The 67710-nt window shown below is 41.2% G+C and overlaps 10 protein-coding genes and 1 non-coding gene across 18 annotated transcripts; 8 read left to right on the top strand and 3 right to left on the bottom strand.

Moving 5' to 3' along the window:
* Positions 1–4882: 4882 nt before the first annotated feature.
* Positions 4883–7747, top strand: LOC121760428 (probable inactive protein kinase At3g63330). Its single transcript, XM_042156097.1, has 8 exons — positions 4883–4935; positions 5034–5108; positions 5400–5483; positions 6121–6264; positions 6818–6899; positions 7257–7339; positions 7425–7479; positions 7688–7747. Exons 1-8 carry the CDS (start codon positions 4883–4885, stop codon positions 7745–7747), a joined length of 636 nt encoding a protein of 211 aa, XP_042012031.1.
* A 15118-nt stretch (positions 7748–22865) lies between these two features.
* On the top strand, positions 22866–28983 carry LOC121762043. Its single transcript, XM_042157792.1, has 2 exons — positions 22866–23391; positions 24325–28983. The coding sequence occupies exon 2, from the start codon at positions 24331–24333 to the stop codon at positions 28777–28779; it is 4449 nt and encodes a 1482-aa protein (XP_042013726.1). The 5' UTR covers positions 22866–23391; positions 24325–24330; the 3' UTR covers positions 28780–28983.
* LOC121763148 lies at positions 24943–25049 on the bottom strand. The gene has a single exon (XR_006042391.1). It is a non-coding gene; the product is annotated as a small nucleolar RNA R71 (small nucleolar RNA).
* Positions 28984–29150: 167 nt separating the features above from the next.
* Positions 29151–33526, top strand: LOC121762146. Its single transcript, XM_042157944.1, has 2 exons — positions 29151–29523; positions 29991–33526. Exon 2 carries the CDS (start codon positions 30001–30003, stop codon positions 31327–31329), a length of 1329 nt encoding a protein of 442 aa, XP_042013878.1. The 5' UTR covers positions 29151–29523; positions 29991–30000; the 3' UTR covers positions 31330–33526.
* A 3940-nt stretch (positions 33527–37466) lies between these two features.
* Positions 37467–39856, top strand: LOC121760185 (protein ANTAGONIST OF LIKE HETEROCHROMATIN PROTEIN 1-like). 2 transcript variants are annotated; one of them, XM_042155813.1, is made up of 5 exons: positions 37467–37822; positions 37938–38025; positions 38344–38882; positions 38974–39199; positions 39303–39856. In XM_042155813.1, exons 2-5 carry the CDS (start codon positions 38007–38009, stop codon positions 39752–39754), a joined length of 1236 nt encoding a protein of 411 aa, XP_042011747.1. In that variant the 5' UTR covers positions 37467–37822; positions 37938–38006; the 3' UTR covers positions 39755–39856. The 2 variants fall into 2 exon arrangements, with proteins under 2 accessions (XP_042011747.1, XP_042011748.1); XM_042155814.1 differs by having other exon boundaries at positions 38149–38882.
* A 1076-nt stretch (positions 39857–40932) lies between these two features.
* LOC121761807 lies at positions 40933–41909 on the top strand. Its single transcript, XM_042157478.1, has 2 exons — positions 40933–41284; positions 41373–41909. Exons 1-2 carry the CDS (start codon positions 40955–40957, stop codon positions 41835–41837), a joined length of 795 nt encoding a protein of 264 aa, XP_042013412.1. The 5' UTR covers positions 40933–40954; the 3' UTR covers positions 41838–41909.
* A 365-nt stretch (positions 41910–42274) lies between these two features.
* LOC121761583 lies at positions 42275–44264 on the bottom strand. The gene is made up of 4 exons (XM_042157219.1): positions 44125–44264; positions 43815–43868; positions 43362–43714; positions 42275–43275 (listed from the first exon to the last, which is right to left on the bottom strand). The coding sequence occupies exons 2-4, from the start codon at positions 43861–43863 to the stop codon at positions 42823–42825; spliced, it is 855 nt and encodes a 284-aa protein (XP_042013153.1). The 5' UTR covers positions 43864–43868; positions 44125–44264; the 3' UTR covers positions 42275–42822.
* Positions 44265–45799: 1535 nt separating this feature from the next.
* Positions 45800–50387, top strand: LOC121762060 (ETO1-like protein 1). Its single transcript, XM_042157818.1, has 5 exons — positions 45800–46571; positions 46822–48528; positions 48729–49020; positions 49530–49839; positions 49938–50387. The coding sequence occupies exons 1-5, from the start codon at positions 46447–46449 to the stop codon at positions 50156–50158; spliced, it is 2655 nt and encodes an 884-aa protein (XP_042013752.1). The 5' UTR covers positions 45800–46446; the 3' UTR covers positions 50159–50387.
* Positions 50388–51247: 860 nt separating this feature from the next.
* On the top strand, positions 51248–53143 carry LOC121762760 (probable protein phosphatase 2C 51). 4 transcript variants are annotated; one of them, XM_042158744.1, is made up of 7 exons: positions 51248–51407; positions 51525–51817; positions 51886–52031; positions 52155–52262; positions 52351–52468; positions 52549–52723; positions 52805–53143. In XM_042158744.1, exons 2-7 carry the CDS (start codon positions 51529–51531, stop codon positions 53073–53075), a joined length of 1107 nt encoding a protein of 368 aa, XP_042014678.1. In that variant the 5' UTR covers positions 51248–51407; positions 51525–51528; the 3' UTR covers positions 53076–53143. The 4 variants fall into 4 exon arrangements, with proteins under 4 accessions (XP_042014678.1, XP_042014677.1, XP_042014680.1 ...); XM_042158743.1 differs by having other exon boundaries at positions 51880–52031; XM_042158746.1 differs by lacking the exon at positions 51248–51407 and having other exon boundaries at positions 51583–51817; positions 52160–52262.
* On the bottom strand, positions 53096–57469 carry LOC121762761 (protein TIFY 4B-like). 4 transcript variants are annotated; one of them, XM_042158748.1, is made up of 10 exons: positions 57127–57469; positions 56868–57034; positions 56567–56715; positions 56248–56338; positions 55977–56127; positions 55599–55664; positions 54418–54478; positions 54264–54334; positions 54135–54193; positions 53096–53410 (listed from the first exon to the last, which is right to left on the bottom strand). In XM_042158748.1, the coding sequence occupies exons 1-9, from the start codon at positions 57260–57262 to the stop codon at positions 54171–54173; spliced, it is 915 nt and encodes a 304-aa protein (XP_042014682.1). In that variant the 5' UTR covers positions 57263–57469; the 3' UTR covers positions 53096–53410; positions 54135–54170. The 4 variants fall into 4 exon arrangements, 3 of the variants coding, with proteins under 3 accessions (XP_042014682.1, XP_042014681.1, XP_042014683.1); XM_042158747.1 differs by having other exon boundaries at positions 54135–54334; XR_006042278.1 differs by lacking the exon at positions 53096–53410 and having other exon boundaries at positions 54175–54193; positions 54264–54340.
* Positions 57470–62488: 5019 nt separating this feature from the next.
* On the top strand, positions 62489–63882 carry LOC121761602 (protein LIFEGUARD 2-like). The gene is made up of 4 exons (XM_042157236.1): positions 62489–62883; positions 63103–63216; positions 63305–63462; positions 63547–63882. The coding sequence occupies exons 1-4, from the start codon at positions 62646–62648 to the stop codon at positions 63751–63753; spliced, it is 717 nt and encodes a 238-aa protein (XP_042013170.1). The 5' UTR covers positions 62489–62645; the 3' UTR covers positions 63754–63882.
* Positions 63883–67710: the final 3828 nt, after the last annotated feature.

Raw genomic sequence — 67710 nt, 5'->3', positions numbered from 1 at the left:
AATCCGAAGCTTTTTAGGACTGGCGGGCTATTATCGAAGATTCATCGAGGGATTCTCGAAGATAGCAAGGCCAATGACGCAACAACTGAAAAAGGGAGTCAAGATGATTTGGACGCCAGAATGTGAGGCGAGCTTTCAGTTGTTGAAGGAGAAATTGACCACCGCACCAATCCTAGCTGTGCCGGAGCCAGAGACTGACTATGCGGTATATACGGATGCGTCGAAGGTGGGACTGGGATGTGTGCTTATGCAGAAGGGGAAAGTGATTGCATATGCATCGAGACAATTGAAGCCCCATGAACTGAATTATCCGACGCATGACTTGGAACTGGCAGCTGTGGTACATGCTTTGAAGATCTGGAGACATCATCTTTATGGAGTCCGTTGTGAGATATACACGGACCATAAGAGTCTAAAGTACTTCTTTGAGCAAAAGGAGTTGAACATGCGCCAACGTAGGTGGCTCGAGTTGGTAAAGGACTACGATTGTGGTATAAATTACCATCCGGGAAAAGCAAACGTAGTGGCCGATGCTCTTAGTAGGAAGTCTCAATCTCAGCTGGCCACCTTTCTTACTATCGAAGAGAGTATAATCCAAGAGTTCAGTAAGATGCGCTTGGAAGTGGTGAGAATGCCCGAGACTGTGGAAGGGATAGTAGCCACGTTGGTGATGGAACCCGACTTAAGAGCCAGAATTGTAGAAGCTCAACGGCGAGATACGTTACTAGAAAAGATTCGCTCAGAAGTGAGGACGGGTGAACTCGGAAATTTTCGTGAGGCAGCGGATAATGGTCTCACATACAAGGGAAGGTTGTGTGTGCCTAAGGATGAAGGCCTGAGGATGGAAATCATGAGAGAAGCACATGAAACCCCATACGCTGCTCATCCAGGGAGCACCAAAATGTATCAAGACTTGAAAAGACAGTTTTGGTGGAACGGTATGAAAAAGCATGTTGCGGCATTTGTGGAGAGATGCCTAGCATGTCAACAAGTAAAGGCGCTACACCAACGGCCCTATGGGAAATTGCAACCCCTCGAGATTCCGGAATGGAAGTGGGAACATATTGCAATGGACTTTGTGGTAGGACTGCCAAAATCCCAGCGAGGGAACACGGTGATTTGGGTGATTATAGATCGCCTCACCAAATCTGCCCATTTTGTGCCGGTTCGTGCCACTTATGGATCCGATCAGTTGGCTAAGGTATATGTACGGGAAATTATACGCTTGCATGGAGTCCCAGCGACAATTACATCTGATCGTGATGCTAAATTCACTTCTAGATTTTGGACAAGCCTGCAGCGCGAGTTGGGGACTAAGTTGAATTTCAGTACAGCGTTCCACCCGCAAACCGACGGGCAGTCGGAGAGAACGATACAAGCATTGGAGGACATGCTACGAGCCGTGGTGCTAGATCGAGGCGTAGGTTGGGAAGAAGTGTTGCCCTTGGTAGAGTTCGCTTACAATAATAGTTACCAGGCGACTATCAAGATGGCCCCATATGAGGCCTTGTATGGAAAGAAGTGTAGATCGCCACTTTATTGGGATGAAGTGGGTGAGAGAAGAATTCTCGGACCAGACTCTGTAGAAGAAATGATAGAGATTGTCCGACAAATCCGTGGGAGGATCAAGGAGGCACAAGATCGACAGAAATCTTATGCGGATGTTCGAAGGACCGATTTACAGTTCGAGGTCGGGGAAAAGGTCTTTTTGAAAGTTTCCCCTTCTAAGGGAATAACTCGTTTTGGAGTGAAAGGAAAGCTGAGACCCCGATTTATCGGTCCATACGAGATTTTGGATAGAGTCGGCGCGGTAGCATACAGATTGGCCCTACCACCAAGCTTCGGAAATGTGCACAACGTCTTCCATGTGTCACAATTGAGGAAGTATGTGTATGACCCCACACACATCGTTCACCAAGAAGAAATGATGGTCCTAAATCCCGATCTAAGCTATGAGGAGAAGCCCGAGGCCATTGTGGATCGAAGAGTGCAAGAATTGAGGAATAAGTCAATCGCTTCGGTGAAAGTACGGTGGAGGAATCATGGAATCGAAGAAGCAACATGGGAATTAGAAGATAAGATGAGAGAGAGGTTTCCAGAGCTGTTTGAGTGATCTAACAAATTTCGGGACGAAATTTTGTTAAGGTGGGAGGAATGTAATATCCGAGATCTTGTGGTTTTTGGTTCTTTAATTTAATGAATGTCTTATGTGTTGTGCTTATTATATGGTGTGGAAATATTAATTGCTTTACACTATTGTTGCGGATGGGGTGTTTTTACCTAGCATTAAAAGTGATTAACTAATTAAGCTAGAATTAAAATCCTAAATAACAAATTAAATTCCTCCCTCCCTAATTCTCTCGGCTTTTCAAAAAAAAAAACCCCTCCCCCTCTCCCCACTAATTTCTCAACCTCCCCCACTCCCTCTTAACCGATTCTTTTCCCCTTTTCCAATCTCTTTCCCTCTTCGGTCTCTCTCATTCTCTCGCTCGCTCTCTCTCTCGCAAAGTTACTCTCTCTCTGGTAAGTCTCCCTTCTTCTCCCTCTCGGTTTTTACCTTCCCTCTTACTCCCTCTCATTGATTCCTGATTTCATTAAGGTAGCAAACTCTCGCGTACCGTTTTGAAATCGGAGTAGGGAAGCTTTGACCTACGTTTTCGAACTATTCGGAGAAAGGTAACCCCTAACCCTTGTTAATTTTCGAAACCTCATGCATATAGGACGTTTTGGAGGGTTTAGGTGCTGAGTAGGTTGTGGGATGATGTGTCTGTGTGAAGCATGTCTTTGTTGGTAACTGACAGTGGGTTCCGACCCCTTTTTAACTAAGCAAACGATCTCCGTTGGGTACGAATTTTGAACTGTGTAAAGGTTAATGTGTCCTTTGTGTGGTGTGTAAATTTCAGCTTCATTGGATGTCGTATGATTTTATTATGATTTTTGCAAGTAAACTGCGCAGTTTCGCGAGTTGTATGTTTTTGGGAGATGTTTTCATGTGCAAGTGGCGTGTTTCTGAGTGATAGGTTTTTGTGATGAATGTGGGTGTGTTTGGCCAAGAGATGGCTCGGAGGAATCAGTGTTTGGTTCGAGAGTTTTCGTGTGTGTTGGCCGAGAGTTGTTGGGTTCAGCCTAGGGCAGTTTTGTGGAGAGTCTGGAAGGGATGATCCCAGGTGTTTGGGTGTGTTTTGGGATGTAGAATGCGTGGTGTGTTTGTCGTATAGGGTTTGAGAATCGGGGGTCAGAGGAAAAGGGGTGTAAATTAGGCGCCGAGCAGACGGCCGAGGTGGTCGGCCGAGGTGCCGAACAGGCGGCCGAGACGGTCGGCCGAGGTGCCGAGCCGGACGGCCGAGATGGTCGGCCGAGGTGCCGAGCTGTGCCGAGACAGGTGCCGAGCTGAGCCGAGACAGGTGCCGAGCTGTGCCGAGACAGGTGCCGAGCTGTACCGAGACAGGTGCCGAGCTGTGCCGAGACAAGTGCCGAGCTGTGCCGAGACAGGTGCCGAGCTGTGCCGAGACAGGCGGCCGAGGTGCCGAGCCAGGCGGCCGAGACGGTCGGCCGAGGTGCCGAGCCAGGCGGCCGAGGTGCCGAGCCAGGCGGCCGAGACGGTCGGCCGAGGTGCCGAGCCAGGCGGCCGAGACACCGAGCCAGGCCGAGACGCCGATCCTTTTTCCGAGCTTTTTCCGAACCTTTCCGAGCCAAGTGAGCCGTTGCACAGTAAGGGTATGCCAGGACTTGGAGTGCTGTGTTCGTGTGTCGTGTGCGCGTTTTGGGTACGTCGTTTGCGTGCGGGGTGTGTTTCGAACGTGTGACTTTGTGTGTTTGTTTTGTAACATGTGGTTAAGTGTATGTACGTGTAACGTGCTAGATGTTGAAGTCGTCCACGTAGGAATCATGCATTGTCGTTTAAAGTCTCGTCTCTTCTGACTCTAATCATGATATTATTTATCTTTCAAAAGGGTGATCTTTTTCGAGGAAAGTGTGGTTGAAGGGAACTGTTTTAAAAGCTAAGCAATCGAGGTGGGCTTTTCTACCCTACTTTTATGTGGGTTATCTTTAAATACGGACTTTGTTCCGGAAATGTTTATGGAGGTGAACTGTTTGTCTTGCCAATTATTTCGTTTTGAAACCTATCTGAAGTGGTTTACCACATATGTTTAATCGAATTCGGGTCTGTTGGGCTGCGAACCCTCAGGCTAGTGTACACGAGACTGGGTGCCATCTGAGAGCAAGTTGGCCGGTCTAGATGACCTGGGGTGTGGCCACGCCCCTTGTCATGGTTTGGATCAGATAGTGTATGATTGAGGGAATAAGGGTGGCAATATCGGAAAATGACTGCGCAGTCGAATTTATGAAATGTATTTTGTGTACTTGGGTTATTTTCATTATACTCAAAACCCCAATGTTACACTGTTATGGCATGACAAACTATGTTTTTGGCGTGTGTCCACTGAGTGCAATAAGTACTCAGCCCTGCATGTTGTTTTCTTAATGTGCAGGTTGAGCGGCGATGGGGAGGACGGATGTTGAGCAGTTAAAGCCAAAGTGTGTATTTATCTTTTGGATGGTGTCGTGTCGTCATACCCGGCATCATCTGTCTTTTGGTCTTTTCCGCTGCTTGTAAACCGTCACGATGTTTTCATTTAAAACTCTGAATACTTTAACTCAAGAATGTCGTCACAGTACTTTGTTTTGAATTGAATTTCCTTTTATTAAATGTTTTCGGGTCAAATATTCTCGTTCCCCCTTTCTTCCCCGCTTCTTTACTCCTCCCCTAGTCGCGGTCCACCGTACTTCCTATCCTTAGGAAATGCGGGCGTGACAACAACAAATCTAGCATATAATCCAATGCATACTATTATACAGTGTTCCATATTTTGTTGTACAAATGATTTTCTTTGGTTATCCCTGTAAAACAAACATTCTTGTTGGTAGGCAATTGTTTCAAACCTGCATTACTAAGTTCTGATGTATTGATCAAACCAAATGTGTTTAATTTCTCGGACTACTGTCTGACGCCTTTTTCTTACCAATTGCAGGCGCATTATTGACTTTGGTAGTGCTGTGAATGATTTCACAGTGAAACATTTTTATGGATCTCTTGGACCATCGAGGTAATACATTCTCCAGATGGCATGTTACTTCCATCCCTCAAAGTGTATTTTCTAGATCTTATACAGAGGAATCAAAGCTAGTATAGATTAGAAAGCCACAATTCTAATTCTGGATGATTTGGTTTTGAGGTTATTTCTACCTTCTTTAACTGTCTTACAGAAGCATAATTTATAGGTTAGAACCACCATCCTCTCATTCTAACATGCTATCCAATCTTATCTGTGGATGGCTGGATGCATCTTCTATGTTCTTATATTGCTAATTGACTGTGATTTGCTTTCAACCTACAGCAATGAACAAACGTCAGGGTATGCTCCTCCAGAAGCTTTTCTGAATGTCAGCTGGTATAAGGGGCCTTCAACTGTTACATCAAAGTATGTTGGATTTTCTTTTTAATTTGTTTTTTGCGTTTGCATACTTACTTTTCTGCGAGATGAGAATATAATTATTTGGACAGATTTAAACTGATTTCTCTTTCCTTATATCCAAATACCCTTCCTCCTCTGTTAAGGTGTGTAATAATTATCTGTGATTCTGTGCTTGAGAAACTTTTCAACGTAACTCGGAATCAAATTCTATAAGCTTGAATGCATGCATGCAATCCTGTTGTTGAATCCATTCTGCCATTAAAAAATCAAACATTCTATTGTTAGCTGGAATTTTTAATCATTTCTTAGACTCTCAGAAAATAGGTTGTTGGAAGGTCCCAGTATCTCAATATTTAGCTAAGCGTGTATGTGTCTCATTGTCAAGAGGAATTAGTAAACAACTATCTGTTATATTATTCATAGTTTGGGTCTCCATTTATATGGTTATTTTCTGCTCAATGCTCTGACTGTTAGCATTACTTTTCTCAATACCATTGGTTGACTTGTGAGAAAACAAATCATCATTGTAAATGCATTTCATAACCACCATAATAAAATTATAGCAACACTGAGAATCATGTTATGCATTCATTACTCTTTTATATGCAATGTGATTGATATTTTCAGTGTTGTTCCTTGGCAGGTATGATATGTGGAGTGTTGGTGTGGTAATCATGGAGATGATCTTAGGATCACCAAATGTTTTTCAAATAAATTCTAAAACGCAAGCACTTCTTGATCAACAGCTCAAAGGTTGGAACGATAACTTGAAAGAGCTTGCGTACAAGTAAGAACAATGTATTACTTTTAGCTTCGTTACAGTCCCTTCAGATGTAGATGACAATCTTGTTGTACTTGCTTACGAATGACTCTAGCTCAGGCACTTCTAGGTTGGCGTTGACACCACATCATCAGAAGTTTAACCTTACAAGTGCGACTCTCTTAACATGGAAGGTTTCTGTGCTCGTCTAATCTTTGATTGTCATCGGGTGAAGCTTCCTTCAAATCACCACATCTAGAAGAAAAACCACCTGCAACTATGTTTACATGCTATTTAATAGCATATATACTAATGTGACACAATAGTATAATAAGCTAACACAACTAAATAGGATAAACTAACTAAACATAAATACATAAGAAATTTGACAAAATATAGTATTTTCATCACTGCATAAACACAATAATTACACAAATAAATCCATTGGTGACTCATTAAACAAATTTCTATGTTTCTGAAATTCAAATATGCCCCCAATTTTTTCTTTGACTACATAATGTCTATGTACTTGGTTATTGATGGGTGCGGAAACAATAAAAAATATGTTTCTCGATGCCAGGCTTAGATCATTGATGGAAATGTGCATCTTAATCCCTGGAATTTCCTCAAAGCTCCATCAGAATGGGGGTACAAATAGCCAGGTGAGCTTTTTTCTCCTTTTGAATTCTGACTCCAGGTCCCATATGGCTTAAGTGGATGTCAAATGGCTCTTTTGTTGTGGTAAACGGTAATCATCCCACTTCATGTTTTATGTTTTGATGTCTCTATAATGTCTTTTTTAACAGTTTCCATTCTTAGTCTTGCAATTAAGTTTTATGTGCATGATAAATTATGTCACATGCCAAATAAATGAGATTAGTTCAACACATAGATCAAGCATCGAACTTAAAATAGGCACTCTCAGTAAGACAGCATATTCTGTTTCAAGTTGGCAAAAACTGGGATTCCAGAATAAGAACTTTAATCAGCTGTTGAAGGTTATTATGGCTTGTGTACAGAGTTCTAGTTCACCAGTTCCGTGGAAGTGTTCTGAAGAGTATTTCTCTTATCTAATACGGAGTAGAGATCCTCTTCAATTAGGGTCAGACTTCTCTTTCCCTTTATTGGTGCATTTTAGTTGATGGATTGACCTCACTATATAACATTTTTCCTTTTCCCTGTATCAGATTTCCCAATATATGGGCTTTGCGTTTAGTACGTGGCTTACTAGAGTGGGATCCTGTAAGTTTGCTCTTCAGTGGTTTAGTTTTTAAATCATTTCTATAAAAAGTTACCCTGGATGATTCAATGAGTTTCTACTAATACATATGATGTGTTTGTCATCTTGATGGTGGTTTAGTTTTTCCATCAATGCAGTTACTCATGTTGACTTTTATAATCTGAACTTGTGTTGATCGTATGAATTTCTTACGTATGGGGTTTGAATCAGGAGAGTCGGCTGAGTGTTGATGATGCTCTGAGGCATCCTTACTTTACATCAGCTTCTTAAGGATTGGCATCCTTATTCATTGACGTCCTTATCTTTTGAGGGGGGAAGAGAAGCAAGGACGGAGCCAGTTCTTACGTATGGGAAGCAATCCCCATTCTCCATCCAAATTTCCGGTTCTTCTCCTGGAAGTCAGTATGATCAAAAGACTCAACTCGTGGATGGAAAATATCAATTTTGGTAATCGTTTGCCCGTATAGAGCAATGGTTCCTAGCATCCGATCTGTGGTCTGCCAGGTGACATCCGAGCAATGGTTCATCGGTAAGTTGATGCAAAAATAGCATTAGGTTCCAAAGCTAATCTAAATGCGGGTATTGGCACGAACCAATATTTGCTTTTACCCAAGCAAGTCTTGAAATCGAATGGAAGCTGCTACCAGATTGATGGAAGTGAAAAATCAACAGGAAGGAGAAGAGTGTTGTTAGGGGGGGCTTTATTGGTTGTGTTTGTTTTAAATCCTTCAGAACACTTTACTTGTAGTCCAATATTATTACCACTCTGTTACTACAGTTTCCAATTTTCAATTCTCAAGTGCTTTCAAGTTCTTGTTTTCCTTTCTCTAAATAATTACCAAACATTAAAAATTAACTAGAGTTATTTATAGGGATAAAGTCATATATATAAAAAAAAACATAAGCGGGGCTTGTGATGCAGATGGCATCCAATTGCATAACAGAGAGATGGATTTCTTTATATTATCATCAATAAATGGCGAAGGTGGAATATTTATAATTCCACGTTGCTTGTTTTGTTGGTCTTGAATCTTGATTGTTTATGCGCCACAACCTTTGGAACTGGAAATATAAGTCATCAATAGATTTAATAAATTTTAATGGCAATATGATTGTTTTCTCAATAATAGCTGTAATTAAGTCTTTTTGAAGAAAATAATTTTCCATTTATTTAGGGAGAGAGAGTTAGTGGCATATTACGCACATAACTTAGGTGAGGCACATTTTTTTTAACAGTGAGTTACCCGTTAATCTTATCTTAAAAAGAATATATATTGGATTGATTAGAGGTTTTCGGCGGAACAAACAATATAATCATCAATTGCTAGATTCTAAACATCCCACCAACACCAAACAATATTTGAGTGTGCATCATTATACTCTTTAAAATTATATCAACCATATTTTTTAATTTTTATTTTGAAGAAAGGCTTACAAGAACGTGCGTACGTAGATGGACTTCTTTAAAAATTCACGTACTCTTATAAGTTACTAACATTAACAATTGAACGAATATAGTTGGTACAATACGTTTGGCATCCATTATAAGTATGCAGTGGTTAGCACTTCAATTAGTCATAAGCGAAGCAGTTGGAATCCAGTGTCCCAATTCAATTTTTTGTAATTGATGAATCCGCGAATTTCTGATGTTAGTAAATGCTGGTAGAGAATAAAGACTACGACGCAATGAATTTACGTGGTTCGATTTACTGAAGTAAATCTACGTCCACGGGAAGAAGGGAGGGCAAGATTGTATTGCTTGATCTGGGATTACAGCTTACAACACAGACTTGCTATATGATATTTTATCTCTAGAGAGCTTAACCCTGTCTATCTGATCTAAGTCCTATTTATACATTGAACTAGGATCGTGGTTTGCAGCCCCACTAACCAGATCGTGGGTGAGCAATAACTGCTCAATAACTGCTTCGTACCACTAAATAGATCGTGGGTATAGTGGAGGTCGTGGAGGCCTTTCATGAGTCCACTAACTCCTAGTTCGGTCGAATGCTGAGACCGAACTGCTGGACTTTACCGATCAGCTCTTGCCGATCTGAGAGGAGAGCTTGACTGGTCGGCTTTTACCGAGCTGTAGGCTGAGTCCGAACTCTTTGGTCGTGCCGAACTCTTTGGTGCCGAACAGATACTCTTTCTTGGGCTCTGGGCTGATGGGCCGTCACTGTTATTGGGCTTGCCATTAGGGTTTAGTTCGTACCCCATCACTACCCCCCCCGAAAAGCGAAGTGAATCACTTCGGCGAGGTGAGTCACTTCGGCATTCTGGATAACGGTAAGGGGGAGGCTGACGTCAGGGGACGTGCCTTGCGCGTGCCTGCATTAAATGCGACAGTAAAATCCGGCCGTTGAATCCTGAAAAGGTGGGATTCGAAACAGCGCAACGATCTCGAAATCTTTCCCGAATCTGATAAATATGCTCTTTCTTCCTCATTTGAACACTTTTGCTGTTGCGTCTTCTATACTCTCTCTTTCTCGAGAAATTTTCTTCCGCTTTCAAGAGCTTCTTCAGACTTTCTTCACCTTCAAAAAGTAAGGAAAATGGCTTCTATTTCTTCTTCGGAGTCGGGTAGCGGTAGGAGAGGCGGTAAGGGGTCTTCTGGCCGGAAAGAGTCCGGGGAGAAGACCGTAGAGTATTTCCATAGTATTTTGAGTAAGGATACTGTGATATCCCTACCCGAAAAATACTTTTTTCCTGGGGGGAAGGCGGTGGTACCTGACGGTGATCATAGGGCTGACTCCCCGCCGGAGGGTTACGCCACCGTGTACGAGGCCTGCTTAGAATGCGGGCTTCGTTTCCCCCTCCCTTCTGCCTTTATAGATTTACTAGATTTTTTTCAGCTTCCTTTAGGCCAGGTGACTCCGAACTCTTGGAGGCACTTGTCGGCCTTCGCTGCCGAACTCCGTAAATTAGGAAGGGATTTGTCTTTGAAGGCGATCCTTAAATTCTTTCAATTTAAGAGGAAGGGGTCTTGGTTTTACTTGATCCCTGTACAGCCCTTTAGGGCCTTTTGTAAAACGAAGTGGCCGAAGTGGCAAAACCGCTTCTTCTATTATGATAGGACCGCGGCTCCTAGTTTTCCCTGGAGAGGGCTGAAGTCCGTTATCCGTCATCCTCGGCCTGAACCGTTGGACGAGCTCGATGGCGAGCTCAACAAGATTCCCATAGTTAGGAAACAATACACGGAGTCTGAGCTCGTCAAGGGCGACGTCGTGTTCGACATCTCGTCTTCGGACGAAGAGGCCGAGGGTGAGGATTTCTCTTTATCTTTATGCTCTACTGCTTTAACGAAGAAAATCTGACTTTGCTTTCTTGCTTTTTGGCAGTGTACATGCTGAATAAGGCTATCCGAAAGTCCTCCGAGCTTGTGGAGCCGGAGAGGCAGAGAGCCCCTCGCTCGGCGTCTGAAGCCGAGAAGAATCCGAAGAGGCAAAAAACCTCTTCTTCGGATCCGAACGTGCCGGAGTCGTGTTCGGCTAAAGGGAAGGGGAAATTTCATGAGTCCCCAAGAGTGCCGGGGAAAGACCTGGTCATCTCCGAGGTGGTTGCAGACATCCCGGAACACGTCCCTGAGCCTTTTCAATGGCCGACGAATTTTGTGGAGGTAAGCTTTCTGACTTGGCTTCTTTTCCACATTTTTTGATGGCCATTCTGTTGAGTTTTTTCCTTGTTCATCTTCAGAGAGCCAAGCTCGTCTCCGTGGAGCTCTCCAAAGCATCCCACGACTACGAGGAGATGCAGAAGAAGTTGCATCTTGCTCGTAGTCTGGCCGAACAGGCTGAGGCCAAATTTGAGAGGGCCCGAGCTGCTAGGATCTCGGCTCAGGATGAAGCCCGGTCAGCCAAAAACCAGCTCATCATCCTGCAAGAGCAGACGAAGCACCGGGAGGCTCAGAAGGAGGCTGCCGCCGTGGCTGCCCAGGGGGAGGCTCTCCGTGTTTACACGGAGAAACTCTTTTTGAGCAGCCAGTTCTCGGCCTTTGTCGGTAGTCTGGTAAGGCTAATTACCGATAAGGGCGAGCAGGGGGCCGACGTCGTGCTGCCTCTGTACAGCCGAGAGATAGCAGCTCGGCTTCAGAATCTGCCGCTCCTTGAGGAGCTCTCTTCATCCTCGGTCCTGCTTTCTGCAGACCGAGTCCGGAGTTGTCGAGCTGATCGGGACGAGAACCTGGAGGCTATCTTTGCCTCCGTGGGACCCGTTTCACCCGCTTCGACTTACAACGGAGAGGGTGAGGCCGAGTCGCTGGAGCTGGAGGCCGAAGTCGAGCGGGCCGGGCATCCGGAGAAGGAAGCCGATCAGGAGGCGGAGGCGAGGCCGGCAGGATGCGAGGCCGAGGCTGAGGTAGCTCAGGAGAAAGAAGCTGAACCAGACCAAGGAGCCGGAGACGAAGCTGGCGGAGTATGATTTCGTCTCCCTTCTCTTAGTCTAGTTTCTTCCTTGTAAAATGGCCTTGAAGCCCTCCTAGTGTAAAAATTTTCCTTGTGAATGAAAAATTCTCTACACTTGTCTTCGTATAGCTTTTCGTACTCGCCTTTATTCCTGTTGTATTTTACTATCTGCTCGGTACAGCTGCCGAACTAATATAGCTGCTTTGTACTCAAGGAGATGGAGATACTTCACTGGAAACGGCTGTACTCTTCGGCTTTAGACGAAGCTGAGAAAAGAGCTATAGCCGATCAGACGAAGAATGACGAGCTTCTGGCTCGTTTAGTGAAGGTGGAGGCCGATAATAAGGACTTAGAGTCCGATAAGAAGGATCTGGAGGCCGAGCTGAATACGACCATTGCTGAGAGGACTGCGTACGAGGATTACATCCGTGTGCGCGGGGGAGTGACCATATCAGATGTTCAGAGTCGAGTTGACGAACTGTGGGAGGAATATCATGTACTCCGGAGGAACAATGCGCTGGAGAGCTCGGCTTGCCAACAAGTTGTGAAATCATTGCGGCGCTGGGCTTCTCGGTACGACATCATTCTTTCCCGGCGTCCCTCAATCGGGAGATTCCTTAGGCATTTCCCGCCAACAGATGCTCGCACTCCAGATCAAGCCTCTGGTTCCCTTGTTCAAAATCCTACTCCCAGTCAACAACGAACTCCGGAACAGCCGGAAACGTCAAGACGAGAACGGGCTCAGGAGCAACCGGAATCGTCAAGACAGGGACGGACTGAAATTCGCCGAGGAGTTGTGACTATGAGCGAGCAAGATCAGCAGATGCTTATTGCAGAGACTCTTCATCGCCGAGGGGTTAGAGCTTCTGGGGCTCGCGGAAGAGGTGTTGGGTCGAGGATAGCATCTCGTCGACCTGCTTATTCTTCATCTGCTCGGAACAACCGAACTCGGCTTCCAGAGGATTTTGCAGATAGGTGGCTTAACTTTAGCAACCGAGGACAGTAGAATAGTCCTTTGTAATGGCGTAATGCCTTCTCGTAGGGGAGCTGAATTGTCTGCCGAACGAGATTTAATAAATGAAATTTTTTCCTTTCGCTTTTATCACTGCTTACTTACAGCTCTGCGAAACAATTTCATCGTGCTCGTCATCGGTCTTATGAAGTGAGCTTCTTTTATCGGACTCGTATTTGGACTTTGAAGTAAGCTTCTTTGACCGGACTCGTCTTTGATCTTATGAAGGAAACTTCTTTGACCGGACTTGGTTTGTGTTCTAATTTGGCGATTTTTGTCGCCGGGATCGAACTTTCCCTTGTCCTAATTCGGCGAGTTTTATCGCGTGGATCGGACTTTCCCAGTTAACCGAAGTGGTCTTATGCAGTAAACCTCTTTGACTAGACATGGTCGTCCTCGGTCTTATGAGGTAAACTTCTTTGACCGAACTTGGTCGTCCTAATTCGGCGAGGTTTATCGCGTGGATCGGACTTTCCCTTATTGCAGTTCGTTTCAGACGAAGTGCTTGATTCTTAAGCTGAATTGTGGTCTTGTATCTTCCTGAGAAGCTTGGACTCGCAATCGTTGGCTTATTGCAGTTCGTTTCAGACGAAGTGCTTGTTAAGCTGAATTGCGGTCTTGTATCCTCCTTGGAAGCTTGGACTCACAATCGTTGGCTTATTGCAGTTCGTTTCAGACGGACTGCTTGTTAAGCTGAATTGTGGTCTTATATCCTCCTTAGAAGCTTGGACTCACAATAGTCTTTAATAATCGATCTAAAAAGGGGATCAGTCTTTAAAGAACGATATACCTTGGTACCATTTGTAAGAGACGACAAGCACATAGAGACAAAACACATAGAGAAAAAATGAAAAAGATGAAGGAAAAAAACTTTAAACATTTTTTAAAAAAACGACAAGTAAAAGGTACAAGTAAGAAACAAACAAATAAAAACATATACCCCTATGACCGAACTAGACACGAGACGGACTGACCGGACTTTTGTCTCTTACAAGTGGAACTTCTTGAGGTTGGAGACGTGCCATGTTCGGGGTACTTGTTCTCCTGACATGTGAGTCAATTTATAAGACCCTTTGCCGAGGACTTCTGACACCCGATATGGACCCTCCCATGTGGGTTCGAGTTTGCCCAGCTTTTCTGCTCGGCTTACTTCGTTGTTTCTCAAGACGAGATCTCCCACTTGAAATTGAAGCTTTTTCACCCTTTGGTTATAATACCGGGCTACTTGCTCCTTATACTTGGCTGCTTTTATGCACGCCAATTCTCTTCTTTCTTCGGCGAGATCTAGTTCTGCTCTCAGTCCGTCGTCATTCATTTCTGAGGAGAAATTTAGAGTTCGGGGACTGGGTACGCCGATCTCCACCGGAATTACGGCTTCAGTGCCGTACACCAGACTATACGGAGTTTCACCGTTGGAGGTTTTGGGTGTAGTTCGGTAGGACCACAGGACTTGAGGGAGATTTTCTACCCATTGTCCTTTGGCTTGTTCTAACCGAGCTTTTAACCCTTTCACCAGAATCCGGTTCGTCACTTCCGTTTGTCCGTTTGCTTGGGGATGGGAGACCGAAGTGAACCGCTGTTGAATGTTCAGCTCTTGGCACCAATTCTTGAACGTCTTGTCGGTGAACTGAGTCCCATTATCCGAGATGAGGATGTGGGGTATGCCAAATCGGCACACTATGTTCTTCCAGACGAAGTCCAATGCCTTTGAGCTCGTTATCGTAGCTAATGGTTCAGCCTCCACCCACTTCGTGAAGTAGTCCACGGCAACGATAAGGAATTTCATTTGCCGAGGAGCTTGAGGAAGCGGTCCCACTATGTCTATGCCCCATTGCATGAAAGGCCAAGGGCTTTGCATAGTGTATAGATCGGTCTGCGGCATCCTTGGGACATTTGCATGAATTTGGCACTTCGTACACTTCTTGACGAGCTGCACTGCCTCTTGTACCATGGTTGGCCAATAATATCCCCATCTCAGAACTTTTTTAGCTAAAGCTCTGGCTCCGATGTGGCTACCGCACGATCCTTCATGGACTTCTCTGAGGATGTAGTCCGTCTCTTCTGGTCCTACGCACCGCAATAACGGCTGGAGGTAAGACTTTCTAAAGAGGACTCCTTCATGAAGTTCGTACCGAAGTGCTCGGCAAGTGATCTTCCGAGCTTCTCTCTTATCCTCGGGCAATTGTCCTTGATCCAGATACTGCAAGATCGGCGTCATCCAGTTCGGCGAGCTGGATACTGAATGTACCTCGGCTTCATCAATGCTTCGATGCATTAATTCTTCCGCCTTTGAGCTCGGATCTGAGGCCAACTTACTCAAGGTATCTGCTCGGCTATTTTCCGCTCTGGGAATGCGGATTATCCGAAAATAGGAGAAACTTCGGCTGATGCTTTGCGCTTTGTCCAAATACTTCTTCATTCTCTCGTCACGAGCTTCACTTGTACCCAACATGTGATTTACTATGACTTGTGAATCACAATGGACTTTGAGAGATTTGACGAGCAGACTTTGCGCTAACTGGAGTCCGGCCAGGAGGGCTTCGTACTCGGCTTCATTATTAGTAGTGGGGAATATGAACCGAAGTGAGTAGGTTACCTCGTGTCCGTCGGGAGCGACAAGTAGAATACCAGCTCCACTTCCCATCTTGTTTGAAGCTCCATCTACGAATCCGCTCCAGCAGTCCGGCGGCTCTACTTCGGATTCCAAGGGCTGTGCTAGTTCGGCATTGGCAGAATTCTTCTGTTCGGCAATAACAGGAATTGCTTGATCGAACTTTGCTTCTGCAAGAAAATCTGCCAAGGCTTGTCCCTTGATGGCTTTCCGAGGTAGATATTCAATTGTGTGCTCTCCCAACTCTATAGCCCACTTGGCGATTCTGCCTGATGCTTCTGGTTTGGTCAACACTTGCCGAAGTGGCAGATCAGTTAAGACGCATACCTTGTGAGCATAGAAGTATGGCCGCAGTCTCCTTGCTGCATTTACTAATGCTAGAGCAATCTTTTCCAGAGGTTGATACCTGGTTTCTGGACCTCTTAATGCTCGGCTTGTAAAATAGATGGGAAGCTGCTTTAGGCCTTCTTCTCGTACAAGCACCGCGCTGATGGTTTGATCCGATGCCGCTAAGTATAAGAATATTACTTCGGCTTCGGTTGGAGCAGAGAGAATAGGAAGCTCGGCTAGATAACTTTTGAGCTCGTCAAAGGCCTTTTTCTGCTCGGCTCCCCACTCGAACTTTGGTGCCTTTTTCAACACCTTGAAGAACGGCAGTTGCTTTTCGGCTGCTTGGGAAAGGAATCGATTCAGTGCGGCTAGACATCCGGTTAGCCTTTGCACGTCATGTATGGACTTCGGCATTGCCATGTTCTGAACGACTTGAACTTTTGAGGGGTTTGCCTTGAGTCCGTCCTTTGAAACCCAACAACCCAGAAACTTTCCCGAATCTACCAAAAAGGTACACTTTTGGGGATTAAGTTTGAGGTTGGCTTTCTTGAGCACGTTGAGAGTGGACTTGAGGTTGTGCTCGTACTCCGAAGTGCTTTTGCTTTTGACGACTATGTCGTCAACATACACTTCGACCTCCTTTCCAATCAGGTGCCGAAAAAGCTTGTCTACCATCCTTTGATAAGTGGCTCCGGCATTCTTTAAACCGAATGGCATCTTTTTATAAGCGAAAATGCCGAAATCAGTAATGAAGGCCGTTTTTGAAGCGTCAATCTCATCCATTAAAACTTGATGGTATCCTTTGTACAGATCAAGAAAACAAAAAATTTCAAAGCCTATCAAAGCTTCTACTTTTTTATCTATGTTCGGAAGGGGATAGCAATCTTTGGGACAGTGCTTATTTAGATCGGTGAAATCTATGCACATCCGCCATCCTCCTTCCTTTTTCTTGATCATGACAGGATTGGCCACCCACGAAGGATACTTCACTTCGAATAACACATCCGCCTTCAATAATTGACGGACTTCGTCATGGATGACTTGACTTCGTTCTGCCGCAAAGAGTCTTTGCTTCTGTTTTATCGGCCGGACCGAAGGATCAATATTTAACCGATGAGTGATTACCTCGGGGGGCACTCCGGTCATGTCCAACGGAGACCATGCAAAGACGTCTTTATACTCCTTGAGGAGCTGGATGGTTTTTTCCCGAAGTAGGGGCGTTCCCGCGAAGCCGATCTTAACCGTTCTGGATGGATCGTCTTCGTACAGCTGAACTGTCATCGAGTTCGGCTCCGGTATGACTTCGGTCATCGCCTCTGACTCCGGCTGCTGTGATTGCTATGCTTGGTGGTGCCGATCTGACTGCTCGGCACTTCTAAGCGCAATTTGCAGACATTCCTTTGCTCTCTTTTGGTCACCTCGGATGACCGCTATCCCTCATTTAGTAGGGATCTTGATGGTGAGGTGATAAGTGGAGCAAACGGCCCGAACTGTGTTGAGCCAGTCTCTTCCCAGGATGATGTTGTACGGGGACCGAGCTTTCACCACGAAAAACTCAATCATCGTACTGGAGCTAGTAGGCGCTTTCCCCACCGTGATCGGAAGGCTGATAATACCTTCAGGGCGGGTGTCCTCCTGGGCGAAGCTCTTCAGGGGAAGCGGAGCCGGACTGAGCCGAGCTGGGTCCACTTCTAGTTTGTCAAAGCACTCTTTAAAAAGAATGCTAACCGACGCTCCTGTATCCACAAACACCCTGTGGATCAGTTTGTTTGCCACTCCGGCTTGGATGACAATGGCGTCTTGGTGAGGAGAGATGGCCGGGACGGGATCAGCATCCGAGAACGTAATCACTTCGTCCTGCTTCAGCCTTTTATGCGTTGGCTCCTCTCGATTGGAGCCTCTGCGCTCTGACTTTAGGGACGACTTGGTCTTCCCGGCAGGGAGAGCGTCAATAGTCTGGATTACTCCATCATATTGCGGCTCGTCGTCGTCTTCGGGATCCGGCTGCCTTTTCGGATCCTGAGGAGCGCAGTTCGCACCACTCTGCTTCTTATTCTTCTTTGGCTGCTTGCTTTGGTATTTTTTCAATGTCCCTGCCTTCACAAGAACATCGATACCTGCAGCCAAGTTTCTGCACTCCTCAGTATCGTGACCGTGGTCTTGATGGTAGGAGCAGTAGCTATCCTGTGGTCGGCGCGCGGCTGATTTCGTCATCCGCTTTGGCTTTTCGAATAGGTCAGCGTGCAGTTCGAAAATTTCCGCTCTCGGCTTGTTCAGCGGTACGAACTGAGCGGGCGGCTTCTCGGGATTGAGACGGGGTCCCAATCTGTCTTGCACCGGAGCCCTTTGAATTCTTTCAAATGGAGTCCGGCGAGGATGCCCCTGATCGCTATGATCGGGCTTCCTTCTGTCTCCTCGGGTCGATGAGCTGTCTAACGACCGTTTGCGACGGTCTGCCTCATCGGCCCGGGAGTATTGGTCCGCAATGTCCCACATTTCCTGAGCTGTCTGCGGACCGCACTCAACGAGCTTCCTGTAGAGAGCTCCGGGCAGGATTCCATTTTGGAATGCCGAGATGACAAGCAGATCGTTGAGATCGTCTACTTGCAGGCATTCCTTGTGGAATCTTGTCATAAAGTCGCTGATTTTTTCGTCGCGACCTTGACGAATGGAAAGCAGCTGAGCCGAAGTGATTCGGGCTTCCGCTTTCTGAAAGAACCTCCTGTGGAAGGCATCCATTAGATCTCGGTAAGATCTGATGCTGCCCTGGGGGAGGCTATCGAACCACCTTCTCGCGTTCCCGATGAGCAGCTCGGGAAACAGCTTGCACATGTGGACCTCGTTGAGACCCTGGTTCGCCATGTTATATTGATAGCGCCCCAAGAAATCGTGAGGGTCCACGAGCCCGTCGTAAGTCATCGACGGAGTTCGGTAGTTCTGTGGTAGGGGAGTTCGGGTGATGTCGTCCGAGAACGGAGTCTTCAGTGCTCCGTACACGGCGAATCCGATATCTCGTCGGTATGGAGGAGATTGAGTTCTCCTGTGATTCCGGTACCGAGGAGGAACTGGAACATGTTGGGGACGGGGATTCTTTCTCCTGGGAGATGCGACACTACTGCGGTAGTGACTTTCTTGTGCGGAGGGAGAAGGAGAATCCGTCGTTTTCGTCTCCGGCTGCTTTTGGCTTTTTTGCAGGAAGGTTAAGAATTCCTCCTGCTTCGCCGCCAAAAACTGCTTGACAGCCTCATTCAAATCGGGCTGCTGGGAAGACTCAGTGGGACGATTTTTGGAGCGGCTTGTTCCTTCGCCATGAGAACTGGTGGTGGATTTATCCCTAGGCTGTTTTCCAGACCTATGGGATGGATTGGCTTCCTCCTGGTTCTCACGGGCAGGAATACGGGTACTGTGCGATCTGGTATGCATTTTTTGGGTGGAAAAAATGGATCAAAAATTCGCTTTATCACAAATTTTGTTCTCTGTTTCCCACAGACGGCGCCAGTGATGAATCCGCGAATTTCTGATGTTAGTAAATGCTGGTAGAGAATAAAGACTACGACGCAATGAATTTACGTGGTTCGATTTACTGAAGTAAATCTACGTCCACGGGAAGAAGGGAGGGCAAGATTGTATTGCTTGATCTGGGATTACAGCTTACAACACAGACTTGCTATATGATATTTTATCTCTAGAGAGCTTAACCCTGTCTATCTGATCTAAGTCCTATTTATACATTGAACTAGGATCGTGGTTTGCAGCCCCACTAACCAGATCGTGGGTGAGCAATAACTGCTCAATAACTGCTTCGTACCACTAAATAGATCGTGGGTATAGTGGAGGTCGTGGAGGCCTTTCATGAGTCCACTAACTCCTAGTTCGGTCGAATGCTGAGACCGAACTGCTGGACTTTACCGATCAGCTCTTGCCGATCTGAGAGGAGAGCTTGACTGGTCGGCTTTTACCGAGCTGTAGGCTGAGTCCGAACTCTTTGGTCGTGCCGAACTCTTTGGTGCCGAACAGATACTCTTTCTTGGGCTCTGGGCTGATGGGCCGTCACTGTTATTGGGCTTGCCATTAGGGTTTAGTTCGTACCCCATCAGTAATATTTCTTTCTAATTATTTCTTGCCGTTGTTAATTACGGTTTGTTATACGGTAATTAGGGAATTTAATTTTAACTTTATTAATTAACAAATGATTATTGTGGTTGATAAATCCATATAGAATTATGTAGTAGTGTGTAACTTTCCGAGCTCCAATTCTTTTAAATGGACACAAGAGGCAAGTAGCGGACAGTGTAATTGTGTAGTTGTAAATTTTGATATGTGAAATCAATTTCACGAATTTGATATGTGAACAATCGAATTTGTATCTTCCTAGTTGAATTCGTAAATGAAGGTTTTGAATTTGTGATTAAATCTCAGGGAGTTCATATTTGTATCTTCCTAGTTGAATTCGTAAATGAGTTGTTCTATTACAACACACAGAATTCGTAAGTCAGATTGCTTGGTTAAATATGTTCTGTTGCTTACGTATTGGGCTGAAATTGCATATGTTAGTTGTTAAAATATCTCAAGTTGCTTTCTCAAATTAATAAGCGACGACCAAGTTGCTTTAAATACTGTATTGCTTCTGTGCTTGCATGGAAGTGCTTGTTGTGCTTTTATTTAACACTGAATTTGAATCACATGTTTGCTTGATTTAGCTCCTTGTATTGCTTTCCTCTTTTATAGAAATTGCTTATTCTATATCATACGCAGTTACTTGTGTGCCCGACTGCCCTGACAGAGTAAAGCCATTCATTGGCAAGAAATTCAACAGCTTGGACGACGTAATTGCTTTCTACTACGCTTATGCTCGTGAAGCTGGTTTCGACACACGGAAACGTGGAACCAAATCTTCTATACTTTATTTTTATTGCTGTCCACTGAATCCGCAGTTGCATATCATTGTGATAGATTTATTATTACATTAGTTTTTTGCTTGTTTATTTGACTTCGAATGTAGAATATCAGTGTGTTTGTTTTTTTTTTATAAAAATTAACTCCTATATAAGGGTGGAAATTACAAATAAACTCCTATACTATAGATAGGAGGAAATTACAATTGATGTCAAGAGGGCTCGAACTCGGCACCTCATGCAATAATGTCTAAGCTCCTTGCCGCTAGGACAAAGGCTCTGGACATATCAGTGTGTTTGGTTAGATGCTTATTATTGCTTGATTCCTAGTTTAAAATTGCTTATCAGTGGCGTGTGTTCCAGATTCGTCAAAAATGTTCTAACCTAAATGATTGATCACATATTGCATGTCAATATATATTGTATTGCTTTTCACTAATGTTTTTTTACACACTATCAATACAAATCGCCTAGCCATTAATCTGGTTTAATATGACTTTGCTTCATCTCGTTGTGTGATTAACACAGGAAATTTGTTCGAGAGATACTTGTATTAGAAGAAGTTGTTACATATTTGTTATATTATCTTGCTTGGTAACATTTATTTTAATGCTTGGTTTTTCTTTCCAAATTGCATCAACCACAATTATGATGGGGCTGGCAGCAGAAGAACAAATAAATCAGAGTTTAGATCTGTTTAGGAGATTATTTAGACAAATTCTATTCTCGCAATTATCACATGTATCATGCTCAAAACGTGAATTAAGTCATGCTATTGATTAATTGAAATCTAAAGCATGCTTTTCTACCGACAGAATTGATTACCTTCTTGATTCTTCAAAGAATCGCATATTGCTCGCTACTTCTCCTCGTGATGATCTTCAATAATAGACCACGATCTTCTGACTAGTTCTCAAACTATATTTTGATATCACGGTGGAATAAAGAAGAGATAGAAATCCCACAGAGAGTGGGAAAGGGAGAAAATCGGCGCCTCTTAGGGTGAAGGGGACAAATTGTTTTTTGTATTCTCTATACGGTGTCTTATTTATTCTCCTATTTATATTAAGTTATATATTGGGTCTAGTCAGGGATTTATGGAGGTTTGGATGCAGACCACTCACAATTGGCTTTTATCTAATTAAATTGAACCACAATTTAATCCAAACTTTAATTGGAATATTATTATCAACCACTAAAGTAATAATATTGATTCATCTATCCAGATCCAAATTAAAAGTAATTCGGGTTTCCTTGTTTAAATAGTTATTTCCCGCGCTTAAGATTTAAATGTCAATTAATTAATTAATTAATATCTGTTATGGACATAATTAATTAATATCTTATTCATGAAATAAAAATTCCAACTAGCTAGGTTCCGAACAATAAAACTTTATTTCGAGCTCCTCTTGAGGACATTATCAAATCAAACTCTTCTGGGGCGCGATTGTCTGCGAATAGGAGTCCCGTTTTTTAATTTCGGTCCGTCCGTAAATATGAGTCTCAGTTCATGAAGAGAGGATTTTTGCACGTGTGTCATGTGCTCGTGTTCCTCCTTTCAACAAGATTTATAATTTTCCCACTAATGCAACAAATATTACAAAGTATAAGCGGCAAGAGCGGGGTCGAACCACAGAGACTAGGGACCTACTCGAGATTGTTTCTACAACACAATCGGAAAAGAGATCGGCTGCTGCCACGCATTCATTAAGTGGGTTAAGACTCTAATCTATTTGACCCGGCGGAATTAAACTGGATCTATCTACCTGACCTAGCGGATGAGAAAAGTACGAACACTTGCATGACAACCAAACTCATGGCAACTTGTAAACTGGAGTTAAGCTGACTAGAACACCTGTGACTGAAGGAACATGCTGAAACTTTCCCAAAATAGGGACAAAGATGCAAAAGTAAGTGCAGACCATTTTTCCTAAACTGACTGGGGCTGGCAGAAAACTGTGAAAAGCAAAAAATCAAAAGCAAAAAAGGAGATCTGATTTCTAACAACCTCTCACTTCATCTTCTCCAAACAACCAAGTAAAAACAGAGCATGGAATAGAGCTTCAACACCATTGACGAAATAAAACAGAGCATGCTTCAAAACGAGATGTAAACACAAAATTCAAGCTAGAACTCCCAGATCTACTCTCCTGGGTGACAAACTCATAGTTTAGGATGTTTAGATGGGTGATTAACACATGTTGTTGAATCTTTTGAGGTATAAAGTATATGTTTCACCCACTTTTCAGCTATTTTTTAGAGTTAACAAGTTTGTCGGAGTTTTGATGCAAGAACAGGTCTAAAACGGGCAAAACGGAGCGAACGGGCTGACCACAGAATGTTCGCCCGACCGGGCGTTTTTCATCCAACAAAACGCCCGACCGGGCGTTTGAAGCCTCATCGCGATTTACCCAGATCGCCCGACCGGGCATATTCCGACTTACAGATCGCCCGACCGGGCGATTTGTCGCTGTTGCCAACTTTGCCTCTTTCTTACTCCGGATATAAAAGGGTTCTCACTCATTTCCAAACCCTAACTCCCACACCACGAATCTTAGCAAGAAAGTAAGGTTTTGAGAGGATTTGAAGTCAAGGAGCTTCCCATTTCCAAGAGATTGGAGGAAGGAGACCCCCCACCATCAATTCCACCATAGGGAGTTCTAGTATCATTTCTATTATGTGTAGCTTTGTTTTCCTTGTTTTTGCTTTTATGTTAGCTTTGACAATGAGTAGCTAAGCTTTTAGTAGGGATTTGGTGAAGTTTGAATGGATTGTATGGATTGAATCTATGGTTGAATGCGTATCTATCTCTTTTGTTGGTTTTGTTGAACCTTGGTCTTTTAATATCTAATTGCTTAGCTACCAATTAGATAAATCTTGTACCTAATTGATGTTATTGAGAAATACAAGATTAGGATAGATGTGTAATCAACAACTCCGTGCATTATATGTAATCGAGAGATGCATAAGCTAGAGAGAGGGCTTGGGTCCGTTGTGCTTTGGAGTCAATCTCGAATTGTATGGACGAGACTCCTACACTAGAGATTGACCCACGTGTTAGATGCACCCGAGAGGGGGTCTAACCGATTATCCCGACTTTCCTAACCGCATTTGAGGCCCAATAGATGAGCATGACCCATAGATGAAATCCTTGATCCATTCTAACGGATCCATTTCCCTATACTTTCCCAATTTGTGTGAAAACCTATCTTTGTTTGTTTGTTTTTCTTAGTTAATTGTCTTACTAGCTTATTTGTTCTTTGATCTTAGTTAAGAAAACCAAAAACCCATTTTATTAGTCTAGATAGTGTTCAAAGTTACATCATAGTATTCAAACCGGCTTTTAGTCTCCGTGGATCGATAATTTAGCTTACCACGTGCTACTTAACTCGTACACTTGCGGGTGACGCTTTTGAATACTAAATTAGCACGAGTCAAGTTTTTGGCGCCGTTGCCGGGGACTAAATTTGCTTTTGTGTTTGATATTGTGAAAAGATAGAGAATACTAGTTTAGATATTTTACTTGCTTTAATTATTTAGTTTAGTTTTCTAGTTTAGCTCTATTTTGACTTTGTTTCCTCTCTTGTGTTGTGTAGGTTTTTATGCTCACGCGCTCAAGTCGTTTACCCCTTGAGCCGATTAATTTAGAGATAGAAGCCGCCAATAGAAGAAGAGGAGGACGAAGGAGAAGAGCAAGAGCTCAACATCAAGTTGAGCCAATGGAAAATCCACATGGGAACAATGAGGGAATTCCCCCTCCACCTCCACCTCTATTAAATCAAGACCAAATCATTCTCCAACTACAACAAGAAATGGCGGAGATGAGAAGGGAAAGAGAGGAGGAAAGGAGGCGAGAGGCTCCGGTTAGAGACGCATTTGGGAACGTCAATATCCCACATCCACCCTATGATACAAGGGTGAATGCCAACAATTTTGAGTTGAAGACAGGATTGATTCAATTTGTGGAGCAACGTGTTTTCTCGGGAAGGCCCACGGAGGATCCTAATAGGCACTTATCTAAATTCTTAGAGATTGCCAATACAACTAAGCTTAATGGGGTTCCCGACGATACAATCAAACTTAGGCTATTTCCATTCTCATTGTCGGGATATGCTAGAGATTGGTTTGATAACCTTGAGCCGGGCTCGGTTACAAGTTGGGACGACTTAGCCCAAAAGTTTTTGGATCGATTCTTCCCTCTAAGCTCCACTCTCAACCTCCAAGCAGAGATCTCCCACTTTAAAATGAAGGGCCAAGAGTCTATGTTCGAGGCTTGGGAGAGATTCAACGCCTTGCTAAAGAAATGCCCCAACCATGGGTTATCTCCGGGCCATCAAGTGAGCCTCTTCTACAATGGATGCTCGGAGTTTATCAAGAGTCAATTAGACTTTGGTTCGGGGGGTTCATTCTTGGACAAGGGGGTCGAGGAGTGCAAGAAGATGCTTCAAAGGCTTGCCTATACTAGCAAGGGTTGGAGCTCGGGCCGAGATAGTTCAATGCCGGTGGCTTCGGTTGTGGATTCGGATGCATTCAATCTTCTCAACCAACAAATGATGTTGTTGAATCAAAAGGTGGATGGCCTTAGTTTGGGAGTGGCACCTATGGGAGAGCCTTTACATACCGTGGAAGATGTCAATTATGTGCATCAAGGAGGGAATCAAAGGAACTTCTACAACTATCGCCCTAACAATGGGGGTGGTAATTACCAAGGCTATCGCTCACCCTTCAATGCACATCCAAACCTTTCTTATGGCAATCCAAACAATGCTATCCAACCACCTCCACCACCTCGTTTCCCTACACCTAGTGGGTCGACAAGTGGGGCCGCTAATGTGCCCACCAATTCTAAACCTTCAAGTGATGATGTCACCCATGAGCTTCTAAAAGCTCTAATGGAGAAGACCGATGGAATCATGACACAATCTACTAAGAGAATTGATAAGGTTGAGACGGCGGTAGTGGAGGTCACCACGAGAATGGGGGCTTTGGAGCATCAAATGAGTCAAATTGCCCAAGCCGTGGGCCAACTTCATCAACCGGGGCAATTCCCAAGCAACACCATTCCTAACCCAAAGGATTGCAAGGCTATCAATTTGAGGAGTGGAACAAGCTATAAGAGCCCCCCTATGCCCGAAAAGGAAGCTATTGTGCAACCCGAAGAAGAAGAGACAATAGAAGTGGAGGCATCAACGAAGAGCCCACCAAAAGATCAAGCCGAGACAATAGTTCCTCCTAAGCCCACGGAAGTTAAACTTCCTTTCCCTCAAATGATGCAAAAGAAAAAGAAGGATGAACAATTTTCAAGATTTTTGGATATCTTTAGGAAAGTTCAAATTAACATCCCTCTTGTTGAAGCACTTCAACAAATGCCAAGTTATGCAAAGTTCCTCAAGGATGTGGTATCACAAAAAAGGAAATGGGGGCACTATGAGACGGTCAACTTGACGGAGAGTTGCAGTGCAATTATTCAAAGGAAGTTGCCGGCCAAAATGCAAGATCCGGGAAGCTTCACTATTGAGTGCACTATTGGAAATTGCTTTGTGGGGAATGCCTTGTGCGATCTAGGGGCTAGCATTAATCTTATGCCATTGTCCTTCTTCAACAAGTTGAATATTGGTAAATTGAGATCGACTAGCATTACTTTGCAAATGGCGGATAGATCGGTGGCATATCCCTCGGGCATAGCAGAAGATATATTGGTGAGGGTGAATGAGTTCATATTCCCCGTTGACTTCGTGGTGTTGGACATGGAAGAGGATAGAATTGTACCTCTTATTTTGGGAAGACCGTTCCTTGCCACCGGGAAGGCCATGATCGATGTTTCAAAAGGGGAACTTACACTTCGCCTCAATGATGAGAGCGTGACATTTTCGATATATGAGGCCTTAAAGAGGCATGATGCGGAACCGGGAGGAAGCCTACAACATTGCAATGTTGTGACCGTGATGGATGAGTGTGTTGGAGGAGTGGCACCGACCTCTTACTTGGATGATCAATTAGAGAGATGCATTTCTCATTCCATGTATTCTTCTCATTCTTTTGATGTTTTGGATGCTAACCCCGAGTTGTTGGAATTTGTAGGTGCTTTGGACTCGGCTAAAGAAATCCCTAGATCACTTCGTCCACAATTTCTACCTCTTAGGAGTGGAAGTGAAGATAGCAATAAAGATGGGGAAAACAAGAAGCTTGAGTTGAAGCCACTTCCACTACACTTGCGATATGCCTTTCTTGGAGGGAATGACACTTTTCCGGCATTTGAGAAGCTCAAGGCGGCGTTGGTGAGTGCCCCAATCTTGATCTCCCCCGATTGGTCTCAACCTTTCGAGATCATGTGTGATGCAAGTGATGTGGCGGTAGGCTCGGCTTTGGGACAAAAGAGAGACAAGATATTCCGGGTGATATATTATGCTAGTAGGACATTGGATTCGGCTCAAGCTAACTACACCACTACCGAGAAGGAAATGCTTGCGGTGGTCTACTCTTTTGACAAGTTCCGCCCTTACCTTATTGGGGCCAAAACTATTGTCTTTACTGACCATGCCGCCATCCGCCATCTATTTGTTAAGCAAGATGCAAAACCAAGGCTTATAAGGTGGATCTTGCTCCTTCAAGAATTTGATTTGGAGATCCGAGATAGAAAAGGGTGTGAGAATGTGGTGGCGGATCATCTCTCAAGATTGGAGCATGCTAGTGAAGAGGAAAAATTGAAGTTGGTCATCAATGAAGAATTCCCGGATGAGCATTTGTTTTATGTGGCCAAGGGTCAAGTGGCATGGTATGCCAATATTGTGAACTATCTTGTTGCTAAGGTGATTCCCGAAGGACTTGAGGACTATCAAAAGAAGAAGTTCTTCCACGACGTGAAGTTCTATTTTTGGGACGAGCCTTGTCTTTTTAGAAGATGTGCCGACATGGTGATTAGAAGATGTGTCCCTCAAGAGGAGTGGGAGTCCGTTATTATGCATTGCCACACCGCACCTAGTGGGGGGCATTTTGGAGCTAACCGGACTGCTATGAAAGTGCTCCAAAGTGGTCTATTTTGGCCAACCATCACCAAAGACTGCCAGGACTACGTGAGAAGATGCAACGAGTGCCAGAGAATGGGGGGTGTTTCTAAGAAGAAGGAGATGCCATTGACGACAATTGTTGAAGTCGAGTTGTTTGATGTGTGGGGCATTGACTTCATGGGGCCCTTTCCTCCATCTAGTGGGTTCCAATACATTCTACTAGCCGTTGACTATGTATCAAGGTGGGTGGAAGCCATTCCTACCCAAACTAATGATTCAAAGGTGGTGATTAAATTCGTTCAAAAGAACATATTCACGCGATTCGGCGCACCTCGGGCTATCATAAGTGATGGAGGGTCTCATTTTCGCAATAGGTGGCTAGAGGCGGTCTTAGCAAGGCATGGAGTGAAGCATCGGGTGACAACTCCTTATCATCCACAAGCTAATGGTCAAACCGAGTTGGCCAATAGAGAGATCAAACAAATATTGCAAAAGAGTGTCAATGCTAACCGTAGAGATTGGGCTCTCAAGCTTGACGATGCTCTATGGGCGTATAGGACGGCTTACAAGACGCCAATCGGGATGTCACCTTATCAATTGGTCTTTGGGAAATCATGCCATCTCCCGGTTGAATTGAAGCACTCATCATATTGGGCGGTGAGGCAAATGAACATGGACTTCACCAAGGCCGGCAAGGAAAGGAAGCTTCACCTCAATTTACTTGATGAATTTAGGAATGAAGCTTATGCTAATTCCTCAATCTACAAGGAGAGAATGAAAACGTATCACGACAAGATGATTGAGAGGCGTGAATTCCACAAGGGGGATGCCGTGTTGCTTTTCAACCACAAGTTGAGACTCTTTCCGGGCAAGCTAAAATCTAAGTGGTCGGGACCCTTCACTATCAAGGAGGTCATGAGCAATGGCACAATGGAGCTCAAAGGACCCGATGGAAGCACGTTCAAGGCAAATGGTCAAAATCTCAAGAGGTTCTTTACCAAGGAGCAACAAGACGAGGTCTTTGTGGTTGCCTTGATTGAGTAGTGGAGCTTGCAAAGCGTCGGGCAAATGACGTTAAACAATTGCGCTATGGGGGAGGCAACCCCTAGTAGGTAAAATTTATAGCTTTTGTGTTTTTGGTGTGTTTTTATTTTGTTCTTGTTTTTGGTGTGTTTTGTGTGTTTTAAGTGGAACAGGAGATAGGCTTTGATGGGTGAAAAGCGGACAAAAAACTGGAGAAATGGCGAAATGGCGAAATGGACTCGGAATCCAGAAGGTTTGCCCGACCGGGCGTTTTGCAAAGTGCAAATCGCCCGACCGGGCGTTTACAGAAATCAAGATTGTCCAGAAAGTTTGCCCGACCGGGCGTTTTGCAAAGTGCAAATCGCCCGACCGGGCGTTTCCAGAAATCAAGATTGCCCGACCGGGCGATGTACAAAATACGAATCGCCCGACCGGGCGTTTGATGAAATCGGGATTGTCCAGAAAGTTCGCCCGACCGGGCGATTTTCAAAGTGCAAATCGCCCGACCGGGCGATTTCTTCGCGCGATTTAAAGACGCAAACCAGGTCAGTTTTTACACTTTCAAAACCCTACCCCCATTTCTCTCTCGTTCCTCTCTACTCTCTCTCGCCCCTCCACCTTCAAATCTTCCACTTACACTGATTTCACACACATACCATCCTCCCAATCCATCTAATTCAAGGGTTGAACCGATTAATCGGTTGATTTACTCAAGAACAAGCAAAAAGGAGAGAAATCCGTTTTCTATCACTCTAAGCCCGAAAGGTATGATTTTTTTCATTCTTCTCTTACTTATGTCGGTGTTTAGATGATTATTGGTGAATCGAGGGTTGGAAACTAGCATGTCTTTCGTTTGTTTGGAGATTTCTTGACTAATTGCTAGTTAGAGGATGAATTTGGTTTGAATGGTTGCTTTGAGCATGAATTGTGCAATTTTCTTCATGGGTTTGTGGTTATTGAGTGTGGGGAACTAGCATGCTTTGATTTGTTGATGTCTACATAGATGCAATGTTAGATAAGTGATGCATGTTGGTGGAATGTTTGAGTTAAGCATGATTGAGGTTTATTGTTGTGGAAGAGACATTGTGTGACACAATGGGGGGTTGATTCTAGTCTCGATAAATGTATGAATGAGAAGTTCTTTTAGTATAGAGTATGTTTGGGGGAGAGTGTCTACATTAATGCATCTTTGTGGTTTCTTGTCGAATTGATCTAATACTCTCAATTTTTAGGTAGTGAACGATGGCGCCCAACCACTCTGGAGTTAATTTGAATGCCGAAGAGAAGAAGAAATGGGCCGAACTCTCACAACTACCCTACCGGGTAGCTAGATATCCATGCCCTATCACAATCCGACGGTTGGGCATTGAGCAGTGCTTCAATGAGCTATGTGAAGAGGGGCAACTAAATGGGCTCTTCATGGCACAGAGGAACCCCTCCTATCAGAGGCTTACACTGGAGTTCTTGTCTACCCTTGATGTAATCATGAACAGGAGGGAGATAGTTGCCATCAAGTTTCGTATGAGGAATGCTGAGTACACAGTGACGATGGCACAATTCAAGGAGATCTTTGGATTTTCAGGGGAGGTGTATAGAGAGCCGTTTAACTTCAGTCACAATGCGAATGACTTCTGGAAGGCCATCACTACCGTTGATGACAACTTCGCCGCCAACAGGGCAAAGGGTTCTCTCATTAGGAACCCAGCCTTGCGCTTACTCCAGAAGGCGTGTGTATGTTACCCCTTCGCTCGTCATGAGCATGGGAGTGTGCAGAGAGACGAGCTCTTCCTGTTATGGACTATTTTGCACAAGGAGGCTCCCTTGAATTTGGGCCACTTCATGATCAAACATCTTGAGAGGGCTTCGAAGAAGAAAACCGGCACACTCTGTGTCGGTGCGGTTGTGTCAGCTATTGCACTCCATCTGGGAGTGTCGACGAGGGGCTTGGTCGCCGACATTGGTGACAACTTGATGGACTTCGGCTTTCTGAGAAGAACAAGGCTGGTCGGAGTGGACCAACGAGGGCAGATATATTTGATACAGAGGGCAGCAGATCATTACCCCCTCCCGGACACCGTCAACACCTATGTGAACGGTCCTTTCCACAAGGAAAACTGGAAGATGAAGGCTGCGGTCCACGAACAAGTCACGGCGGTGAATCCGCGGAACTTGCAATTTAGGGATGTGAGCCCGAGCTCGAGTGTTGATGAAGCGCCCCACATGGGCTTTCCCGAGATCGAGATGGGGGACGAGCAGAATGAAGAAGAAAATGAGGAGGAAGGTGAGGATCAACCGACCTACCAAGGGGGAGATGAAGCCGGGACAAGCACGCAGAGGACACGAAGCCGACAAGAGCGACAAGAGGAGGACTACGGCTCGATCAATGAGAGGTTGACACGGATGGAGTTGCGTCAGCAGGAATATTGGGTCCAGAATGAAGCGCGATGGGACCAGTTCGAAACCAACTGGACCCAATTCACTGATTTCAACAATGCACAATGGGCCAACATCAATGCCCGATTCGATGAATTCCGTGGCCAGTGGCAGCATCCGCCTCCTCCTCCGCAGTGAAGGTCCATGGGAGATCCACTCTCTTTCAAACTTATCCTAGCTTTGCTTGGAATAAGTTTGGGGGGTGTCTAGTGGATTCCCTCTTTTACCTCTCTCCCTCTTTATTTGATGATGATACCCCGGCCTGTACCCCTATTCTTTTGATGATATTTGATGATGATATGTGGGCATGTAAACTTATGTGGTTTTGTTTCCTTGTTCCACTTGTGTTTGTGTCTTTGTTTTTCTTTTTAGGTTTGTTTTTCTTTTTAGGTTTGTTTTTCTTGTTTCCTTTTGTGTTGAATTATCTCCCTTGGCTAGGATGATAGTAGGGTTGAGAAAAATTAAAATTTGAACGAGTGTGAGACATGATGGAGGAGTTGCCAATGATGATTTTGTGCAAAAACTTTCGAAAACCTTGTTGATATGGCTAAAGAACATGTGATTTTTCATTTCAAATTGCCTAAAGTGAATTGCATGGTGCCTTGTCTTTTGCCAAAATGACCTTGTGAGAATTGAGCCTATATTGTTCCTAAATGTGTGTTTTATCTCAAACATGTCGTATGTTTCTAGAACTTGCTCGCGATTTCTTTGAGTCTACATAGTGATCATAGAGATAAGGGAGGACGTTAGGCCATCCTTGTTAGCCAAATTCTACTTTTACCCGTTATCATGTTAATAATCTTTGTTAGCCCACTTTGAGCCAATAACCTTTCCTTTGACAAACCATGGGGTTGGATTTCTTGTGTTCTATTTTTGAAAAATCAAAAGGAAATGAAAGTTTGAAAGGGGGAATTAGCAAATGAAATAGAAGCTTATTGAGGTAGAAAAACAAAAGAAAAAGAAAGAAAGAATAGTGATGTTACCATGCAAAGCATGGAGAAAAAGAAAGAAAAGAAATAGAAAAAAAAAAGAGAGAGAAAAGAAAAGAAAATTGAAAGTGAGAAATAGTTAATAATTGGCATTTATTGGAAAGGGTGTGTGAAGGTTGAAAAAGAGGTGAAGAACAAAAGTGGAATGTTGGTAGATGAGAAGAGTCTAGGGAAGCCTAGAACTAGCTAGATTGGGGAAGAAAGTTGGTGAAGTTGAGCAATATATTGGGAATTAAAGTCACTTTAGCCGAAAATTGCCTCACCTATCCAAAGAGCCTACATTACAACCTTTTGAAAAGACCTTTCGGACCTTATATCTTTAATCACACCATAGTAGAGGAGAGTGTAAATTTCGAGCAAGCCTATGGTAAACTATGCATGTTTTGATGATTTGAGAGTTATGTCAAGAGTTTATATACTTTGAGAGTGAGTGAAATTTCTAAAATGCACATTGCATTTTCTCCTTGAGAGGGCAAATTGGCAAGGTTGAGTACATGATAGTAACTTGAAGCTATATTTCATAATACTTTACATGCATCCGAGGCCATTGATACTTGTCGTATTTTATTTCTATTGAGGCAATGATGACACTCCACATCCTTGCATGAGTTTGTATGTCTTGTTTCTTTCTTCTTGTTCGAGGACTAACAAATGTTTAAGTTTGGGGGAGTTGACAAACTCATAGTTTAGGATGTTTAGATGGGTGATTAACACATGTTGTTGAATCTTTTGAGGTATAAAGTATATGTTTCACCCACTTTTCAGCTATTTTTTAGAGTTAACAAGTTTGTCGGAGTTTTGATGCAAGAACAGGTCTAAAACGGGCAAAACGGAGCGAACGGGCTGACCACAGAATGTTCGCCCGACCGGGCGTTTTTCATCCAACAAAACGCCCGACCGGGCGTTTGAAGCCTCATCGCGATTTACCCAGATCGCCCGACCGGGCATATTCCGACTTACAGATCGCCCGACCGGGCGATTTGTCGCTGTTGCCAACTTTGCCTCTTTCTTACTCCGGATATAAAAGGGTTCTCACTCATTTCCAAACCCTAACTCCCACACCACGAATCTTAGCAAGAAAGTAAGGTTTTGAGAGGATTTGAAGTCAAGGAGCTTCCCATTTCCAAGAGATTGGAGGAAGGAGACCCCCCACCATCAATTCCACCATAGGGAGTTCTAGTATCATTTCTATTATGTGTAGCTTTGTTTTCCTTGTTTTTGCTTTTATGTTAGCTTTGACAATGAGTAGCTAAGCTTTTAGTAGGGATTTGGTGAAGTTTGAATGGATTGTATGGATTGAATCTATGGTTGAATGCGTATCTATCTCTTTTGTTGGTTTTGTTGAACCTTGGTCTTTTAATATCTAATTGCTTAGCTACCAATTAGATAAATCTTGTACCTAATTGATGTTATTGAGAAATACAAGATTAGGATAGATGTGTAATCAACAACTCCGTGCATTATATGTAATCGAGAGATGCATAAGCTAGAGAGAGGGCTTGGGTCCGTTGTGCTTTGGAGTCAATCTCGAATTGTATGGACGAGACTCCTACACTAGAGATTGACCCACGTGTTAGATGCACCCGAGAGGGGGTCTAACCGATTATCCCGACTTTCCTAACCGCATTTGAGGCCCAATAGATGAGCATGACCCATAGATGAAATCCTTGATCCATTCTAACGGATCCATTTCCCTATACTTTCCCAATTTGTGTGAAAACCTATCTTTGTTTGTTTGTTTTTCTTAGTTAATTGTCTTACTAGCTTATTTGTTCTTTGATCTTAGTTAAGAAAACCAAAAACCCATTTTATTAGTCTAGATAGTGTTCAAAGTTACATCATAGTATTCAAACCGGCTTTTAGTCTCCGTGGATCGATAATTTAGCTTACCACGTGCTACTTAACTCGTACACTTGCGGGTGACGCTTTTGAATACTAAATTAGCACGAGTCACTGGGTCAAGCAGAAAGCGGAATAAACACAGATTAACCTTGCATGTATCACCTAAACTAACAGATCTCAGAAATCGAGCACATGAACAACTATATCTCAACCTCTAAACTGCTGGAAATCATGTAAACAACATGGATCTAAACATCTAAGCCACCAATTGCGAAAAACATCCAAGAAACATGAGTAAATAGCATCATCAACATGAAAATAAACATCAAAGCTTCATAAAACTGGAAATAAGTCGAGATCCAAAGGCGGAGTCGTCAATTCCTCCGATGAAACTCGAGATCCAACCACATCGTCTCAAAAGAGGTAAAGAAAGCAAGGATCCAACGTTGGAGTCGTCAATTCCCCCGTCGAGACCATCGAATTGAGCTAAGGTAGCAGTTAACTATCTAAACTAAGCTAAGAAATCAACAACTCAACTAAACTAAGCTAAGAAAGCGGTGGCGTTAAGCGCCTATGAGAGTTTCTACCTAAACTACGAGAATGGTAGTGTTAAGCGCTACCTTCTTCATTCATGTTGGTCCCTTTATATAGGGAGGCTTCAAGCTCGAATCCCTAGGGTATGCTCTTCATGATTTGACGTTTGCACCCTTAAAATAGGATCTTTTAAATCTGCTCCTTTCTTCACTTTTTTTCTGCTCCATTTTCCCTGCCCCGGGTAATTTGTGTGCGTTCCTGGGTCCAGCAGATTTTTTACGCACCTGCTCTCATGATAATTCTCTTTGACCTAGCGGATTTTTGATACTTTTTACTCCTTTTCTGCTCATTTTGCATCTGCTCGGTCAATTTGCAGCATCTACCTGACCCAACCAATATTTGCACACTTAATCTCAAATTTGCGCATTATCTCCCCAAAAAGGCATGTAATATCACCAAAAACCAATGCATGAAACGAGTCTTATCAGTTCACTTTTACTATAAATGATATATAGGCCTCACATTCCAGTAACTTATTCCACGCACATTTCGTTTAAAACTAATATATATAAGTGGGACCCATATTCACTGACCTTTTCTCACCCACTTTTCTTAATATTTCTTAAAACCTGCAACAGAAAGAAATGAGACTCCTATTCGCGGACGGACGGAGAACTGTTTTTCCTTTGTTCACAACTGACCGTGTTACCTTAAAGTGAACGTCACCCGCAACCGGTCTACTAAAACAAAGACTTGGACTTGTTTTGTTTCTTATATATTTAAATACAATGTAAAAACCTTGCTCAGAACATCTCTAAGGTACAATATCAACTTCGTTGAACTGAGAATTTTTTTTATAAAGTTATAATATTAGCGCTTCCCGTATGCTGATTACCTCTACCCAAGATGGCATGGTATTGAATTACGAACAAAATGCTTATATTGGCAGCTCAAAGTAGCGTACGACAAACACTAGATGTTCAATGTTACTCATATATATTTATAAATAAATAATTACCGTGATCTCGTACTTGGTTTACACTGTAAGAAGTATGCATCTCAAAGCAATTTATTTAGTGTTATACCTCACTTTGGTACCATCATTCACCCAAGATAGGAAACGACTTCGGTTCAAATCCAACAATCATTTATGATAGACTGTTTAGGTTGAGATTAATTACAATTACTTACTTCTAAAAAATACCGACTAGAATATTATCTATAACCATGAGTCTACCTATCAGTCTATATGTAGAAGAAGAATTGTTTATTCCATTATCCATTATTTTTCTATAAATTGGTCAACAAATAATGATAAATGACAAATTGTGTGATAATAAATTTCATTCCATTATGTAGAAAATTAGGTTTTTAATAAAAAACGTAAAGGATGCTTTTTAGTATATATTAGAGTAAAGGTCCTTTTTGGTCCTAAACATATGACGATTTTTTGATTTTGGTCCAAAATATTATCTTTTAAATTATTCGGTCCCTCACATTTGAAATCGGATCACATTTAGTCCGAAATGGATGGAACTGTTAAAATTTAACATCGCCTCCGACCGCGCCGCCGTGGGCGGCCGCGTCCTCATCTGGAACCTCTCCAACCCCACCCCCTGCGCCTGACCCGGCGTCAACTGCTCCCCCGACAACTCCTCCGTCGTCGAGCTCCACTCCCCCGGAATGGGCTTCTCAAGCGAGCTCCCCCCCAAATCCTTCTCCAACATGACCAATCTGCAGACTCTCAGCCTCCGCTACAACACCCTCTCCGGTCCCCTCCCGCCCGACCTCTTCACCTCCCTCCGCAATCTCTACCTGCAGCACAATTTCTTCACCTGCGAGCTTCCCCAAACCCTCTTCTCCCTCACCTCGCTGGTGCGGCTCAATCTAGCGGAGAATAACTTATCCGGCCCGATTTCACCGGGTTTCGCCAATTTGACCCGGTTAGGAACTCTCTATATGCATAAAAACCGCTTCTCCGGCCCGATCCCCGCCCTAGATCTGCCCGCCCTAGTTCAATTCGATGTTTCCAGCAATAACCTAATCAGCTCAATCCCCAATTCCCTTTCGAAAAACCCTAAATCCTCCTTCCTTGGCAATTCGCTCTGCGGCGAGCCTCTCAATTCGTGCGGAAACGCTAATCCGAAGAAGAAGAAGCTCTCCGCCGGAGTGATTGCCGGCATTGTGATCGCCTCCTTCGTCGCGGTTTTCGTTGACCGTTAAATTTTAACAGTTCCGTCCATTTCGGACTAAATGTGATCCGATTTCAAATATGAGAGACCGAATAATTCAAAAGATAATATTTTGGACCAAAATAAAAAAATCGACATATGTTTAGGACAAAAAATGACCTTTACTCTATATATTATAATAAATGTGTAAGATCAAAAAGTCTTTTGAGAAAATATGTGAAGCCAAAAACGAATTTTAGTCATTAAATTAATTAGATTAAATTGATTAATTAATATAATCTAAAACTAATTCAATCAAAATATTCTCCACCGTTAATTTTAAACGAAAAATGTTAGAATTGGACTAATTCATGTTATATGAGACAAGATACTACGAAGCTTAGGGTCCGTTCGATAAGAAATGTGAGATATAAAAATATGTGAATTAAGTTAAGTAATGCGGGCTTTATGTCAATATATGGGCGGATAAAGTTTTTTCGTGATTGTTTTGTTTGGTAGGTGAGAAATTATCTAAATTTGTATATTAGATAATACACGAAATGACACAATTGCCCATCTTTTGCAATGAGTAGTAGGACAAAGTAATTACCCTCCTCTATCAAACAATTGAAATTTGACTAAAGCAACAACACAGTCCCACTGAGAATCCAGAGTCATTTGAAGAGCAATTTTTTTGGAAATCAAATATATTTAGATCAACCATGAACCATCAGGAGCTGTTCAGTTAGTCCGATATGGCAAGTTTTGGGTCCATTTCTGCCCAATTTTCGATGTTCAGTTTTTATGATTTGTATCAGACGGGCCCAAAGAAAAGGGGTAGGCCCGCACTATTCATCAAATATACTCCGAAAATAAAACGGGAGAGATGCGTGCTTTACAAATGTGAGGCGGTCAGATTTGAGCTAATTGGGCAGCAAAAGACAAATTTGCCCTCTGCAAAATTTGAATCCCCCAAATCGTGAATTGCAGCTCTCATTTTCTACCTCTACGTGCCCTATTCGGTGAGACGCCGCTCCACCAATTTCACCACTCTCCAAGCACAGTGTAGAACATCCGTCCACCGGAATTGGCGAGGTTAGATAGATGATTACAATGGTGGAAACCCCGAATACGATTGAGTGATTTATATGTGGATGCAATGTTGTCGGCTTGAATAGAGTGTTGAATTTAATGTCGTTTTTTTGTGTAGTTTGATTGGTCGCGGCAGTTCCCAGAGCCACCGTCGGATATTGAAGGCATTATTTTACAGGAAAGAGACATGTCGACTGCTTCTTCAGGTAAATGCTTCATCCTACCCTATCACTGCCTTTGGTTCTAGTATTTCAACATCGTTATCATGCTGCTTGCTCGTACAAGTTGCTCTCATTTAGTCATATATCGTGGTTATTTGTTGGTTGCAGGGATTTGTTGCGCTAATTTGAGTGTGTAAATATTGTTACTTTGTGATATATTGTTCTGCATTTGTGAATCGAAAATGGTGATGGCTGATGTTGCACACACAACATCCGGTTTGGTCAACAGTTGGTGTGGGTACTGTCCGTAAAGTACTGTTTTGTTGTTGTGTTTAGCTTTAGTTAAATTACATTATACATCAGGAGGCAGGATGAGCTCTCCGACGATTAACTATGCAAGGCTCCACATGTTGCTGGAGGATATAATGCTTGTCTATCATGTTGAGACCACCATCCTCGTACAACGATATAAAAGCGCACGAACACGAAGAGCAAAACGTATAATTGTTCAGAACGCCAGGCGATATAGCGTCTTGAATAAAATACCCTCTCAATTGGAATACCTAGACCGTCTAGTGAACTTGACGGATGCCGACTGCATCGCAAATCTGCGTATGGATCGTAACACATTCGGGAGGTTGTGCCGAATTCTAGTTGAACGAGGAGGTTTGCGCCCTGGTAGGTGTCTTGGTGTCGAAGAAATGGTGGCAATCTTTGTTGGGGTCCTATCACACCATAAAAAGAATCGGATAGTAGGTTTCCATTTCAAAAGGTCAGGTGCGACCGTGTCATATCACGTCAATAATGTACTTGGTGCGGTTCTTAGCCTCCACTCCGTACTTCTCTCCAAACCAACACCCATCGGTGAAGACTGTGTAGACCATCGCTGGAAGTGGTTTCCGGTAATATTTTTTGAAGATGAACTGTTATTGACTAGATTTTGGTTTATATGTTTCATAATTTTTATTAGTTTATTTTTTTTGTGTAAAATAGGGATGCTTGGGGGCGCTTGATGGGACACACATCGATGTCTTGGTGAGTAGTGCCGACAAACCCCGTTACAGAACAAGAAAAGGGCATATAGCGACCAACACCTTGGCGGCATGTAACCGCAACATGCAATTTGTTTACCTTCTAGCGGGTTGGGAGGGGTCTGCAGGTGATTCCCGCGTGCTACGCGATGCTATTACCCGTCCAGGCGGTTTTAAGGTTCCGCAAGGTATGATATATGACAAACCTGATCTACCTTTTTCATCGATGCTTGCTGTTACAACGTAAATATTCATGGCTCAATTTGAATTTTTTATACCCTCTTATTTTAGGTTGTTACTACTTGTGCGATAGTGCCTATGCGAATAGCAATGGTTTTCTAACGCCATATAAAGGTGTAAGGTACCACCTAAACGAATGGGGTCAGGGCAATGCAATGCCCCAGGACCCTAAAGAGCTTTTCAATATGAGGCATACTCGGGCAAGGAATGTAATTGAGCGAGCTTTTGCTGTTTTAAAAATGCGGTGGGGAATCCTTAGAAGTGCTTCGTATTACCCAATCAAGATACAAATACGTCTAATCATGGCATGTTTCTTATTGCACAATTTTATACGCCGAGAGATGGCAACTGACCCTGTTGAGGCTGAACTAGACGAAGAAACTTGGGAATACGCTGCAGATGAAGAAATTGCAGCACAAGATTATGTCGGAGGGGTTGATCCCAGCGCTGAATGGACCCAAAAACGCGAGGCCTTAGCTACTCACATGTGGAACAACAGATAGAATTTTGTAAACAACGTTGTATCTGTTATGAACTTTATTCTGTTTTGCTTGACTGTTTTTGTTGATGTTTACAGAACATATGTATGCACTATTATTCTGGTTGAATGTTGTATAGGGACCCCTCGTTTTTTTTTCGCATATAAATTTTAATGTGATTTGTCTCCAGCTAGATGAACAACAAGATGTCAAGCTCTGAATGCACCCCTATGTGTGGCTAGGGGAAGGGAATGATGGAGCTCCGTTGTGCGGGCAAGTCGGCCATCTATTTTGTACGTCGCTATGTGCCGCACAGTGTGTCTGAACACTATGGAGGAGTTGAAATGTGTGATGTGGACCTAGCTCCTCTTTATTGTGCGATGTAATGTGTAAAACAATATGTATGTTCTGTATCACAATCTTTTTTTGTAGTACTCATCATAAGTTCCATTAAAATGTTGATGTACATCTTCAACTCATGTATTAATAGAGGACATAACATCAGCAACTACATCTAATCCACCTCCACAATTCCATCTCAGCATACTGCATTCCAACTGTCGATATAAATATGGGTAGTAAAAAGTCACTCACACAAAATTGATTAGTTGACATCTCTGTTTAATGCTGAACCATACAAAATTTCAGAAATGGAAATCATCACACAGCAGCCAAATTTTTTATTTTAATTGTTCATTTAACTAATCATCTGTCTTTTTTTTAGACCAAGTTTTTCGTAATATTTTATTTTTTAGATCATGTTATTATTATTAACTCTTTGTATAATACATGTAATGTATAATTTTTTTTATACATGTAATGTACAATTTTTTTTTATTATACATGTAATGTACATACACTTTCCAGCTAATTTAATTGTGTGTGCTTATATATTTCCATTTGTCACATTTTAATTGAGATAAATACAAAATAGGATTGCCAACATGGAATTCCTTGCCTAGGGACCTATTTTCTCCAAAAAATTAAGGAGTTAATGCCCTGACTTGGTTCCTTGAACTTCACTCCGTTGGGTGGCTGTGAAATGAGTACATATCTTGTGATGTCTTGTTTCATAAATGGGAGGATACTTTCATTATAGCAAGGGTTGGTTTACGTCAATCACATTTACACATTTACTGCCTATTTAAGCAATGCCATTGATGAAAGTCACTTATAACACAACAACAACTTCTCTACTCAACCGACATTGTCTCCAACTTGAAGATGAACATCCCACCCCAAGCAAGCTTTCTCTATAATGGAGCTTGGTCGCCTGAAACGGACACAATCCTAGTGGACACCTTGTTGCGGCTGAAACGAGAAATGGGATGGGTTTTGAAGGAGTTCCCTATCTATTTTCTCATTACAGCTGGCCGAGAGATTGAGAAGAGGTTTGGTGTTCGCTTCTTGGAAGAGGAGCTTTCAGCCCGTGTCCAGGCGCTGCACACTCGATATCTCACCTTCAAGGAGGTGGTCAGACAGCCAGGGGCACGCTGGGATTTCCCGACTAAGTCGGTGACCGCACCCGAGAATGTTTGGCAGAAGCTATGCACGGTAATAGCATCTTTGATATGTTTTGTATGCATGTTTTCAAAGAAGATTTCGTTATATGATTTTCACACCGTTGGTTGTCTTGTTATAGCGAAACCCATTCGCCTTAGCCTACTACCACGAAGAGGAGCCACATCACCGTAAGCTTGCATGTTTATTTGGCATGGATGATGTCAAAGTGGAGGACGAGAAGGAAGTGATTCTCCTTTCGGATGGGTCGGTGACCTTGTCCCACGATGAGCCTAGCTGCTACGAGGTGTCCGGAGCCATGGAGGAAGTTAACTCCCCTGTGGTTATCCCACCGGTCACCGCAAGGCGTAAGCTTTTTGCGGGGATAGAGGAGCCCGAAGACAGAGAATCAACAACCGAACCGGGAATATATTTCATTGATGTGACTTCGGATGGCCATTTGCGGACTAGACTGGAAAAGGATAGGTCCTTGCCAAAAAAACCATCGATGGCCAATGGCGAAGCAAGCACGTCTGTGAGGGTTTCCCACGGAAGCTCATGTGGTTCCAACTCCCCTAATAGCTGGTGGCCGAAACTTAAAAACTAAAATTAGCGTTATTATGGGTCTATAAGTGCACGTCCACCTCTCGTGTTTTGCCTTTTTTCTATGGACTGTTTTTTGTTAATCCTATGGGAAGCAAAGTTCGTGATTGCATAATCCCAGTTGGAGAAGTATAATCGATAGACCCTCCGTTTATTAGGTTTTATGCCTTCGGTATTTTGCTACACCTCGCGAAGGCAACTTGTCTGTATTGTCCATAAATGGTTATATTAGTGCAATATGGAGCGCATGTAAATTTGCATATCTGATTTCATGCTTTGTGTTTATAAACTGACTATTTCAATTACACGAGGAGTTTCTTCAAAAGTTTTGGCTTCTTCATCAACAATATAATATAGTCTAACAAGCTGTACACATGATGCACTTCTGTAAATCCATAAAAAGAGTCTCAATCTGCAATTAACAGCAACAGAATACAAGGATAATACCAAAAATCCAACCTTTCTTGTGATGTGATTGGTTTTCTTATAAACAATAGCATCTTCAAACCATTTAAGAGGCATTACAAAGACAAAGGTGCCCCATCCATTGATAAGGTTTTCTAATACAACATCCGGGAAGCAAAGAGTTTACAAGCATGACATAACATTATAACTGAGTTCACACTAAGATGATTTCAGTTCATACAAAAGCGGAGTTGTTGGACAAGTGCAGAACGTACACCACACTGCACCTAAACCAACAACTCCTTGGGACATGCACATCTGCATTGCAAGCTGAAGGAAAATCACAAAATAGTAGTACTTATATGCAACTAGATTATATACAACCAAAAGATAGAGAACCATACTTGCACTCGACAGACAGCAACTTAGACGCTAGGACGTTCTTCATCAAGGAGAAGTAGCAGATACCCCAACTTAGCATTCATGGGCATCCCCATGAAAACCTCCATCCGCTGGGGCTTGTCACTGAGAATGTTACACAAGTAGTACCTCTGTTTAAGTGTAAGACCATCGACACTTCCCAGCTAGTCGAATACCTCTTGACGAGCCTTTCCCATATCGAACTCATATCCGATCCTAGAAGAGATGGTTTCCAAGCGTGAATTGGTCTGGGCATGCAAATTCCCAAGGAACTCCATGAGTGCGTCGTCAGATGACGGCTGTTTTCGTTTCTGCCCGCCAGATTTGGTCGTTGATACGGCTTGCTGCTGCCCGGACTGTGCTTCACTGCTATTCTGTTTATCAGCAGTACCTGACGAATTTGGAGGTATCTCATCACCTAGGAAATCCTCAAATGTGGGGTGGTAGTCATTCTCGTTAGTTTGGCTAGCACTTGCCATTTGGGCACGCTGACTAGTAGCTGCCACGTCTATATTCTCCGAGCCCGATCCCTTAGCACGGTCTTTGCCAAAGATGCATTGCCAAGCCTCCCAGTACGGCCACGATTTGTATCGCATGAATTTTGCATCTTTGTCAGCCTACACAAAGCCAATACAAAAACTTTCACATCCAAAAAATCACTGCTCTTAGTTTATGACAGAACACGATAAGATAAACAACCTACCGCCACAACTTGCGCCCACTGATCGTCATCAATATCTATCTTATAGTCGCTGTTCACATTGAAACCTACGCCACTACGGCTGAGTATGTCGCGAAGACTGTTATAGTTTTTTTTCCAAGCCGTTATTTTGGATGAAATGTGCGGGTTTCCCTTGATGTCGGAATTTGGAAATTCTTTCCGGATATCATCTTCAACCTTCTGTTGGTATCCAGCACGGAACCCATTGTCTGATTTCCAGCCCCTCGCCACCAACTCTAGCAACGATGAGACCAATATTTCTTCCTCTCTTACTACCCACATACGCCGGGTACGATCACCCTTGCGGAACTTGTTTCGAGCTAGTCCATTCCAACCTAAAATTTAGGTACAAAAACAACAACACGAAGACAGTAGCCATCTGTAATTTTAACCAACATTCGACAAAAAAACAGAGGAAGAAGACAAGACACTAACCAGCTTGAGGACACCCATTGCTATCAGTTGCAGTACGATTTGACGACATAACAACTGCAATAGAGTACACTCATATATTAGAAATCGGATTGTGCGACAATGTAATTTCCGGCAAAGGCAAGTTGGGGAAATCGCAACACCATTTATAGGGGGAAACGCAGGCATCTCAGTTATTAACATAACACACAACCAAACTCGGTAAAAAATCTAACTGAACATAAACATTAGAGCACTATTTAAGAATCATCAGACCAATATCGTGGCTTAAGAAACATCCTATCCTAACTGATTACGACACAGAGAGACTCACCTCTGTGTTGACGACGAAGGGAAGATTGCCGTCTGAGTAGATTCTGACCTCACCCTTGTTGCATAGTGTGTGCTGCTATGGTCGACTGTAATTTAAGAGCTGAGGGTTGCTGTGATTATTTAGCTGAGTTTTGAGCAATTCCTCAAAATTTCAGCGGGATTGTACCCGCGTTAATTTCAATTGAAGCGCCAATTAAAAATTTGATTTTTATGCGGGGTATTTTTGGCAGTTCACCTAATCCTCAATATCTGAAATGGAACAAATCTGATACACCGAACACCACGGTCAATTTCGGAATTGGTGGGTTAGCCCTCACCAATTCTGGATCAGTCTGTATTAAGGTGCAATGCATAACTGACTAACTGAACAAGCCCTCAATGTCTTAGAGAGGAAAATTGGTAAACAATAGAATCACCTCTGCTGTATTTTTGATCAGCAGCAATAAAATGAAGAAGAAAAATACGTCCGAAAGAATCAAAGAGCCCCATCCCACATTGAACACTCATTTTTCAGCAGCTCCTTCAATTGAACCATTTGAACAGAATTTGAAGAGACAAATTGGGCAAACACAAGAGCTATCTCTACCCAGATTTTTCCATCATCAAGAGAAAAGAAACAGAGAAATTCCCATCCAGATTTTAGAACCATATTCGACTAATCATAGAAACCACGGAAGAACCCCATCCCACATTCAACCAACATTGAAGTGAATCGCACCCCACAGTCAACATGCCTCGAAGAATCAACCACGGTAGAATTAAACCCAGGTAACAGGCCATGAATCGGCGTCGGCTAACGATGTGCCGGTGGCCGTGTTCCAACGGCGCTGATGTGCTTCAAGAACAACTATTCTCAAAGATTGAAAATCTTGAAACTCTCGATGTTGTTGTCGAGAAATTACGAAAAAAATGATATTATTTGCCGGAATTTTTTCATTAGTGGGAAATAACAAACTCAGGGTAAAGTTCGTGATATTATTTGCCAATTTCAAAGTTCGTCAGAAAAATCCAACTTTTTGAAAGTTGCATGATATTAAATGTCAATATTCCACGTATAAAACATAAAATGTGGATTGATTGTGATCGTGACCTACCATAAATAGTACTCCTATAATATTTTGTACATATAAACAATGTGAAAATATTCATGTTGATTTGATTTTCATATTTGGAATTTTACCTACTTGTTTAAGGTAAATACTACTGATTATTTTAGTATTTCTACCAACAATAAATATGTCCACACAAAAAAATATAGTAACTGAGAAAAATACCAAATATTTTTCAGAAGTATATTTACATGACACCTTTTTTTTGTTAAAAAAAACTCCATGTAATGTAATATTTTATGGACACATAAGAAATGTTACATGTGAGTGTTTTATTGGGATACAAATGTAAATATTTAAAAATTGAGTGCCTCTTTGTAATTAAACATATGTTAGTAATTTGCAATTACAAATATTGATGCAATAAGTAATGTTTGGTCAGTATATTTTCAAACTATAAAGTCCATTATTGGTGTTTATAAGCTTTTTACATTTATTTGTTGATTTATTTTCCTTTTTGGTAGTCTAGAGATATCTAATTATTTACTTTTTTCACACAATAAGATTTGTAAACTTTTTGCCCAACGGGCATAAAATAAGTGGGAATTTTTTGAAACAGAAGAAAATGAAAAAAAGAAGAGAGAGAGAGAAAGAAAAGGGAAAAACAATAAACTTTTCTTTTACCAAAACGAGAGAAGAGAAAGTGAAGACTGTAGTTTTCTCCCCTTTGGCTTCCACTCCCAGCTCTTGGATCCAAACGCGTCAGCTCACTTCCCGATTCTTGGTTTTCTGAAATGGAGACCAATAGAGTTACGGTTCCGCTCTTGATTTTGGTTTAGTTTCGCTCCCTTTTGTGGATTGGTTATTTTTCCGATATTTTTTGGAGATTTGTTGGGCAAAATGTGGTTTTGGTTGCATTTCTGGTAGAGATCTTGCGTCATTTTTATTCATCTTTTCAGATTCCACTTGTCTATTTATGCTGCTCAGGGTTTTCTCCTGAACTTCAATTTAAAGGGTTTGAGTTTTCTTTTGTTATTTTGAATTAATTAGAATTGCTGGAAAGCCCAACTTTAGGCACTGTTGAAGTTATTTGAATTGTGTTGAAAAGCTTGGATTTTTTGTTGCTTCAGGAGAGATAGTGACTGATATGTGAAGGAATTGTTTTCTTCTTTTCTACATATATATATATACTCCAATACTTCTCTTTACTCTTCAAGAGTAAATAAGTTATTGCTATTGTGGAGATCTGGGACCTTCTTAATATCTTTTGTCCTATGAGGGCTCTTTTTCCTTCAGAGTCATGTAAAGAACCATTTCACAGTTCTATCAATCCTCAGTCATGGCTCCAAGTGGAAAGAGGCAAACTCACTAAATTCGTGCCTCATTCTCCTTCTTCAATGTGAGTAGCCTAACCTTTTACATCATGTTGAGAGTAACATATGTGTCTGTTTCATGTGACTAATTGATAAGATAAGCATATTAAGCTGTGCCATGCTTGATGTGATTGAATATTGAACAAGGTTTAACATGTTTGTAGAGAATAACATTTGTTTGTGTGCGTGTTTCATATTATGACCAATTAATTTCGTATTAGGCTACTTCCTGCTTGACTTGATTGAATATTGAACAAGATTTAACATTGTTTGTAGAGAATCCCTTATCAAGGTTCCCGAACCTTCAATTCTTCCGTTCTATAAGCCTGTTGATTATGTTAAAGTGCTAGCTGAAATTCATGAAGAACTCGAGTCATGTCACCCTACAGAAAGGTCGAGTCTTTACTTGCTGCAGTATCAGGTCTTTAAAGGCCTTGGGGAATCAAAATTGATGCGTAGAAGCCTTCGCTCAGCTTGGTCGAAGGCAAGTACGGTTCATGAGAAACTTGTCTTTGGAGCTTGGTTGAAGTACGAGAAGCAAGGTGAGGATATAATATCCGACTTGCTGTCCTCTTGCGGAAAATGTGTTAAGGAGTTCGGATCCATAGATATTGCGTCTGAGTTCCCTGTGGTTGAAACTCGAAGCTCTCTTGGAATGGTAAACAGCACTAATCTCCCACGTGTTGTTTCTTTTCAAATTGGTGATGAGGGAATAACATGTGAGAGGGATAAGATTGCTGGACTTTCTGCTCCATTTCAAGCAATGCTAAATGGCTGCTTCACAGAATCAGTTTGTGATGACATAGATCTTTCGGAAAACAACATTTCCGCTTCAGGGATGAGAGCAATCCGCATTTTCAGTGAAACGGGAAGTTTAAGTGAAGTGGCTCCGAGTCTTTTGCTGGAAATTTTGGTATTTGCAAACAGATTTTGCTGTGAAGGCCTGAAGGATGCTTGTGATCAGAAACTTGCTTCTTTGGTTTTATGCAGGCAGGATGCAGTGGAACTCATTGAATTCGCTCTCGAGCAGAATTCTCCTGTACTAGCTGCCTCTTGTTTGCAAGTGTTTCTACACGAGCTTCCTGGCTCACTAAATGATGAACAGGTGGTTGAACTGTTTTGCAGTTTGGATTGGCAGCAAAGGTCAATAATGGTTGGGCCTGCCTCATTTTCTCTGTATTCCTTGTTGGCTGAAGTTTCCATGAATTCTAATCCCTCGTCAGACACAGCAGTTCTTTTAGTTAAGCAGTTGGTAGACTGTGCCAGAAATAGACGGCAGAAAATGATAGCCCTTCATCAATTGGGATGCGTTAGACTTCTCAGAAAAGAGTACGATGAAGCAGAAACGTTATTTGAAGCTGCTTTGAGTGAAGGGCATGTTTATTCCACTCTTGGATTAGCCAGGTTAAGTCATATCAGAGGGCATAGCAAACAGTCATATGAAAAGATCAGTTCTGTCATATCCTCTTATACACCACTCGGATGGATGTATCAAGAGAGATCGTTATACTGTGATGCTGATAAACGATGGGAAGAACTTGAGAAAGCTACTGAGCTCGACCCCACCTTGACTTACCCCTACATGTATCGAGCTGCCTCCTTGATGAGAAAGCAGGACGTTGAAGCTGCCCTTGCAGAAATCAATAGGGTTCTTGGGTTCAAACTAGCCTTAGAGTGCTTGGAGCTGCGCTTCTGTTTCTATCTTGCTCTTGAGGATTACCAATCAGCTTTGTGCGATGTGCAGGCGATTCTTACTCTATCTCCAGATTACAGGATGTTTGGAGGGAGAGTTGCGGCTTCCCAACTCCGTATTCTTGTGCGTGAACATGTCAAGAGCTGGACAACTGCAGATTGCTGGCTACAGCTTTATGATACATGGTCCTTAGTCGATGATATTGGATCACTCTCTGTTATCTATCAGATGCTCGAGTCTGATGCAGCCAAGGGTGTTCTATACTTTAGACAGTCTCTTCTTCTTCTCAGGTAACTTTCCTATCATCTTTAAATCTATGGTTTTTCTTATTAAATATGACTAGTCTGTAAAAAACGAAATCCCTGTGCCCGTCTTGTTTATCTCTCTCATGTTTGAAATAATGGACTCGTGTGCTTGAAAAAAGCTCAAGTATTTTTCCTAATTTTTTTTTAGCTTGTTATCATGTTCTAACGATACTATATGCGAACAGATTAAACTGTCCTGAAGCAGCGATGAGGAGTTTGCAGCTAGCTCGTGAGCATGCATCAAGTGAACCCGAAAGATTAGTATACGAGGGGTGGATCTTATATGATACCGGTCATTGTGAAGAAGGGCTACGGAAAGCTGAGGAGTCCGTTAATCTCCAGAGATCTTTTGAAGCTTTCTTCCTGAAAGCTTATGCATTAGCCGACTCTTGTCAGGATCCATCTTGCTCATCAACTGTTATTTCACTTCTTGAAGAAGCTCTGAAGTGCCCATCAGATAGACTCCGCAAGGGTCAGGTATGGTGCCTTTCCCCTTTGGAATTCGGAATCGAGATTGTTTAGCCTGGACTTGTTTAATATGTTTAGCCACGAATGTCTCAAACTTGAGAAACTGTCGGCTGCATATTGGCTGTTGACATGAAAGAAACTTCCCATTAGCTTATCGAATTTTGGTTACATGTCCTAGTATCTTTTGGCTTATGTTGGGTTTGTTCTTCCCTCTTCTATGTGGCTTTTAGGAGTTCGATTCTTCATTGTGTTTTCTCCTTAATTGCATCCTAGAAGCAGTGTTTACTTCGAGTGGTAGCTTAGATTGATAAAAGAAATATAGGCTAATTTGTTACATAGTTGATGGTCTGAGCAATTTTTGAGCTTGTTTGATCGTCTAATCCTTCAAACACTCAACAATCACATGTATTGTCAATCTAATCTACCACCCAAAGTAACGCCCGTTGATTTTTATACAAGAGCTGTAGCGTTCGCCTATTTAACTTCGTTTCCTAATCGTTTATACTTACTGGCCCCAGGCGCTGAACAACCTCGGAAGCGTGTACGTTGATTGTGGGAAGCTCGATGCTGCGGCTGACTGCTACATCAATGCTCTCAAGATCCGGCATACTCGGGCCCACCAAGGCCTTGCCCGCGTCCACTTTCTTAGAAACGACAAGAACGCTGCATATGTTGAGATGACCAAGCTGATCGAGAAGGCAAGGAACAATGCGTCTGCTTATGAGAAACGGTCAGAGTACTGTGAGCGTGACCTCACAAAGGCCGATCTTGAGATGGTCACCCGCCTCGATCCTCTTCGGGTCTACCCTTACCGATACCGAGCAGCAGGTTAGATAAAATTAATATATACCCTAATCATTCAAATATCCGATGATATGTATTGTCAACCAAATGTGTAACGCCTCTTTGGTAAATTAAACTTGCAGTGCTGATGGACAACCACAAGGAGAATGAAGCCATTGCTGAACTGTCGAGGGCGATTATGTTCAAGGCGGATCTTCACCTTCTTCACCTCCGGGCTGCATTCCATGAGCACATTGGTGATGTTATGGGAGCGCTGCGCGACTGTCGAGCTGCGCTCTCGGTCGACCCCAATCATCAAGAGATGCTTGAGCTTCATAGCCGTGTGAACAGCCAAGAACCTTGAGTTTTTGGGGAGAGTCGAACTAAATTATTGAAAAAAAGAAAAGAAAAGATGGATCATGGAAGTGAAAAAAGTTAGCTTGTAGCTGTCAGTGTATACATCTCTCTCTGTTTAATGGTGCCTCCTTAATGCTCCAAACCAACCTTGTATCATCTTCAATTATCTCTCTAACTTGCTTGAATTTTGTATACTTGGAATTTTTTTTGTTAATATAATTTTATTATGAGGAGCACTTCCTCTTGATTGTTACCAAAAATTGAATATATAAACTTGTGGCAATATGGGCGGACAATTTTGGACATGGTATAAACTCAATTGGGTTGACTCGTTATAAACTCGATAAAATTAAGTTGGTTTTAGATTGGATTGTGTTGGGCTGCTAAAATAATACTCCCTTCGTCCCACAAAGTTTGTCTCAGTTGATCCGGCGCGGATTCTAAGAAATTGTTTGATTTTATATTAAATGGAGGTGTATAGTGGAATAAGGGTCACACAATGAGGAGATTGAGAAGTGTATTTAATGTCTATTTTTGGAAAGATTCCAATTGAGACGGATGAAAATGGTAAAATGGGACAAAACTTTGTGAGACGGAGGGAGTAGTACTCATGTTTAAATTGTGTAAATTGAAATTTTATCATGTATCTTAGGTTAAAATAACAAGTTTAATCATGTAATGTTATGTTATAATTGTGTAAATTAAGTTTAATCTGTAATATCAAGTTTTAATTATGTAAATTAGGGTTCTGTCGCTATCATGGTGTTATCATATCGTGTCAACCCGTTTAATATCATCTCTTTAACAGGTTTGTGTCAGGGGTGGTCGAGGGCGGGTTTGGTCGTCATCAAATTGATCCGATGACGACCCAACTCTTAACATGTCAAGTTCGAGTTAAACATTGTGGGGTTGTATTTTTATCAAGTTGGCTCGTAACTATCCAATTCACACAATTTGCCATCCATAGCGGTAGAATGGACGAGTTAGAGATTTAATGTACACAGAAATATATTTTTGTTTTATTTTTTTAGAAAAATATCTTGTTTTATTTTTATTTTCTTAATTTGTCTAGAACAGAGTAGGAGTATATAATTAGATTTGTAGCCTAGAACAGAATAGGTCAGTCGCCTACAATGTAATGAAAATCCAGAAGTTTCTGCGCTTGTACAGATACAGAGGCTTGTGATTTCTCTTTAAATTCAATCTGTTTGCAGGTGATTATAAGAATCAAGAATTTCAACGAGACCGACACTCAGGTTTGATAAGTGTTTAGCAGATTCGGATTACTGCTTTGTGAAATGTTACTCGAAATTTCTTAGCACATCAAAAGGGTTTTCATACACTTGTAAATGAGTTTTTTGCTGCTATCACAGATCGATGATGAAATGGGTTGCAATGTTAACATGGTTATTATGCACGGCAGCAGCATATGCATATGCCAATAAAAATGATGGGATTGGGATGTCTTTGGCGTGTATGATGGCATATGAAGAAGCTGGAGTTTCTGGTGTCTTGAATTCACCAGAGTGTCTTTGGTTACTCCCTTCTTCTCTTCATTCTTCCAACTCCAATAATGATTGCCACTTTGCGACTCTCCAAGGCCGCAGAGACTATCAAGAAGATCGCCTACTCTGCAATCTTCACTTGCACCTACCATTTTCCCATGGTTATTAATGTCTCTTCATTCTTTATTCTTTATTCCAATTCATTTCTAATTACTAGAATCAGTTGCAGGTGAAGGGGTGCCTAGCATTGGTGTGGCAGCTATCTTCGATGGCCATGGGGGCCGTGAAGCGAGTGAAATGGCTTCCGCCATGCTCTCCCCTTACCTTCTCATCAATGTTGCTTTCATGGCTTCCAACGGATATAACAACACACAAGTAAGCTTTATATAAAACAAATTCTAATTGATTTCATACTGAGATTTCATTTTGTGTAGATGGTTCAAGTTGAATGCATTGGTTCAAGATTCCAATTCAATCTAGTCTTTATCTTGCTATTAGTGCAGCCTGCGGAGGACGCAGGCAGTGATTGATCACGACTCACTTCGTTCGGTTTTAGAGGAGGCATTGCTGAGGACGATCCAAGATATTGATTCAGAATTCTCAAAAGTATGCACCCATTTCCCCCCTTCACTATAAGATAGTAGTAGTAGTGATCTTCTTTGTATCAAGTTCCTTTTTGTTCTCTCATCTCCAGCAAGCTTTGGATAAAGGCTATGTTTCCGGGTCTACCGCCACTGTTGCTCTTTTATTCGAGGGTCAACTTCTCGTTGCTAACGTTGGGGATTCAAAAGCTCTTTTGTGCTCTAAATATGGTCCGTTTTGTTGTGAAAAATGCTTAATACGAGTGTTTTGACTTGATCACCTTGTGCTCAAACACTCTCATTGCCGACAGGGGATTCGTCGAAACAAGTTTATGTGGAGGAATTAACAAGAGACCATCACCCAGATAGAGAGGATGAGAAGACCAGAATTGAAGCAGCCGGTGGCTTCATTACTCGATACGGTGTCCCTCGTGTGAATGGTATATTAGCTCTTTCCAGAGCCATTGGCGACGTCTATTTCAAAAGGTAAGCCTTCATACTCTGCAGTTTCATGCTTTACTTTGAATTTCTTGATTAGGCTTGTCTTGATTGGCCTGTTGCTTCTAGATTTGGGGTTACAGCTGAAGCAGAAGTAACTAGTTGGAAGGCTTTCACCTCTGAAAACAGCTACTTGGTTGTTGCATCTGACGGTGTATTCGAAACATTGACTCCAAAAGATGTCTGCCGTCTTCTCCATAACGAGGGGTCGTCGTCATTGCCTGAACGGATAATTCGCCGTGCCTTAGAGACTGGCAGCATGGATAACCTATCAGCTATTGTGATATCTCATCTTGTTAGTTGCTGCGGTAGGGAGAGTACCGAATCCCAACCATTATAACATCAACTTCATTTGCCTAGTTTTTCAGTATTGGTATTTTATTGAAAGAAAATCATGAATTTGTTGAAGATAGGTAGTCAACAACTCCATTTTGAAAGATTTGTCCACATCCGATGAATTGGACAGATACTGTCAATTGAAACTAAGGGAACGATTGAACCTAATTGACAAGAGAAGACATAAGTGGGGTAAGATAGTCAATGAACCAACGTGGGAATAATAACGGATGACACAGTTGCGCCAACCGCCAAATTTCAACAAAACAGAATGAATTCGACCCTACAGACTCGCGTGGTACAAAAGTTCAACAGGTCTCGCATACTCCACCTATACACCTGCAACGTAGTAGTTCGTTAGTCCTCCTTCACCCTTATAGTTTTTACTTTCTTAGTTCTTTCCTGGCCTGACAAAAAGAAAGAACGAACGAAAAGGAAATCCCGAATGTAGCAACACACTCGTGAACAATGAACAAAGGATCCAGAAAAAGTTTGGCCTCAATATTTCTGAAACCAGAATGGTTAAATCAATTTCAGACATCTTAAATTCGAAAGAAATTAGGATCACAAAGTAGTGTGACTAAGGTTATCCATACGAGTATATAGATTTTATAATTTAATCATTTAATTTCCGGGGCTTGCACAACCTTCCCAAGCAGGTATGAACTGGACATGAATATCACTATGAACAATGGGATGAGTATCAACCATCAAAACCTAACTAGTCACACTAAACTATTCCAATTAATTGCCAATGAGAATGTTGCTAACAAAAGGTGAACCACTGAGATCACCATTTTGGATCTTTATAGGCAATTTGCTATGATACATTTAAACAATCAGCTTATTCAACACTTAATTAGATGACAGAAAACCAGATTGAATATATAACGATTTCATGCTTTTCTACTTAGTTTTTCATTTTTTACCTCTTCGTATTAAGTGCAGATGGATATTTTATAGAAATAAAATCTTGGCCACTCATACAAATTCATTACAGCAATGATTTGAGACAAGCCCAGAAAATATCTAGTTATAAGAACCCTAAAAGAAATAATCTCACCTTTGTGACTCAGACCAGTGGACAGACAAACTTTCTTCACCGAATCATTTTCCATTGAACTGCAATGTGTAAGGTTAGAAGGTTTTCTGATTCGGGTTATTGAAGTGTCAATTCTTGGCAGTTGATTACCCATTCGATGGTTAATATAATCATCCAAGCTTGCACACGGTGCCATTCCTGCCTTTCCCTTGCTCTTAAACCTTCACCTAACAGAGATATGAGGAAACAACAAACAAGAACCAGAAATACTTTCTACGTTTTCTTATTTTAGTAAATAGGGTACCTGTCTTTTCTCTTCTCAAGGTATCTTTGAACAGATGCTTTTCTGGTTGATGGTCCTTCCACTGATTTGAAGAAGGGAAGGTACATAAGCATTTTAAAAAATTGAAGTCGTGTATGCCATTAAGTTCTTTCACAGCTCATAGCTTTAATGCTATAGTATGCATGCATTCAGTTTTACTATTGCATTAGTGCAATCACAAATGCAGATTATGTGAAAATCAGGGCAAGCCTAGGAGGCCAAATATTATCTTTATATCTTATGCATGGAAAAAATATCCTCTTATGCATTCGAATTCAAGTTCAGTAGAGGTAATTCTCAAAGCATCCTTTGCGTTATATTTCTACTTTTTTTTTTACTTTTTACATTTTCCACATTCGTCACAGATAAATTAAAAAGGTTACATCTATTCCTGCTGGCTTTATAACATTAAGATCCTGATGAGATAAAGTATGTGCTCCCACATTTAGTGACTTTGGTCACATATACACACTAGACCTGATTTATTACATAAGGTGTAAATAAAGCTATTTTGTGCATATATCACAGAGTAAAGAAGCTAATTTATGCTAACATTGTCATGACACAGAGTGGAGATATGTGTTCAGATATGGAGCAACTGTCGCAATGATTCGACCGAACTGAAAGCATTTGATAAAGATTGTTTTTCTCGAGGAAAATATACTTAAACTAAAACCGACAAAGGACCAATACAACTTATTAACTAGATAAGGTAAAATATTTAATAGTTAAGCGGGCATGTAGTACTATGTTTGCCCTAACTCTTTTGTTTTATCTTATAGACATGAGGTATTATGCTTACCCTATTTTAATTGATTCTGGTCAACCATTTTATCAGGATAACTAAAAACTAGACATCTGTCCTCCAAATAGAATTATCTGAAGCAGTTACATGAAGGCCATATCTATAACATTTGGAAGAGATGGAAGATTAAATTGCCATCAGTATCACTAATTATTGAGTAGTTGATCATTGGCCCGTTGGGTTGAGTACATCTCTTTATTCATCTTGCCACAAATAAATAAAGTAAACTGATGTATTCCCAATGCCATTTCAGTATTTTACAATAAATATAGATTGAAATACCAGAATGGCTATTGTATAACTAAGTAATCCAATACCAGAACAACTTCAGAGAAGTGTCAAAAGAAAAATCACTTACTAGGGGTTTCTTCTTGAAGCAGTTTATTTTCTTCTCCAGGCAGTCGGGTGCTTTCATTCATTTTCACTGCAAAAGAAATTCAAAAATCCAATTGAGGTAACTTGTTACACTGGAGAGTAATTTAAATATATTTAGTATATAAAGAGAGAGAGAACATCAAACTCTTCCAGGAATTCCTGGAACCATTCACACCCAATATAGATATCATAATAGGGCATGAAGACACAGCATCAGAACTAGCATTCTTCAAGAGTTTGCACATGAACATAAACATATTGCACTTGTCACATAAAATTCTGACCAAAGCAGAATATGAAGGAAGTCTTGTAAAAAAATGTAAACTGTTAACTAGTACTCCCAAGATAAAGGCCTCCGTACCTGTTGGCAACATAAGAACAGCTGAATCCTGACGAGCAGAGCTAACAGTTTTTGGGATGCATGGTAAAGGTTGCAGTCCTGCAGCACCATCAACGGGATGCTCGTCTGGAAACCGTAGAGGACTTGCAGCAATATGCATTAGTGCTCGTACCTGAGAAACACGACAGTGTATTGTAAAAGACCAATATAGGGATCCGGGATGAAACTGCATCAACTCAAGCGACATTAGAGTGACAATAACCTCTAAGTAGAGCAACAAAAGCTTCAATACCTTATCTGCAGGGACATCATCATACACATTCACTTTTCCACAATAGAATATTGTCATTTGGCCGATAGGCATATTTGTCGAACCAGGGGTTCTGGAAGAAAGAAAATACCCTCTTCATCAGAAAGGCAAAGTTAATAGCGAATTAACGACTATGGAAGATTGTTAGATACTTCAAAGAACAACAGAGAAACAAAGAGTTGTAGACGTCCAGTAGTTCACTGGTTCACTAAAAATGTAAGGAAGTAAAATTCTGAAATTGAACAACAAAAATTGCTTATTTAGGTAATTATAATTCAGATTGAGCACAATTCGAAATAACCTAGGTTGAGTAGATTCATCATTGCCGGCGGCAAAACTGCTAGAGAAACCACCCGAAAAATCAGGTTTGTCGAGATCTTTCACAGAATGCGGCGTCGTTTCCTCAGCGGATAAAGAATTCTCCGCATCATCAGTTGTTTCTCTGGGAACCTACATTTATTAATTAATAGAAATAAACAGGTTAATTAATATTAAACACATATTTTATTCCTCATAAACACTCAATTCAAGGCAGAACATTCATTCATTAAGTTCTATCAATGAATTAAATAAATAATAAACACAGAAGAAGAATTACGCACACTCTCCAGAGCAACATTGCTGCTGCTATCGGTATTGTTAGGGCGCCATATTCGAAGCCGCTTGCGCGCACCAGCAGCGTCCGAATCCGGCGTTGTTTCGAGGAGCGTCTTCAGCATTATCACCTGCTGAATAGCCTGAGATTTGTTCCACGAAGGTCTCCTCATTCCTGCGCCGACCAAAATTAAGGTGAAAATAATCGCAGAAAAATAACGCCTGATTGTTTGTTCGAGCTCAATTATTAGACAGATAAATAGGTACCTTTCTCCTTGAGGTAACGTCGGCAGTCTTCGCGAGTGACCTGAGCAATGTCATCCTCCGTAAGCAGGTGAAGCGGCTTGTCTAGTGGCGACTTAGCGGCGGTCTCCTCCGGCGGCGCAGGGCAAGATTCCGACATCTATCCCGATGAACTGTACGACTGGGTCTCCGGCGACAGCGAGGTAGCAGATCGAGGGTTAGATAGGGGAATTAAGGTGGAACTGGGGGCTATTTTGGTAAATTGGAGGTTGTGGCTGAGAGAGTGAGTGTGGTGGACTGGTGGTTGCGGGAAATATGGCCGCGGCGTCGCAGCTTTGTCTAGTGCGGTATTTTTTTATTTTATTGTTTTTATATTTCCTTTTTCTTTTTTTTTGCATTATGAAGTTTGGGGATGGGAGCGGTGCCGCGACAGGGGTGCATCCCTAGAGTGCCACGTAAGCGTTGAGGTTGACGATTACTTTCTTGCACCTCTGTTTATTGGAAATGGCGGTTTTGTCCCTCAGCGCTGAAGGTGTTTCGGTTTTGTCCCTCAGCGCTGAAGGTGTTTTTGGCCATTTTGTCGAGGTTAATTTAACAAAAATGTTACTCCCTCGGAGGAATGTCAATGTAGCCCGTAACCCGTTGACTAGCCCGCCAAATATATAGGGTTAGGGTTGAAAATTTTTAACTCGATAAAATCAAAATCCGATTAGCTCACACCCGATTACCCGCAACCCGCTAGGGCCAGACCCAAAAATATAATAATTGATAAATAAATTAAAAACTTCAAATTCACTAAGAAAATATTTAAATTTCTAAAACTTAGTATTAAAATTCCATAAAATATCTCATATATTAGTATTTGATCATGTTTATGATTGAGTTTAAGCATATATCTCAAATATATCATAATTAAATATTTTACATTGTATAAATACAACTAATTTTAATCATTATTTATTGTATTGGATTGGTCGCATGGTAATATTATCGGCAGCAACCCGATTAACCCGCTGGGCTAGCCCAAACCCGAGCTTTTAGGGTTAGGGTTGAACTTTTATAACCCGAAAGAAATCACAACCTGATTAGCCCGCACCCGATTGACCCGCAACCCGGACGGGCCGACCCGATTGACATCCCTACTCCCTCCTTCCCACAATAATTATCACTCTTATTGTGAGCAAGAAATTTAAGAAATATAAAGAAAAATTGGTTGAAAAAGTTAGTGGAATGTGATACCCATTTTTTTATATTGGTTTCACAGTCATCTCCATTGTTCCTGGTTTCATTAGTATTCTCAGGAAGTACAATATCAATATCTGAACTGTTTACCTCAGGAATCGAAGAAGGGGTTGACGGTTGATCGATGTCACCTAACTCCACGTTCTGACTAGTGGGATTTGACTGCCAGACGGTGCTCCTAACTTCCTCTATTGGACCGGCATCTGTGGCAGGGGTTGGCTCTGGCTGCTCTCCCCCTAACTGGTTTCTCCCTTGATTGGTGGTAGGTGTGGGTAAAGGTAGCCAATTTAGTAGGTCACTATCGGGACTAGTTTCCGGTTGGTTCTCCCCCTGACCACTAGATTGGCTATAAAAGTACTCCTCCTCGACAAAATCGCAGTTCATGGTGGTGTGCATACGGCGAGTGGCTGGATCATAACATCTGTAACCTTTCTGGTTTTTTCCATAGCCAAGGAAGACACGTTTGAGGGCACATGGTGAAAATTTGGTACGTTCATGTTTGGGAATGTGGACAAAAACTGAATAACCAAACACCTTAGGTTCAAGAGATAAAGATGATGGCTGTTCAAAATATTTGGAGAAAATATCGAAGGGAGTTTTAAACTCAAGAATTCCAATGGGTAAACGGTTTATCAAGTACACTGCAGTAGCTATAGCTTCAGGCCAAAAAGATTTGGGTATTTTGGATTTAATTAGAAGGGCTCGGGTTATTTCTAGGATATATCTGTTTTTCCTTTCCGCTACCCCATTTTGCTCCGTAGTGTAGGCACAAGAGGTTTGGTAAACTAAGCCTTTATCTCGAAAGAAATTTTGCATTTTTGCTTTGACAAATTCCCTCCCATTATCTGACCTCAGAATTTGGATGGAGTGATTATACTGAGTTTGGATTAGGCTATAAAATTCAATGAATTTTTCAAAGTTATCAGACTTATTTTTCAAAAAATAAATCCAAGTCATACGAGAATAATCATCAATGAATAGGAGAAAATAGCGAAAACCCTGACCCCAGTAACCAGGGCAGGACCCCAAACATCACAATGGATCAAAGAAAAAGGAGATTTCATACGAGTATTGTTCAACTTAAAAGAGTGTCTGTGGCTTTTGGCCAGTAAACAAGTTTCACAATGAAATGATTGCTAGATATAGCTAGTTTAGGATAAAGAAGACGAAAATATCTCATGGATGGGTGCCCTAACCGACGATGCCAAAGCCAAGTTTGTCTGTCTGCCAGTCCGTGAGAAAACATCGCAGCACTCTGTTGGGCTATCTCATCCACATAATACAGTCCGCTTCGCTAAGTGTAACGCCCAACTATCGTCCCTGTCTTGATATCATGTAACATGCAAAATTGTGGTTGCATTAGTAATTTACAGTTAAGCTCTTTGGTCACATGACTAATGGACAAAAGCTTATGTGATAATGAAGGAACAAAAAGATAGTTAGATAGGCGCAGAGTTGGCGAAATATTGATTGTGCCTGCTCCCTGAACTGGAGCGAGGTCCCCACTGGTGGTTTGGACAAATGTTTTATTTGATTTGGATATGGTTATGAAATCGGAGGCTTCGAACGACATCGTGTCTGTAGCCCCACAGTAAAAAATCCAATGTGGATCTTTTGGGCCGGATGTGGAAGTGGATGAACATGCTAAGGCGTTAAATGAATTTTGAGTAGGAATCTGAATTTCGAAAGATGTAGGACAGTGGGGTGCAATTTGCAAGGTTTTAGCAGCCTGGGGATCATTTTGGTAATTTTTGGAAATTTTGTGCCCAATTTCGGATATATAGGCAGGGTAGGGGTCGGTTTGGAATTTTTCACAGTCTGGGGGTGGTTTATCGGAGGTATTTTGGGAGTGGGGTATTTTAGGTGATATAGGGTGTTTTCTGGGGTCAGTTTGAAAATCCAAAAAAGATGGGTATTAATATAAAAAAACCCCTCATTTTGTGAGGATCTCTCTCGCCGCCGGTGGTGTTCGATTCTGATATCTCACCTTCGGACCATGTCCTAGCCACCGAAAAAAAGGCTATAGCCTTCTCCTCCGACCTGTTCACGCTGCTCACGGTTGATGGACCTCTGTTGCCCACCGGAATTTCGGTGTAGGTAGCTTGGTTGCTGACTGTGATCGCCACCGCTGCTCTTCCACCGCCACTGCTGTTCCGATTGGCATTCCGAGCCTGTCGGGCCTTCTTCATTTCCTCGTACCACTCTGGGAATCCGTGGATGTGAAAGCATGTGTCTTTCGTATGCTTTTTACCTCCACAATGGGTATACACTAGTTTACTTTTATCTTCATCTCTGCGATAATTTGAGTTCCGGGACGGTGGTGGAGGAATCTGTGATCGATTTCGGTCGAACGCCCCTAGTCCAACTCCAATATCGGTGGGGGCCTTTGCCTCTGGATTCATCAATTTCTCGTTCACGGCCTCCCGCCTGACCAGGCTATACGCCTTTCTTGCCGTTGGAATTGGATCCATGTTCAAGATCTCCCTCTTGATCTTGTCATGAGCCCATATAAGTTGATACAATCGGTGCCTCTGGGTATTCTGATTGTATCTCTCGATACTTCTTGGTGAATCCATCGGGTTTGGATTCCAGCTGTCTATGGAAATCAATAGATCTTGAAACTTATTCCATAGAGCTTCTAATGTCATATTACCTTGTTTCATTCCATATGCTTGTCCGTGCAGATATGAAATTTGGAACGAGTCCGCTCCACTCCCATACATGATTGCTAGACCCTCCCATAGGTCTCTGGCAGTCTCATACTGTGAAACCTCGTTCACAAGGCTCGCCTCGATGTTGTTGATGATCCAGTTGAAGCAACAGTTGTCTCGTTGCTCCTACCTTGGGTAGTTTGGATCAGTGGATGCTGGAGGGTCTGAAATTCGGCGAATTGTGCTGCAAATTCGGGTGTGAAGTTTACATGGCTATTGGTTTCGGAATCGGATTCTGACATCCTCTTTTCCTTGTTGTTTTGCAGTGTTTAAAAGGGTCGAGAAAGGTCGAGACTATGATTATATTTTTGTGAGTCTCAAACCCGACAAAACCTGCTCTGATACCATCTTAACGATGGTAATCGAGAGAGGCGATGTTGTGGCTCTGCATAATGAAGAGAGGAAAAGATTTGAGAGAAGGAATCGTTTATTTGTTATATGTATATGTAGTGTTTTACAATCTCTCATTATATAGGAAAAATATAATTCCTAACTAAGGAAAACAATCAATTACAAATCAATCTATTTTAGGGTATTGTATGAATCCCTAATCAAATTAATGATTCCCTTAATCTTCTCTCCTTTATTTACGTATTTTGACACTATATATGTTGTGATTACAATCTAAAAAAACATTGGAAGGTGGTGCAGATTTTGTTCCCTCTTGGTAAGATTAGTGTGATGATTTATGGGTGTTTGGCATCCATAATCTTCTGTGGTTACATTGTGTACGAGGAGTTCATCTGGGCTGCAGTTTCTCTGTATTTGGATATCATCAACCTCTTCCTATCTCTGTTGACAGTCTTCACAGCTGCTGAGAGTTAAAATGTATTTGCCTTGTGAATAATTGTGTAGATGATTGAAGTTGAATTCTTGACCAATTCCTGTTTTATTCTTTTTCAGTTGATTGTGTTCTAATGACATATTTAGTTTAACATTAATATATTGGTTGTTACAATGTTGAGAGAGGCAAACATCATATGGAAATTTAATTATAAATTTCCATGTTCCAACCATCATGTCCCCATGAATTATATCCGCAATTCCCTCAAAATAAATTATTAACACACAATATATCCAAGACCTGAAATGGCTGAATTGGTTGAATTCGTGTTAATGATTGGAAGTTGCATTTTTTATAATTAAAATTTCCTATATTTCATGTTCTTTCACGGGATTAATCAAAATCAACATTTGCCTCTATCTAGAATATTTGGGTTGTTACAATTTTGTTTTGAGAGAGTCAATATAAAGTCACAATTTTTCTGCCAGCCACCTTCCCTAAATTTAAAACAACCAGTGAAAATAGAACAAATTAAATATCTAAAGTAGTATGAAAAGGTCCACAATTTCAGTCTTAATTTTATCATATATATATATATATGCCAACTACCCAATATAGATATACATCCACGGTGGAGTTGAAAAGTGCTTATAGCCTATTATAGTAGCAACTTGCAACATATTATTCTGAAATGTGCCTAAATTTGAAGGTTCACAGCAGCCTTTCTTGATTAATTTTGGCTATATGTATTCCGCTTAGAACATCAAAAATTCGAAGCAGAAAAAAATAATCATCAGTGGTGAGAAATGTCGAACGAGAAGGGTGATGATATTGAGGCAGCTCTCTTGTATCCGTCTATGGAAGAAAACCCACAGCTGCGATGGGCGTTTATTCGGAAAGTTTACGCAATCCTCACCGTTCAACTCATTGCCACAATCGTTGTCGCGGCCTTTGTCGCTGACCACCAATCCATTGCTCTTTTCTTTGGAACCACTTGGGCTGGCTGGGCTGTTTATGCAGCCATCTTAATAGCTGTTATCATGGGTGAGAAACTTAAGCCTTTTCTTAAATAAGAGCATTTATTTAATTTTAAATATGTGATGGTTTGTCAACGTACACAGAACTCACGTTAGTAAGATATTTTCTGCTTATTATGGACAAACTTTCATTGCATTTATATATTACTTGTACATTTTCTAATTTTTCCATATGGGATGGTTGGAAACCCACAAAATATATTCTAATGGTTTCTATATGTGGCAGTAATATGTTTGGTCTCTGCTCTCAAAGACAAGCATCCCATCAACTTCATTTTGCTTGGCATATTTACACTCTTTATGGGGCTATTTGTTGGCCTTGCAGTTTCATTCATTAGTGGTGAGTATTCCCTTTGAGATGGATCAAGTAAATTAAATCCATCATTTTCACTTCTTTCATATCTAATCTAATCTATTACCCAAACCAGCATTGGTAGTATTAGAGGCAGCGGCCGCGACACTGGCCGTGGTGGTATGTCTGACGTTGTACACATTTTGGGCGGCGAAGAGAGGTGAAGACTTCAGCTTCCTCATTCCCTTCGTGATTACCATTGTCATCACTCTCGTCCTGCTTGTCATATTCCAGGTTAGGACATTTCTCATAGTAGTTTAGTCTTGACGACTTGTGACTAGCTCATCTGATGTTGTGTTCGTGTTTGTGTTCGTGCAGATCTTTTTCCCATTGGGAAAAATCTCAACAATGTTATACAATGGGCTTTTCATACTCCTCCTTTGTGCCTACATCATAGTCGATACGGATACTTTGATCAAACGCAACACCTACGACCAATACATTTGGGCTTCGATTACACTATACTTGGACGTCCTCAACATTTTCTTGAGATTCTTACGATCATTTAAATCTGCTAATCGTTAATAGAGAAATTGATTGTATCTGCATTGTTTCTAGTTTGATATGTTGCACTGTTTTTCTTTTAGATCATTGCTTGTTTGTAAGTTTTACATTTAATTAACTCATTTTACTCATATTTTATTATAAAATTAATATTATAATAAAAATCAGAATGCATTCCATTACTTATTTCAACTCTTATTTCTCAAAACTTCTTAAAATTAGCACGGATTTTTTAAAAAAATCTTATTCATGGACGGGTGGAGCAATTGATAACTCTAATTGATTGAAAATACTAGGAATAAATAAACTCTAACGACATTAGACCAGACTCGTTTCTTGCGAGACCAATTTACCAAAAATGCACCATATTCAACTTGTTACTAGTAATCAATATCGCATCATTTGTTTCGTCTTCGGCTTTCCAAATAATACCATGATAAAAAGTTATTGTTTCATTAGAAAGCTTAGCGAAAATACATTATAGGTTCCATAAATAAATCTAGAAATTTTTTAGCTCACAAATGCTGTGCAATCTCATTACAAACTTACTTTTCCTTCCTATTATTTTTTTGTTATTTTTAAGTGAAACTTAATGTTTTATTACTAGTGCTCATTCAAAATTTCTCGACCAAAACTTAAGTATTTTAAGTAATCCTAATATTTACTGTAAAATAAAATTTTATTAATATAATTATATATAGTAGTAGTAATGAATAATTTTAAAACATAGAATTCAAAAAATTATACTCCACTATCTCACATCACTTATCAATTTTTATCTCTAATAATAATTTTTTATCTAATAAAAACTAAGTATACTTGTAAACTCTGAAAATAATCCTATAACCTAATAAATAGACTTACAAACTAAATCGTATAAAATGAAAACTAAAAAAGTGAAAATAGAAAATATGACGAAAAACAAAAGTGATACACAGTGTACCACTGAATCTCATTTTGTAACTATTACTGTTGATTTTCAGAAATAACCACGTATCTGTATAACATGATGGGTTGAACTTATTGTTAGTTAGAGGAAAACATTTTATCAATTCGATCTGAAAAATTCAAAATTATATAAAAATTCAATAGAAACAATCCAAAATATAAAAAATTAAAAAAATTTTGAAAAATTCAAAAATCTCATACCAAATGTCCTTAAAATTGTTAGAGCACAAAATTTATATGGTTAGATTAATATGGGAGTGATCAATTGCAAACTCATCATTTAATTGCTAACTACAACTAATTTAAGACCATATGATTTTAGAAAATTTGTGGTCTACAATTAGCCACGTGTAATTTTCATTTTTATTAATTAAATAAAAAAAGATAAAAAAGCTACCAAATTAGGGTTTTGGATGAAAATGTCAATATAGTGTTTCGAAAATATCAACATAATGCTTTGAGAATGTTAACACATATCTTATATTGACATTCTACATGTATTATATTGACATATTTTATATATCGTTATTACGCGAGAATTTCGCTGGGAGAAATTGATACCCAACATATTTTATATATATCATGTTGACATTTGTTGTTGTACGAAAAAATTGAAAATTTTCGCTTTTTTTTCAAATTTTGACATCAGAACATATGCAAGTGAGATCTTGTTAGAATCATTATGAAATTATCTTTAATTTGATATATGTTGTGCGAAAAAATAATTTAAATCGAGAAAGTTATATGCATTTTAAAGTTATGAGATATTTTTCAAGTTACAACTAATTTGTTGTAAATTGACCTTAATACCCTTATTGACCTTTTTTGTTGATCGTATTATATTCCGCAACTAGTGATCTAGGCTCTTAATTGAATATCTAATGTCTATTATTTAGTTGTAGTTAGTAATTAAGTATTGAGTTAGCAATATAACACTCCCTTATTATTTATAATGGATCTTATAAATATTACATATGAGGTGTGTTATATTGCTAACTTTCCCCTAATTTGGTAACTACAACTAAATCATATATATTGGATTATGAAATCAAGGCACAAGATCATCCATCAATTAATATCAATACAATTCACATAAAATGTCTATTAAGGATATTAATGTCAATTGACCAAAAGTTAGTTATAACCAACTTCAAAAAAACATTTAAAAACTTTAAATGATTATAACTATCTCAATTTAAATTATTTTTACACAACTTATATAAAATTAAAGATAATTTTATAAGGATTCTAACATGATCTCACTTGCATATGTTTCGATGTCAAAATTTGAAAAAAAATATTGAATTTTTGTAAATATCAACTAGCAGCATAATGTCAATATAACTACCATAATATGTCAATATAAAATGTCAATGCTAAATTGTGTTGACGTATTCAATGAATCGTATTGATATGTTTAATACACTATATTGACATTTTGATCAAAACCCTAATTTTGGTAGTTTTCTTATCTTTTTAAATTTAAATAATAATAAAATGAAATTACATGTGATAATTTGTAGACCACCAGATCTCTACTAACCTTATGGTTTTAAGTTAGTTGTAGTTAGCAATTAATGGTTGAGTTAGCAATGGATCACATCCCTATTACATATATACTCAACGATAAATATATTTTGGGTTACTTCTGATGCACTATTTATTAGCACTAAAAATACCTGCAAACATACAAGGTAGCTCTAGTATAGCTAAAGGTCAGTACCGGATATCGAACACAGGGAATAAGATTGCAACTGACTACCATATACTAAGCGTCATATACTATCTAGAGACACGTGATTTTTGGGTTGATTAATTAAACTAGACTGAAAGAAATAAACAAAAAAATGGAAAACATAAAAAGAAATAATACAAAGGAGGCTTAAGAATGTAGAATTTTAGGATCCAAAAACACAATCGACTTCCTTGAATTACGGTCTCCAGAGCTATTAAGTCGATCACAATTATAGATTAAACCCCCTCCGGAGGTGAGAAACCTGTAGATTAGGTGATAGGATTGAAGTCCCCTTCTAACCCTTAAACCCCTAACTCCTAAAAGCATATAAGATCAAAGACCTCACTCAAAACCTCAACTCTCCCGAGTTCTATTGAATTAAGGTGTGAATTATCCCTTTTTCCAAGTCAATTATTTCATCTCCCGAGTACTCTAATCAACTCTAACATGTATTCAAGAGGTAGCTAATCAATTGAACATAGAAAACACCAGATAAATCAAATAACCGCAAGAGCTAACAAGGAAAATCAATCGAATATCTATACCAAAAATTCTACAAAAGATGTTCTACCATAGACAAGTAAAAACTACAATTAAAGTACGAGACATGAAAGAAATTGATAAAACCCAAGGTTGAATCTTCAATCTTCAGTCTTCTCTTGCCTGGATCTGCAGAGCTCCGCTCCAATGGAAGATGGATGAATTATGTGTGTATTATGGAATGGAAAGAGGTGTAGAGATGGAGAAGGATTGGAGGCTCTGAGATGAAGATTATGAATTAGGTTTAGAGGTATTTATAGGCTGGAAAAGGTTTATTTTTGATAAATTTCGTGCCATACAAGAAATATGAGAGATTTGGCTTCATAATATAATAATTTCTTTTCTTCCGTGAATTTCCGCCTAAATTCCCGCCAGTTTTGACTGCATTGTGCAACGTTCGTAGAATTATCATAACTTTCTCCACAGAACTCCGATTGAGACATACGAGATATCCACGCGAAGCTCTTTCGAAGACGAAGAGAATGACATGTAGTAAGCACTGATTGGACTTCAAAATCGTTTCCAGAATGGGCTTGAACAGAGGCGGCTGCACCTCAGGCCTTTTTTTCACCTTTTTCTATTATTTATCAACAAGCACATCAAAAATACCAAAGGTATAATATATGCAATTTAAGAACATAATTTGCTTGATTGACATTTAAAATAAGTCAAATCTAATCCTTAAAAACATGCAAAATTTGTGTTTGTCAACTTCAAATTGTTAAATATTTAATCTAAGAGTAAAGGCCAAAAGT

This window comes from Salvia splendens, chromosome 13 (genome assembly GCF_004379255.2).
Source record: "Salvia splendens isolate huo1 chromosome 13, SspV2, whole genome shotgun sequence".
NCBI classification, from domain to species: Eukaryota; Viridiplantae; Streptophyta; class Magnoliopsida; order Lamiales; family Lamiaceae; genus Salvia; species Salvia splendens.
Note: the sequence above shows the minus strand (reverse complement) of the source record. Positions and strands in the feature narration are given on the sequence as shown.

What these genes read in the sequence shown, in the direction of transcription:
- LOC121761602 (XM_042157236.1), top strand. Translation starts at nt 62,646, where the DNA reads ATGTCGAACGAGAAGGGTGATGATATTGAGGCAGCTCTCTTGTATCCG. An exon ending in CTTAATAGCTGTTATCATGG is followed by an intron (nt 62,884 to 63,102) that starts GTGAGAAACTTA and finishes TATATGTGGCAG; the next exon opens with TAATATGTTTGGTCTCTGCT. An exon ending in TGCAGTTTCATTCATTAGTG is followed by an intron (nt 63,217 to 63,304) that starts GTGAGTATTCCC and finishes TACCCAAACCAG; the next exon opens with CATTGGTAGTATTAGAGGCA.
- LOC121760428 (XM_042156097.1), top strand. Translation starts at nt 4,883, where the DNA reads ATGATTTTCTTTGGTTATCCCTGTAAAACAAACATTCTTGTTGGTAGG. An exon ending in ATTCTTGTTGGTAGGCAATT is followed by an intron (nt 4,936 to 5,033) that starts GTTTCAAACCTG and finishes TACCAATTGCAG; the next exon opens with GCGCATTATTGACTTTGGTA. An exon ending in GCTTACTAGAGTGGGATCCT is followed by an intron (nt 7,480 to 7,687) that starts GTAAGTTTGCTC and finishes GGTTTGAATCAG; the next exon opens with GAGAGTCGGCTGAGTGTTGA.
- LOC121761807 (XM_042157478.1), top strand. Translation starts at nt 40,955, where the DNA reads ATGAACATCCCACCCCAAGCAAGCTTTCTCTATAATGGAGCTTGGTCG. An exon ending in TTTGGCAGAAGCTATGCACG is followed by an intron (nt 41,285 to 41,372) that starts GTAATAGCATCT and finishes GTCTTGTTATAG; the next exon opens with CGAAACCCATTCGCCTTAGC.
- LOC121762760 (XM_042158743.1), top strand. Translation starts at nt 51,529, where the DNA reads ATGATGAAATGGGTTGCAATGTTAACATGGTTATTATGCACGGCAGCA. An exon ending in TCTTTTGTGCTCTAAATATG is followed by an intron (nt 52,469 to 52,548) that starts GTCCGTTTTGTT and finishes CATTGCCGACAG; the next exon opens with GGGATTCGTCGAAACAAGTT. An exon ending in GGCGACGTCTATTTCAAAAG is followed by an intron (nt 52,724 to 52,804) that starts GTAAGCCTTCAT and finishes TGTTGCTTCTAG; the next exon opens with ATTTGGGGTTACAGCTGAAG.
- LOC121762146 (XM_042157944.1), top strand. Translation starts at nt 30,001, where the DNA reads ATGGCGCCCAACCACTCTGGAGTTAATTTGAATGCCGAAGAGAAGAAG.
- LOC121760185 (XM_042155813.1), top strand. An exon ending in ATCGCTGGAAGTGGTTTCCG is followed by an intron (nt 38,883 to 38,973) that starts GTAATATTTTTT and finishes TGTGTAAAATAG; the next exon opens with GGATGCTTGGGGGCGCTTGA. An exon ending in CGGTTTTAAGGTTCCGCAAG is followed by an intron (nt 39,200 to 39,302) that starts GTATGATATATG and finishes CTCTTATTTTAG; the next exon opens with GTTGTTACTACTTGTGCGAT.
- LOC121761583 (XM_042157219.1), bottom strand. Translation starts at nt 43,863, where the DNA reads ATGTCGTCAAATCGTACTGCAACTGATAGCAATGGGTGTCCTCAAGCT. An exon ending in CAATGGGTGTCCTCAAGCTG is followed by an intron (nt 43,715 to 43,814) that starts GTTAGTGTCTTG and finishes CCTAAATTTTAG; the next exon opens with GTTGGAATGGACTAGCTCGA. An exon ending in AGTGGGCGCAAGTTGTGGCG is followed by an intron (nt 43,276 to 43,361) that starts GTAGGTTGTTTA and finishes GGCTTTGTGTAG; the next exon opens with GCTGACAAAGATGCAAAATT.
- LOC121762060 (XM_042157818.1), top strand. Translation starts at nt 46,447, where the DNA reads ATGAGGGCTCTTTTTCCTTCAGAGTCATGTAAAGAACCATTTCACAGT. An exon ending in CCTCATTCTCCTTCTTCAAT is followed by an intron (nt 46,572 to 46,821) that starts GTGAGTAGCCTA and finishes CATTGTTTGTAG; the next exon opens with AGAATCCCTTATCAAGGTTC. An exon ending in CAGTCTCTTCTTCTTCTCAG is followed by an intron (nt 48,529 to 48,728) that starts GTAACTTTCCTA and finishes ATATGCGAACAG; the next exon opens with ATTAAACTGTCCTGAAGCAG.
- LOC121762043 (XM_042157792.1), top strand. Translation starts at nt 24,331, where the DNA reads ATGCTCACGCGCTCAAGTCGTTTACCCCTTGAGCCGATTAATTTAGAG.
- LOC121762761 (XM_042158747.1), bottom strand. Translation starts at nt 57,262, where the DNA reads ATGTCGGAATCTTGCCCTGCGCCGCCGGAGGAGACCGCCGCTAAGTCG. An exon ending in ACGTTACCTCAAGGAGAAAG is followed by an intron (nt 57,035 to 57,126) that starts GTACCTATTTAT and finishes TGGTCGGCGCAG; the next exon opens with GAATGAGGAGACCTTCGTGG. An exon ending in CTTGAGAAGAGAAAAGACAG is followed by an intron (nt 54,335 to 54,417) that starts GTACCCTATTTA and finishes TGTTAGGTGAAG; the next exon opens with GTTTAAGAGCAAGGGAAAGG.